The sequence below is a fragment of the Notolepis coatsorum genome (genome assembly GCF_963971535.1).
Source record: "Notolepis coatsorum genome assembly, chromosome: 16".
NCBI classification, from domain to species: Eukaryota; Metazoa; Chordata; class Actinopteri; order Aulopiformes; family Paralepididae; genus Notolepis; species Notolepis coatsorum.
Genome location: NC_140180.1, coordinates 56,432,999 through 56,505,087, shown reverse-complemented (window position 1 = coordinate 56,505,087; position 72,089 = coordinate 56,432,999).

The window sequence follows — 72,089 nt, the reverse complement described above, 5'->3', positions numbered from 1 at the left end:
TTTTTGAGAAGGACTGTTATGAGTGCAATATTGTCGTTCTTATGGAAGTTCCCCTCCTTGACTGAGTATAAGATCATATTTAGTAATAAGGGTCCAATTATGTCCCAACAAGAGAGGTACATTTCTGGTGGGATACCGTCTCTTCCAGGAGCCTTACCACTTTGCATTTCGGATATGGCCTTCTTGAGTTCCTCTAGTGTGATCGGTGTTTCTAACTGTTTAGCGTCATCCTCTGAAAATTTAGGGAGAATAATTTGATTAAGATATGTGTCCATTTTGTTTTGATCGAAGGTCGTTTCTGATTTATATAAGTTGGAGTAGAATTCTTTGAATATATCGTTTATTTTTTCAGGGTCTGTTTCAAGTACTTGTTGTGCTCTAATGGTAGTTATATCTGCAAATTTTGCATTCATTCTTAATCGCATGGCTAATAGGTGACTGGGTTTAGAACCTTGGGAGTACTGCTGTTGTCTTGTGCTACGTATTTGCATTTCCGATTGTTGTCTGTATATGGCATTGATCTCTTTTTTTAGTACCTTAACTTGATTTTCTAGTCGAGTTGAGTTGTTGTATTGTAAAGAATTAAATAACGTTGAGTAAAGCGTTTCCAGTTCAGCCAGTTTTGTGCATCGATTCTTGCGCATTTTGGAGGAAAAGCTATCAGTGAAATCCTTGATCATTCTCTTTACCGACATCCATATTATTCTGGGGTCTTGCACCGAGTTTGCATTCTCCCGTAGGAATACTGTAAGAGCTTCTTTGAGTTGTGTAATGAATTCCTTGTTATTAAGCAGCATCGAGTTAAATCGCCATCTTGGGGCTCGGGAAGATAGTATACCAAATGTTCCTTTTAGGAGTAAATAACAATGATCTGATAGTGCATTGGGTATCATTTCCACTTCATAGTTATCAAATAGTCTCGGGGATGCAAAGACATAATCTATTCTGGATAATGTGTTATGTCTCGCAGATCGACAAGAGTACTTTCGGGGTCGTGGGATTAAGTGATCGCCATAAGTAATTTACACCTGTAATCTTCGACCAATCCTTTAATGCATTAGATGAATTATTTTGTTCGCTGGAAAAGGCGAGGTAAGATTTGTCCATCCTTGGATTCCAAATGGCGTTAAAATCAGCACCTATTATAAATGAGTAATCGGGAAGGTCTAACATTGCTTTGGTTAGTGTAGTGAAGAAACCCTCTTCGTACAAATTTGGGGCGTATACCGCTACCAACGCTATTTTCCTGTTCTTGTGTACAATCTTAGCTATAGTTATCCGACCATCTACATCAGACCATACTCCCTTTAATTCAATATTCAACTTACGTCTAACGACTATGGCTACACCCCGAGTTCTCGTACCAAAAGAAGAGTGACTAATATTATGATATGTGTTGTCCGCTAACGTATCTATGTCTTTCTCTAGAATGTGCGTTTCGCTTAGCAGAGCAATGTCCACCTGTTCTTTTTTCATCAGTGTGAGCACGCTTTTGCGTTTGAGTTGGTTATTTATTCCCCCAGTGTTCCAGATCATTATATTCAAACTAGCCATAATCTATACATGTTGTTGTGTAGTTGATGGTAATGCTTCTGGAGTGCGAGGCAACAATAGATATACATCCAATTAGTGAGGTCCCGTTGAGAGCCGGGCTTAAAAACATACATATATACAAATAAAAATCCCCTTTCCCCCCCTCCCACCGAGAGTCGTACAGGATTGTGTCCCATAGACACATCCTACACGTATGACTCCCTCCCTTAGGCCACCGGATTACCCAAATTGAGCTTTGTAATCCTACTCTTCCTATGCTAATAGCCATAGGATCTGAAACTTTCATTCTAATTCAATAGAATGTCGCTTTTGGTCTTGCGCCTTCCCATTAATGTACTAACAATAGTGTGAAAAATGAAAAATATACCTTCATTAATATATTCATTTGAACCTTCTACTAACGTATGTAGGAAACATCAGAAAAAAGGAAAAGAGTGGAGATAAACACTAATACCTTAAAATGAAAAAAAAATTAAAAATAACAATGAAAGATAAAAAATAAAAAAAGGAGTGAGAACTAAAATAAAACTCATCAGAGAAAAACAGAGAAAATAAAATTGAGTAAAGAGAAAAAAGAGAAAAACAGAGACTTTTAGAGCTACATTGTGCAAATCTCTAAATCAGTGGAGTAATTATTTAAAATATTAGAATAACCTTGTCGTGCTTATACATTTAGATGTGGCTAATGTATTTTTTTTTTTTTTTTTTTTTATAAACCTTATTAAAGCCTAATTAAACGTCAGTCCTTGAATCCTATGCTTATTCACACCGGATGTTAATGTTAAATTTACAGGCCTTCGTTGAAGGGGTGCATTATATTCTAGAAGGTTGTGGAATACCCTGGTAAATATGTAAACACTGCTGTTATGTTCCAGAATGATCTTCCTACCCAGGGGTCATGACCTACTAGTATTTTCCGGAATATTCCTTTGTGTCCCTGAGCAGTCGAGAGAGGAGCCCAGAATGTTCCAGAATGCTCATAATGTCAATGTTGGATTATTGTCTCCGCAAAGACCAGAAGACTGTAAATATAATGCCTTACAAGCCATATTAAACATCTTGTGCCTTATTGTTGTCAGCGTGCATATCATCTGTTACTTTTGTTGAGCCGTGGTAAAGTCATTCTAATAAAATTACTAAAATACAAAGAGAAAGAGAGAGATGAATAGGCTTATCTGTTCTGAGCCAGTGTTTCGTCCTGCCCGGGGGGACCGGATCCATGTTGCTTCATGTAATCTTTCATGTAATCTTCGGCGGCTTTAGGCGTGCGTATTCCCTGCCTAATACCGTCTTTTCCCAAGATCGATAAAAGTGCCGGGTAGGTAAGAATTGGCCTGAGACCACTCTTAAACATTCTCTGCATCACATCCTTGTAGGAGAAACGCTGAGCTATGGCCTCCTTGCATAGATCTTCGTAGATGGATATTGAATTTTCACCATATTTCAGTTTCCCCCTTTGATTGCGCGCTCCTCTAATGATGGCGTCTCTTGTTGCCGTCTTGCGCAGGGTAACAATGATAACTCTCGGACCGTTAACTCTTTGGCCTCGTGTACCGACTCTGTAACATTGGTCCACTGTCGGCGCTGTGGGAAGGATGTTATTACCTAAAATATCTACTAACACTGTTGGAAAGCTGACGTCTGTGCAATTGACTGATTCATCCAGTCCCACAATGCGGATATTATTTCGCCTGTAGTAACGTTGGGTCTCGAGCTGCCTCTCCATTGCTTTCTCTTCGACTTCTTGTATTTTCTTCCGACACTCTTCTTCCACCTGTTTTATCTCCTTCGATAACTCTGTTAATCCATCGTTGGCGTTCTTCTCGTTCACTTGGACCATCTGTGTAATTTCTATCACCGTATTCTCCACTGCCGTGATTCGCCTGGCCTGTGCAGCGGCTGCTTTCATAACCTCTTCGAATTTAGCATCGACGTGTGCTTTGAATTCATCGATGTGTAATTTGAAAGCTACCATCTGTTCCTCCCTACTTGTATCTGATCTTTTATCAGGATAGTCAGAGAGTTGAAGTCGGGTTGTGAAATTGCACTGATTGTGTCAGTTGATGTTGTGGGTGCAATGATGGACCCGATGGTTTTGTTGGAGATTATTTTCTCAAGTTCCCCTGCTTTATCTTTTACGGTATTTTTACACGTCGTTACCGCTGTGTTATCAACTGCTGTCTCCCTCTCGGGGCCAGTCATCATTGGTCCCGGTATATTCTCCACTATAGTCCCCCCATCGGGGCTAGTCAACAACGGTTCCGCCGTTGCCTCGCCTGTTGTATTTCTTGATCGTGTCAAAATAGGCGCCGTTGGAGCATCTGTGCCGAATCTCTTTCCAGTATTTTTCTTATCTTAATATCCATGTTGAGTCTTTCTGTCCTTTGATATAGTTAGTAGAAGGTCTTATCAATACATACGATGTGGTTTAATCTCTTTTGGTATTGTTCAAATAAGGTTTTTAAACTAAATTAACGTTGACGGGAGCAGAGCTGTAACCAAACGCGTGTCGCTTCACATTGCGTTCAAACCGGAACCATATATATATATATATATAATCTTTCAAATGTCCGAGTTCAATTTGGATTTAGTATTACCAGGCGTGCATAAGAACAGATAATGAAATCTACTGTATGTACAGTAACTTTAAAAATTTTGATCAGGGTGGCACCATTTTGAAAAATCTAATTGTTACTACAGATGAAGCCTTTAGTTTTCATGGACGCTTTGCCGCGACGCGCGCACGGTGATATCACGTCGTTGGAATTAATTAGGAACCCAGGCTGCTGTTCTGTTTTATGCCGCCAGGAGGCGCAAAGTCATTATACGGACGCTACAACGTCCTACAGTACTGTACTGTATGTAACGATCTGTATATGTTTTGTTGTCTAAAATAAATAGGCATATATGTGAATAGGCGTTATAAACCTTTAAATTACAATGGCGGCTAATTGCTTAGGAATGCTGAACAATGTTCTGCGTTTATGCAGGAATGGAATTTAACGATATATACATAACCTAGTTATATTAGTATTGGCTGAGCGTCCCGCTCTAGCCTAATGAGATACCCCTTATCTCCTAGTACCTACTGTACACCAACACGAACAACTTAATGCACCCATATCTGATCGGGCCCCGCCCCTATGGAGGCGTAGCCTATAAGACCATGGTCATGGTCACCAAAAACTCTTCCTCGTCCAAATCTCGTTCCAGTAAAAGATCCCTCAAAAGGGAACTCAGGGCCGCGTAGAGCGGGATGCTCAGCCAATACTAATATAACTAGGTTATATACATAACCTATCGTTATATATCGTATGGCTATCGCGTCCCGCTCTAGCCTAATGAGATATGGGTTAGAGCGGACGCGAGACTCGACAGATGTACCCCCTGAGGACCCGTAAGCCCACATCAAGGGGTGCGGGGAGCCCTGTCACCACATCCTTCCTAATGAAGGGGGGGCGCAGTCAACTCCACCTGAATGCGAACAAGAGGGAACTAGAACCCCTTGAACACACCGCACAGGCGGGACCACGTGTGACTCAACACACTGTGGCCCATACCCACACACTCCTGCTACCCTACCAAAGGACGGGAAGCAGGAAAGGCCACAGACCCCAGAACCGCCTGGGAGACAGAACCCCCGGTCATGTCCATGAGGTAAAACCTTACAAAGGGGCCCAGGGAGGACCATGAAGCTGCAGCACAGATGTCCTCCACCGAGGCCCCACCCAGGAGAGCGGCAGAGGCAGCCACCCCACGAGTGGATTGCGCCCTGACGCCCCCAGGGGCATCCTGCCCAGCCAACGTGTAGCAGAGGGCAATGCCCTCGCACAACCAATGGGACAGGCGTTGTCCGATAGTGCCTTACCGGCATGAGAACCACCGTGACAGACAAAAAGCCGAACGGTGACCCCGAGGTCCTGAGTACGGCTGAGGCAATTCCCAAAGCACGGACCGGACATGACAGGTGAAGGCCTGCATTTAACTCACCACCGTGAGGAGGCGGATGAAACGCCTGAACCACAATATCCCTGGAGCGGAAGAACTCTGGATATTTACAGGCACGAAGGCAGGATTAGGCCACAGAGTGGCACCGCAATCGGAACGAATGACAGGCACTCTGGTCGTACCGAGAGAGCACAAAGCACACCCACGCGTCAGCGGAGGTGACGGCCAGCAAGAATGCGGTCTTGAACGACAGCTGTTCCAACGGCGCCTGCTCGAGCGGCTCAAACGTGGCCAAGGACAACCGACCGAGGACCAGTTGAAGATCCCAAGTCGGAGCCCAGGAGCGTTGCATCGGCTTAACGCGTCGAGCGCCAAGCAGGAAACGCTTCACAAGAGGGTGGCTGAACAAGACATCCCCTCAAACCCCTAATGATAGGAGGATATAGCTGCTGCATATACCCTCACCGTCGAAGCCGACAGTCTATCAAGGAGAGACTGGAGGTAACTAAGGACAGCATCCAGGGGGCAGGAGACTGAGTCCCGGCACCCCCGCCTTACACCACACTTGGAACATGTCATCTGCCCGCGTAAGCGCGACAGTGGAGGGAGCATGCGCATTCCGGATGGTAACACCATCAGGATCAAGAACCTGCGCCCCTCAACGTACCCGTCCCAACAACTGACCTAACAGATGTATGGGGAAGAATCCCAGGCGGCACGGCATCGGTCCCAGACCTGCCTGACTATGTCCGGACGTAATCCCCACCCGTCAGGATGAGGACCGCCCCGCGACAGTACACCTGTACCCACATTCTCCCTGCCGGGGATGTGGGGAGCCCTCAGGCCGCGCAGATGGAGGACACCCATAGCCATACCCCTCCCTGTCTGTCGATACACGACACTGACGTCATATCGTCCGTCCTGATCAACACCATTTGTGGATCAGAAGGACCGCTTTCAACACCAACACATTGAACGTAGCGCAGACTGGGCAGCATGGTTTGCCAGCTGCCCCCTACTGTGTTGGCCCGACGCGTCACCAGCGAGGGAGGCGTCGGTGAAAACGCGACGTGAGACAGCGCCGTAACCGTCCTAGGACGGAACCTCCCGAGCGTGTTGACAAGGCGCTCTGAGAGGGATGCCCATAGCCCTCCAACCGTTGACTGGGAAGAGGAGTACTCTACATCCAGTCTACAGCAACCCCAGGCTGGTAGAGACCTGCCTGGTACGAGACCTGACGATCCACCTTGACCGCGAAGGACCAGAACGTCGTCAGGGCAGAACACTCCATAACCCCTGATGACGCAGAGGCCCCAGTGCGGCCTCCACGCACTTGGTGAAGATGCGGGGAGCCAGAGAAAACCGAACGGCAGCCTCTGGTACTCATACGCTAACCCAGCAAAGGAAGCATAGGTAAGCCCTAGGATGGAAGATCGGAGATGCGCATACGCATCCTACAGGTTTATGGAGGAGAACCAGACACCCACCTGACAGTGTTCAACAGGTAGGAGACGATCCAAAAAATGCTGAACCTTCCCATGGGACAGGTCCAGCCTGGGTCTGACACCCCCCCCTCCCGATTTCTCAGGCAGAGAACACCGGGAGGAGAACCCCACGACGATGGCTTGCTTCGTCCACAGAGATTGGATCTCGTTGACCAGAGCTGTCACTGCTGGAGACCCTGACAATAGGGTCTGTACCAAACCTGAAAACGGGTGGGGTTGTGTAAACACAAGTCCCCGCCTCAGCGTTCTCTCCATCAACCTCGACATATGGTACTGCCGTAGTCATATGTGATGACACTCCCAACGCACACGCCGCCATGTGGCGCAGGTCCGCCAGGAACTGTAGATAGTTGGCCCGGTCCCCCCGCTGTGTGTAGCCAACCCTGGAACCGTGCGAGCAGAGCGTTCCGTGTCGGGACATCTGACCCTGACACCACCCACGAGGCAATCGCACCCAAAGGGGGGACCCCGACAGAAAGGGCCGGTTTGATACGGGGGGCTTACTAGGTGAAAAAAGCCCCCCCACTGAACACCCCTCCAGAACATGCTGAGGAGTTGTTCTGCAGCCGGAAATGCAAGGTGTAAGGACCCCATGGGTTCCTACACACCGTAGCCCTGCAGTGACATTACTACCACCCCAAATCACGCGTGCCTGCGAGACCACTGCCAATTTTTCAGGAGTGGGAGGCACCAACATGATACCTGGCCTGGCGAAGGCGAGGCCGGGGAAGCCCGCACTGTGTGCCTCAAAAGGTTTCGAGCCCCCCTGCTGACAACACTTAAGTTGACAGACGTAACACCAGGCTCAACCAACACAGCTTAAGGTGTGGGAGCCGCTTGACAGCACAACATTCTCACGGACAGACCCAGGCTCAGCCATCAACTGGGTGTCAGCCCCTGTCCCCATGAGAAGCGAAAAGTGGGGCCGCCCGCGCTTCAACGAAGGCACGTGGCCTGCAGCCAAAGGAAACAATCAGAGCCCACTTTTTCCGCTGGTGTTGGGGAAGGGAGTGATCGGAGAGCGGGCTGCTCGCGGCAGGACGGTGACGGCTTGTTTGTTCAAGCCGAACACATCCAACATGGCCGATCCCTCGGCCGCCAAGGCTGTCGGCCTTGTGGACACCTGTCGAATCAACGCCCAGGATACCTCCGGCGGGGGAAAACATGGCCGCCTGTCGAGGGCCTCGTCATCGCCGCTGACGAGGCCGTGCTCTCTCTTCTTCTGGCTGCGCGGTGTGAGGCGGTGTGGGGCCTAGGACAATACCGCCCGCGCTCCAGCAGAAGACCAAAATCCCCTGCGGAGAGGGGAACCCTGAGCAGCAATTCGAACACAGTTCTAATCGCTGCCAATTCCATACCGTGGCGGTACAGGCTTTAGCAGCCCACCAGCCACTCGCCAGGCCGACCCACCCATGGCGTCGGCCGGGCGGGGCACTGTTTCAATATGTCAAAAACAAAGGACTGATGTTAACACGGAGCACCAGTGGTGGTTGCAAACAGCAACCTCCACTGTGGTGTGCACCATGAAAGGGTTAAATGAATAAAAGAACTAACCCTCAAAATACTGTAGAATGAGCAAACCCATATACACAACGTTAAGGGGAGGCGGACCAGAGCGAACTAGTCCCGCCTTCATTCAAAATATTCACAACAGCACACCAGCCCTAGCTTAGCCCATTTACCAAAAAAGGTAAACAAAGTCCCCCCCCGCACTACTCCCCCAGTAGACACCGATTGACCGTCAGCATAAATGGTTGAGAGGAGAGAAAGCTGTAGCAAAGACAGACCTTCTCATAGCAGAGTGACAGAACGAAACAGTAGCCCCCTACACTACTACAGCCTAGCGTGAGGCGATGTGGGACCCAGATCAATAACCGCCTGCGCACAGACACGCAACATGTTTACCATGTCGGCTGGACCCATAGCCACTCTACCCGACGCCAATGTGGATAGGAACTAGCCAGCTGAGCCATAACCCGCCGTTAAGTCCCATCCTGCAGTAGTATAGCTCTACTGCTACACCACCGAGCTCACGCATCGACCCCAGATGGGGACACCGTTCCACAGACCCCGCCGGAACACAAAGGTAACGTACCTGGCTAGGCTACCTAGCCATGGCCTACCCTGTTGTCAACCCATTTACCAGTAAAAAAGGTAAATAGGACTCAGCAAAACCCCCACAACAGCTACCGACTGACCTTCATTGATGAACCGGGCAAGAGGAGGGAGAAGTGACAACATCTCACGGCGGAGACATTAGAACAGCGTAGCAGTTAGCATGTAGCAGTAGTGTTAGCATGTAGCATTAGCGTTAGCATGTAGCATAGCATTAGATGTTTAACAGCATGCCCAAGACCGTTTGGAAACCGTTCACTGCAGTGAAACGTTCACCAAACCATCCTGCCCCCGCCGCCAACACACAACATGGTTGTGTAACAAAACAAACCAGCATTACTAACACTAATACCCATGCCTGAAGACACAGGGCCTACCTGGGTACAAGCTGGCCCGACAGCCAATCTTGCACAGCTGAACCTTGGTCTGCTGCCATCAGACGAGGAAACATCAACATAGGCCCGTCGTGTCGCTGAAAACATGCTTCGAAGATGCCAGGGGCCAGCAACCTCCGGTAAGCTTTCAACATTACACAATTCCTCCAATCTTTTTCATACTACTAGTTACATACGGTGCACGCAGCCGATACGATGGAACGAAAATAGAGGAAGAGTGTTTGGTGACCATGACCATGGTCTTATAGGCTACGCCTCCATAGGGGCGGGGCCCGATCAGGTATGGGTGCATTAAGTTGTTTGTGTTGGTGTACAGTAGGTACCAGTGGATGCTGCTGACCAAATGTTTAGGTGAAGCACAAATTATTATATTATATTATATATTAAATAATATTTTTAAAACATCCCCCACTGTGTGTCAGTGGTCAGTGGACACAGATGAAAACATATTAACATTAGGTGACAGCGGACCTGACCAGATGAAAACATATTAGGTGACAGCGCACCTGACCAGATCATATTAGGTGACAGCGCACCTGACCAGATGAAATCATATTAGGTGACAGCGCACCTGACCAGATCAAAACATATTAGGTGACAGCGCACCTGATCAGATCAAAACATTTTAGGTGACAGCGCACCTGACCAGATCAAAACATATTAGGTGAAGGTGACAAGGAAGCCACAGACTCATACCCCCCCGACACTCAACTAACCGCCTCGGACAGTCCTTCATACCAGTGGCCATCAGGCTCCACAACAGTGGGCAGCGACTGCTGCCAGACATCGACCTAGAACTAATAGGAACCCAAGTAGGACAATAACACTACCTTATGCATACTGCACCTTATGTGGATACTGTGATACTGTGAATAATGAATAATGTATATTTCAGTTAGTTAGATAGTAAATTATATTGACCTATTTGTTTACACTGCTTGTGTTGTTTTCACTACCTGTACCCCCCCTTCCCCCATGCTGCTATGATGCCTGAATTTCCCCAAGGGGATCAATAAAGGAATATCTTATCTTATCTTAAAAGGAAAGATGAAATTACCTATCTGGGTTCCATCCTATAGAGGCAAATCTTTCCTGTGACAAAATGGGATCCAATGTAAGAAAACTAAGTCAACCAACGAACTAGATTCCTGTACCGGATCTCCTCTCTGGTAAACAAGAATACCTTGAAGACTCTAACAGGAGCACTCATTCAAGGGTACTACGACTATGCTTGCACCTCATGGTACCAAAGCACATCAAAGGCACTAAAAACAAGATTACAAACATCACAAAACAAACTGGTCAGACTACTGCTTGACCTTACTCCTAAAACCCACCTCACCCCTGTCCACTTTGACAACCTAGGATGGCTTAGAGTAGACGACAGAGTACAGCAACTTGCAATGGGCCTGGTCTACAAGATACACTACACCACTAAGATACCCATGTGCATGTCGAAATACTTCCCAAAGGTCAGTGAATACCACGACCACAACACCAGAGGGAGTTCCACAAATCATGTTCAACCCAGATAAAATAATTTAAAAAGTAAAAAAAAAAAAAAAAAGAAAAAAAAAACGTTTTTTTTAATAAAAGAAAATAGTCATAACTTAGAAATGAGATTGCATAGGTCTATGAATCGATATCGCAATTCTGTTTCGATTAATTGCCCAGCCCTACAGTGTGTACAGTAAGTTAGCTTGGTGATTATCATTGTGATATAGGCTAAGCTGGCTAGCTACTGTTAGCATACAAGCACTGTAGCCTACTTACTTTTTCATCCACAACGTTTTTTCTGATCCAGATGCATAAGTCCACTTATTCATGTTGCTCAGTTGCTGGTTTATACTTCGGTCCTAATGTTGGCGCAAAGTTTAATTTAGCCAGACTTGACTTGTTATAGCTGTACAGCTTACTAACTACTAAACAACAACTTTCTCATAGTCTCAACTTTCACATAGTCAAAACGGGTCCAGCTGCATGTCCGGAGGATAGGTTTAGCTCGGGCCAATCTCAAGATTCTCAAGTTTCTTTATTAGTTGTCATACAGAAGTACAGAATACTTTTATACAAAATGCTTCTTTATGTTACATTTTGTATAAAAGTATTCTGTACTTCTGTATGACAACTAATAAAGAAACTTGAGAAACTTGAGATTGGCCCGAGCTAAACCTATCCTCCGGACATGCAGCTGGACCCGTTTTGACTTTGCAATGCAGCAATCTCTGATTGGATGTGCAAGGCTGCCAAACATATTCAACCTCTGTGTATTGGATGTCAAGGGCTGTCAATCAATCAATCCTCCATTCAATGGCAAGAGTTTAACTGCACAGACCGTGCTTAGATGAAGTTAATAGCCTATTTTGATTCGCTGTTATTTATTATTTATTTAACAATGGGTCACACCTGTGAAGTTTTCTTCACGAATAATTACTGCAGGCCTGCTCAGAGCTGTCAATTTTGGCCATTTTTGAAGAAAAAAAAATTCACTGGCATTTTTTTTACAGAGGAAAACATTTATAATAAAAAAATAATAATAATAATAATTAAAAAAATATATATATAGTTTTTTTTTTTTATATATATATATATATATATATATATAGGTATATGTAAATTAATAATAATTATGAATTATGAGTGAATTTGTGTTTCACGTGTTGTCATAGAGAAACCTCCACTGGTAGGTACTAGGAGATAAGGGGTATCTCATTAGGCTAGAGCGGGACGCGATAGCCATACGATATATAACTATGGTTACCAGGAACAAAACAACAAGCCGACGTACGTCCATTAATGTCATCAGAAGAAAGCGGTAAAGCGGTTGTGTAAACACGCAATGTTGCTAAATAAAATAATTAACCAGTTAAAACCTGTCGAATGGAGCAGTCAATGTGTATATTTTGTATAGATTGCTAGTGGAGGTGCCAGGTGGGCTCTGTTTATAATGGATATATAATGGATATATTTTGTCTGGTACCGTGGTGTAATGGTTAGTGCTCATTCCTCTGAAGCGGACGACCCAGGTTTGAATCCTGCTTTTCTAATATATATTTTTTTTATTATTTATAAAATGAAATTGCCCGCAACGATGTGCATAATACAATAGTAATAATATATAATAAGAATCCAACCAATAGAGCGACATTGTGCAATAAACAAGTAAACAAAGTAGGGCATATCGGTATCTGTACATGAGTTATTTGACATGAGGTCCTGTCTTTATGTACTGTACACTGCTATACAATGCTATATTATACAATCTCAAGTTCTACTATACTATTAACTGGCTGCCCTGGAGATTCTATTGTTAAACATTGTTGGCCCCTATTTACCACTTTGACCTCCATTATTATAGAAATGAAATGGTGTTCTGCCAACGTGTTTTGGCTAAATACATTATTCCTCTCACGCAGACAGCCAGGGTTTAAATCCCAGTGTTTCTAATATAAATAAGAGTTCTAAATGGCTAATTTTGTGTATCAAATAATAATAATAGTTATGTTATATATTGTATTTTTATTGGTGTTTTTGTTATTAAACACCACCTCACGTTACTGTACAAAACTAAATCTCCTTCTAAAACAGACTGGTTATTTTTTTTTATCATTTTATTTTCAAGTCAAGTCAAGAGTTCAGAATTGTATTAAAACACACACACACACACTAATTACAAGATACAAGATACAAGGTTACAGGTTATCAACTAATTATAATTATATAGAATTATAACTCTATATTGATAGAGTGACATTGTGCAATAAACAAGTAAACAAAGTAGGGCATATCGGTATCTGTACATGAGTTATTTACATGACCAAGTATGGCTTTGTCAGTATTCCAATGTACAGTGTACAGTGTCCCCCACCCACCCAACCTCCTCCAATGTACAGTTTCTACGTCAAATGTATATACACTCTTTTTCTGGTGACTTTTTGTATCACAAACAGTACTGTATTAAAAATGAATTCACTCAAACTGTATGGGAGCCTTTTCCTCGGATCCTCTGATCGCGTGTTCCTCAAACGTTCATTAACTCGATCACGAACTGCATTCCAGTTGCAAACATTATAGCGTGCTTTAATTTTATCAATATGAGGTTAATAGGTAAAGCATGTTTCCCCCGTTTACCATTCCAGTTGACTTTATGAGGCCACTTTTGGTAGGTTTTAAAGTCAACAAGCAGCATGAACATACGCGCTGCATAATCATCAGGCCGTGGCTTGCCTTGCGCGTTATGAGCATGGTCGAACGCCTTTTGCTCGTTGTCTGTTGAAATACTTTCCAGTTCTATGTTGGGCAGGGCTGGACGCTGTCGCTGTGCTTTTTTCTGTGGTTTAGCCACTGGAACTGCAGGCAGAGGAGTTCGGAAGGGTGAAGGTTGAGGAGAAAGGGGTTGAGGAGAAAAGCATGCGTCATCTTCATCATCATTATCATTCCACTCTGCAGTCAGAGGCGTTTGGAAGGGTGAAGGAGGAGGAAAGCATGCGTCATCCTCATCCCTATCATCATTCTGGGGCGTTTGGAAGGGAGAGTGTGAAAGAGCCAACCATGGTGGTACATTCTCATCTGCCACTTGGGATGGGAAGGGACTGGGCGTTAGAGCCAACCATGGTATATTCTCATCTCTTGATGGTGTGAAAAGCTGCCGATTGAATGTCTGAGCAGTGACACTGGCCGCAGGCTGTGGAGAGAAGGGTGTAACCTGGCCAGCTCTGTCACTGTGGCCTTGTGTCGATTATCAGAGGCGTCCAGTCGATTCTCAGTCGCCTCCAGACGTTTCTCAGTCGCCTCCAGATGTGCCTCCAGAGTCCAGACGTTTCTCAGTCGCCTCCAGACGTGCCTCCAGACGTTTCTCAGTCGCCTCCAGACGTTTCTCAGTCGCCTCCAGTAGTTTAAGCAGCCTGCCAACATTCTTGTTTATTTTTTGTTCAATAACAATAGCCACCGTCGTCATGATAATTGTATTACAAATGTTAGTAATGGTTGGAGTTGGTGTTGGTGTTTCCGCTGTCTCCTCATCTCTCGTCTCTGTCGTTACTGCTGGCAGTGGCATCATGTCCATAACAATAACTGCGGCCTGCACAGCAATAAGGGAGGAAAAGTTAAGATAAGATTTGTGTCACAATGATGTGATGTGGAAAACATGTAAAAAGATTGTCTGAATAATGGAAAATGCAATAAAAAAAAGTTTACTTACTGCTTTCTTTTTGACCATACAGTGTTTTGATTTTGGGGGATTCATGGGACCTCCTATTCTTTTTCGACCTTGATGTTCCTTTACTTGGGTTAATCATGGGCGATCAACACTCGCGATAGATGTCTAGAATAGAAAAATGATGCATAAATAAATAATTCAAATAATTCGGGGACATCGAATCATTGTGTGAGAGGAGAGAGAGAGAGAGAGAGAGAGAGAGAGAGAGAGAGAGAGAGAGCGCTCAACTACAGAGAGACCCTTGAGAAATATACAAACATACCTTCAATTGTTTAGTGCCGTAAAAGGTTGCCATTCTGTCCTCAATATTCTGTCCCCAGAATGAAGTGGGTGACATTCCACACATGACTTTTATATCGAGGGGGGTCCTGAACAGCTCTCTAAGAAGCGTTTTTAAAATGACAATGACGGCTACACCTTTCCGCGCTGACGGCAAGTCCCGCCCCCCGTGTTATTGTTGCTATGGTGAATAGGCGTTCTAAACCTACTGTTTATCTGTATGTCCTAAGCAATTAGCCGTCAACGCCTCTTTGTGGTTTCATTTACATGTTAATGTAGGGAGGGGGTTGTATTAATTGAGACTGGCCTTTAACTTGACTTGACTGTACATTGGGGGAGGTTGGGTAGGTGGGGTGGGTGGGGGTGGGGGTTACGCACCCAGTCCAGTGTGGATGACTTGTTGTCAATATCAGGGAAGTAGGAGTTGAACTCTTTCTTGAGCTTGGACAAACACGTAATATTTTCACAATTGCAGCTCTGTCACATTCACCAGTAGCAGTGTTGATAATCTGAATGGAATACTGCTACAAATCTCTGCAAAATGTGTGGCTAAGCCACTATCACATATATTTAATTTATGTTTTGAAGAGAGGGTCTTTCCTCATAATACCAGACAGGCCCCTGATGTAAACAAGCATTCCTAAGCAATTAGCAGTTTTTTACACCAGGGTCCCCCATTTTCAATTCATCATAACATTTATGACATACCTAGGGCGGCTAGGTGGTGTAGTGGGCAAGGCACTCGCCACCAGTGTGGAGACGCTAGGATTCGTGTGTTCGAATCCAGCTCTCCACATTGTTTTCAGTTTAGCTGGTCGTCCGCAGTAATACACATTGGCCGTATTACGGGGAGGGAAAACTGAAGGGTGGGGATCGAACGTTGTGAACAAGCGACTCCTACAAGTCGGTTGGTGCGCCTGCGCAGTAGAATCAGGAAGTGTCGGGGGCAGCGTGAGCCTCCCACGCGTTACTCCTCGACACTGAGAGATCGAGCTGCGCAGGTGAAAAGATGCGACTGCTGTTACCTCAAGTACCGGAGGGGACTTGTGCTATGTATGACTTAGTCCACATTGCAGCCGGCTTGTGGGAGGCAAGAAACAGCGTTCGTGACAGGGGAGGGTTGAATTGGATGATACAAAATTGGGATGGGAGAAAATATAGAAAAATGGGAGAAAAAGTGGATAAAAAAAAAAAAACATTTATGACATACATGACATACAGATATACAGTATCCAGACATTTATGACATATAGAACAAGAATGAAACGAGAACTTATTCAACCCTTATTATCATTAGATTGTAGCGGCAGAGGTTTTTGTCAACTTAAATCATGTTTCTTAATTTATGCTGTCCTGGCCTTCCCACATATAGGCAGAAATTAAAGCTATGTAAACCTGTTTCTGCAATAAAACAATAGTTTCGTTTGAGTTTACTGTACCCATTCTGCAATCTGTTAATAAAGTTTTCAATTAAATTCAATTCAAAGAGCACCACAGGTTATTCAAGCAAGTGTTTGCATCCCAAAGGATATGCCTGTTTCAAGCAAATAAAATTGCATTGTTAAATACTGATTTCTGCTTTGACCCTGTTTATTTTAAATGTATTATTCCAGAGTAAATTATAATTTAATTCTATATTGAGTGAAATATGATATTCTATTTTGAGTGAAATTATAACTCTATATTGAGGCAATAGTGACATAATAGTGAAAGTTATGATAGACAATGTATGTATTGAAAGAGTAAATCAAACCACATTCCTGTCTGGAAGTATGGGAGGGGGCTAAAGCATGCATTCGTATTCAGCTGAGTAGTGAGGGGTGGGGTAGACCCTCCTCTATATAAAGTGTTGTATCACCTTGACTTTCGAATGGTCTGTTGTCAGTGTGAACATGACTAAAATCAACAAACAACATTCTCAAGATGTGCGTCAGTTACGATCTCAAGGCATGTCTACAAGACGCATTAGGCAACATCTTGCATCGTTAGGAATCCGCGTTACTCCGGGCACTATTGAATGGCATTACAAACGGAAAATACCACGAATCGATGCTCCACGTAAACTGTCTGAGTGAGTTTATAGTTCTATAGTATTAGCACATTGTGAAATAATATGTTGCCGTTTCTAAATAAGAACGATATTGTGAATGTGAATAAATGGTGGATCCCGCCCTCGGTGCAATATTCTGTTCATTCTGACGGTTCATTAACTCTCAGTTAATTAATTTCCACTTTCTTTCTCTTCCCTTTCCATAGCAATGTCCTGGTTGCGAAAAATAGGGAAGATAAACTAACTGCGCTTCAATATATGTCAATAACGTTACGTTTTGTGGTATATTATCCAGAGTAATAAGATAATAAAAAAATATTCATAACAAGCCATTTGCTTGCCGGGACCTAGAGGCTTCTGTGTAGGGTGTTTCTGAAAAATGTCAACGCACATTGAAAGCTGTGGCTGTCCTCTACAAAATGGCTGCAAAAAAAACTACAATTCCCGACTTCAGATTTCCAAGATGGTGGACTTTCGCGACCAACTCAATAGAAAATCGAAAAGTTTAATCTATCTAATAACACTTTAACCTATTGGTAAACTAACGTATTGGTGATCATATACATTATAAATGCTGTTGTGACATGGTTATGAAGTTTATACTTGAATACGTTTGATAAAAAAAAACTCTACTTTTGTCAAACAGTCTGGAGAGATTGATTTATGATGCTATGTCATTTTGGGACCGGTACCGGTCCCGTCGGGTGGAAGAGGTTAAATTGTGGTGCATACAGGCAAATATAGTAATAATGGCCTACTTTGGCTATTGTATGCATTTCAGAACCTATTAAGTATGATTGGTCATGGACATGCTAGGCCCACCTGATTTTCTCAATGTACAGTACTGTTTGTTGTTTTGTTAAGTTTTACATATTATTCATAATTTTGGGCTCCAGCAGTACCCTTGCATTAGTACAAATACTTATAGACCAGAAATACAACCAGTAAATTGTTCAAGTTTCAAGATTAAAGTGATCAAATTGGCACAATGGTCACAAAAGGTGGCTTGAGAATTCACCAACAGCACATTCTAGTTTGTTTACTATAATTATACCAAGTATCAAAAGTTCACAGCCAATCTGACAATAGATTCAAGATGCAATAGTTTTATTTCAAACCACAGTGTTAGTTTGGCTACATTTACCATTGTCCGGCAAAACAATATTTGAAAAAATAAATAAAATGGGAAAAGAGAACCCCCCCCCCCCCCCCCCCAAAAAAGAAAAGAAAAAAAAAACAGCCAGAAACTGTACACTGTTTGAAAAGGAGATGGAAGAAGCAAAGCTTATCCGTTTCCATCCCCCATCAATAACTAATTGCACGATTATATATACTTCAGCAAGTACAATATGACATGATTTCCAATACACAACATATGATACAATACAATTTGCAAATACTTCAACTACACACAACACAATCACACACGCACACACACACACACTAGACTATACTCTCATGTCACCCATCCCTTCAAATCATTCTCATACAATAAGTTAGACTTCCTCCCTGGAATACTTTGCGAACATCATCTTTTTGAACTTCCTCTTAAATATACTTATAGATTGACTGGATTTGGTCTCCTCCTCCAGATCATTCCACAATGTAACTCCACACAGAGAAATACACATAGCCTTCCTGGTTGTTCTTGAAGATTGCTGTTCCAGTTTGTATCCTGTCATATATTCAATCAGTTTCACGTTTCAGTAACTACAGAATAGAGTAGACAACTCACTTGTTGAGGTCCGGCCGTCTGGACAGTCTGGGCTTCCACAGCACATTCCATGATAAAAAAAAGTATCCATTTAGTTAGATAGATGATAGATGATTTCCTGTGTTCTGATACGACCGCAGGCGCCGGCACGGTCACCGGGCGTTGTAATACTAATAATAGTCTCCACCGGAGCAGCACCAGCAGCAGGTGTAATTGTAACGGCGTCGCCTGTAGACAGAGCGCCTCCTGCTGCTCTGTCAGCTTCACTGTCTTCGTGAAACCAAAATTGGTTAGGCTTACTTGTTTTCGTTTAGACATTATGCATTCCTGAGTGACCTTATTTACTGGCTGTCAAAACGATCACTGTGTCAACAAGTCACAGCCACAGGTTACAAAGTGGGTCAAGTTTGATTTGTGCCGTGTGTGCGTGCAGGCTGCAGCGTGTAATGGAAATATCAATTAACATGTTTTGCATTACATACCTAAAGAATACATTGACCTTAGACACTAACTATACTGTGTCTGCCTTCGTGACATCTTGACGTCCTGTGTTTTATCATGTGACCTCGACACAATATGTACCATATCTGAGACCTTAACCTGTTAACAATTCGTATGACACCCCAAATGAGAATAGCCCTTTTGATATACGACTAAATACTGCGTCCACAATCCCAGCTTTGTGCCTATAACGGCCGTGGGGCCCATTGTGCAAACGTGGTATGCCTGAGACCATGGCCTGTTCGTGTTCTCATGCTAAAGCACATAATGCCCTTTGTTCCAAACGGCCGGATGTATGCATCAAGATTTCACAATGTACATTGCAACACAAGAACCAGACACTTGACTCTTTTGTGACCTCTGATAAGCAGAAGTATCCTATGGAACTAACCTATGAAACTAACTGACAACGTATTTACGACACCTCCAACTGTCAAGTTCACGGTTCAACCCCCCCTTCTCCTCCAAGCCATACACGCCAAACTGCAGGCTGTGCCATTTTCACTTCCTGAAAACACACACACACGCCCACACACACGTCTGCAACACACACACATAGACACGCTCACACATGCACACACATGCATGTGCGCATGCACGCACACACACACAAGCACCCTGACACAGCAAGAAGAGGAGGAGGAGGAGGAGGCGGAACCCCAAGAACTAGAGTATATAATGTTGAGAGACCAGAGTATCATCACACTTTCTGACATTGCAACTTGTTTGTATTGTTACATTGTGTCCGGCCGTATTAAAAACGAACAAACGTATTTGCTTTGTAGTTTTCATCTTTATTTCAACAGCTCTCTTGTTATCACAGATATTTTTCCGTTACAACTTGGCGTACGAACAAGGATACACTGTCGCTGAAATCAGACGGAACCAGCCGAACGGAGGTGCAAGCAGGCCTGCCAAATCTCTACCTCGACACAAAACCGTCCGAGAAGAGGGATTCACTCATCCGCACGACCGGGCCGTCTGACGACAGCGCACTTGTATCGAACCAGGGGACATCTGTTTGAAACCTCGACCTCCGGTGAGCTGTTGGAATTCAGATCTTACTAAAACGTATTCCGCAAAATATTCACATTTTTTTTGGGTGGATAATAATCTAACCTAATAAATGCTCTATGTTCCTATTTTATAATCTTTTAAACACGCACTAACCTCACCACTGAGGAAAGGGTGTCGTCTTGCTGGAATCTCATTATCTCACAAAGATTCCCGCTGGGGGAGTGAAGTTTACCAGGGTGGGGTATCCCACAGTTTTCAAGGTGTTGTGTAAAAAACAACAACCAGTTGATATTACGCTGTCAAGGTTTTGTGTAAACAAAGATAACCAGTTGATATTGCAGCTTTCAAGGTTTTGTATAAAAACAACAACCAGTTGATGTTGCAGTTTTCAAGGTTTTATGTAAACAACCAGTTGATATTGCAGTTTTTCAAGGTTTTGTATAAACAACAACCAGTTGATAATTGCAGTTTTCAAGGTTTTTATGTAAACAACCAGTTGATATTGCTAAAAGTTTTTTCTGAAGTTTGTACTAAAAACGAAATTTCAGAGGTCGCGGTCAGAACAAATTGTTTCCTGACAGAAGCCGACAGTTTTTCGCTGACGTTTGTTACTAGAACCAAATTTCAGACTCAGATAGACGTATCTGTTTAAAGTATCCGTGTACACGAAGAATTGGCTTTTGCACAAGTATGGGGCAAAAGCAGGTAAAGATGCTTCAGACTCCTCCAGTGGGACCCTGCGCGACGATGACTAAAAAATATGGAGAGGAATCGATTATGCATGTTCCTTATTGGTCAGAGAAATGTGGTTTTCCAGCAAACGGCTCTTTCTCGTTAAATCAAATTGAAGCACTAGGCACCCAATTAAAGGAGAAACGCATAGAACTAATGAAAAATAAACGCATTGAGAGTAGCGCCGTTTGCCTCTGTGACACACACGAAAAATGGTTCTATGTGTGGAAAGAAGAGGCTGAACGCCGAGAAAAGAAACAAACTAGCAAAGAACAACCAGCTACTCACTCTTTAGGAAGAGAAACCCAAAAAGAAACATTACACACCACAAATACAAAATCTTTGTACCCTTCTTTATCCGCTTACAGATTGGACCCTGATCTCGACGGCTGCCCCCATCCGCGCGCACCGCCCCCACTCCAGGGAGGACCAGCCATCCTACCTACAGCCCCGCCGGCCTACCAGGCGGTGACCGGCCTACCCCAGACACCACCACGTGGAGAGGTCACACCCAGCAACCCCACATCTCCAAGCACCTCGGGCACCACCACACCCAGCAACCTGGGATCTCCTGTTTCCTCGGACACCTGGTCCAATCCATCACCCCCAAACCACCCATCCTACGTCGGGCCCCCAGCATCCCCTGCCTCTTTATACGCGGGGACCAGCAACCAAACATCTCCTGCCCACTCGCTTTCAACCATAAAATCAGACGCCGCAATCATTCAGATGTTAAGCGCCATAGAAGAATCCCTCACCGCTGGACACGGACACCTGGCGCTATCAGCAGACGACAGAGAGGAACCTGTCTATGAACGCCTGAAAGACACAAAAACCCCTGGGAAAACAACCTGGTCCCCAGCACAAATGAAAGCAAATATACAGGAGAACAGACTATCCACCCTAAGGCAGAGACCCACAAACCCTCCTCCCCACCTGTCCTTACCAATGATTCAAGTCGCAGGCCACGAAGGACTGATTATGGTTCACCGCCCGTGGACACAGGAGGACATGACTAAGGCTTTAGAACATCTGCCCGAACCGAGAAACTCAGGCGTACGTTTCCAGCAGGCCTTTACAGTCTTCTGCAGGGAATTCTCTCCTACAGCAGCTGAACTCAGACGGCTGCTGATGACAAAGTTCGGTCCTGCCCACTACACCAGCGTTAAAGCGATACTTCAGGACAGCGAGACCAGGCAGACCTCACCTGACTGGAATGCAGGCGAAAACACCGCGTACAGAGGCCTAATAGAGAATTTGGGAAACAGAATCAGAGAAGCATTTCCCCCAAGGATCGACATGGGAAAAATTTCAAGCTGTAAACAAGACAGCACAGAGACAGTAGCAACATTTTTCGCCAGACTACACCAGGTGTTCGCAGACCACTCTGGCATTGACGAGCCGGAGGCCCCAGGAGCCATCATCACCAGCTGGGAGAGCCATTTGACAAAATTTCTAATAGATGGCATGTTACCCAGTCTAACGAAAAAAGTGCAGGAATCCTGCATCTGCATTGAAGAGGCGAGACTAACAGAAGTACTGAGACACGCAAAACATGCTGAGAAAAGACTCAACGAAGAAAAGGAGAAAAAGATCGCCGCTACAGCCCTCCAATCACACAAGGCCCAATTGACTTTGTTTCAGAGGGTCGGCGAGCTGTCTAAGGACAACTACAATGACGAAAAACACCAGAGGGTCGACGAGCTGTCTAAAGACAACCACAATGACGAAAAACACCAGCCTTATGACAGACGCCAGCCTTATGACAAACGCCAGCCTTATGACAGAAACAGGTGTTTTCTGTGTGGAGGGACAGGGCATTGGAAAAAAGACTGTCCACGAGGACGCAGATCCAACGGACAGAGGTGGAACCGTAGGAGAGACCCTCGCGAGGCATTCGCCGATGACGAGGCAAGCTGACTGACCGGAGTGGGGAATCCAAGCGGCGAGGGGACAGACGCGAGACTGGGGTCCAGCGGAGACAGGAAAGTACAAACACACACAACACATGTCTGCATCCTTTCTCCGGCCGGGGAGAAGCACACACACACACACACAGACACAAACACATCATTAACATCTACACTGACCATACACACAGACACAGACAAGTCATTAACACCTACGCTGATTCCACACACAGACACAAACACATCACAACTGAACGAACACACATTACCACCTACACACACACACACAGACACAAACACATCACAACTGAATGAAAATGCATTAACATCCACACTGATCGATGATGCTATTCAAACGTTGCAAAATCGTTTTGAACCTGTACAACCCACATATTCTTTGTATAAAAATGAAGCACATCTCGACTTGCCTGAATTAACCTTGCAAATAAAAGATCGGCCAATCAAGTTTGTTGTGGACAGTGGAGCTACGAGTAGTATACTTACTACAAAAGATTTTGCTAAACCCAAACTTAGTGGACGTTGGACAGTAAATATAGGCGCCTCGGGCGTTGCTCAGGTGGAGTATTTTACTGTACCAATCTCCTGTACACGTCTCCCTGACGCTACAAGTGATGTCAAAATGACACTCAAACATTCATTTTTGAGCTCTGAAACATGTCCTGTGAACTTGATCGGCCGTGATCTAATGATAGCAATGAATATCAGTCTGATCTCCACCTCAGATGGTATTAAAGTGGTACTTGACGGACAGAACTCATATCACACCTTACTGAAGTTACACACGACTGACCCAGTGACAGTTTATCAGTGGTGGCTAGGACCTGAGCATTCTGCTCATTTGATGACAGTGTTACAAGGGAATGCACGATTTGACAACAACACGTGTCTTATGGAAGCAAGCAGACTTCATGTCACTGCTCACATAAGCCACGAACCCGACTTGACTTACGCAACAGACTTTCATGATTCTGCACAGGAAAATATTGAATGTAGTGGCATTTTCTGGTCCCCCTCCAGAGCTGTGGGAGAAGTTAACTTGACACCCACTCAGTGCCGTTTGTATTCCGTAGCAGGAAACGTAAAACCACACATCCCCCTCGCTAGACACAGAACAGAAGCATGGCGAGACCTGGCTTCATATATGACCATGTGTACAAACATCTGTGATTGGCAGTTTACACCCAACCCACAGGTGTTGTATTCACCTGCGTCTGACACACACAAACTCACGTTTCCACCCGTATACATTCCAACTGTGAAATGTTCTCAGATACCTTTTGATGACACTCCCCCACCCCGGAGCACATTGATTTCTCTAAACACAGAAATACCCCCCTACCTTAAAGGGGTGCCCGAACAATTGTGGGCAACAGGGGCATATGATGTGGGTTTAATTAGAAATGTCCAACCCGTGGTCATCACACCAAAGTCTGATTTTCGCCCTCACAGACCACAGTATCCACTCAAAAAGGAGGCCTTGGATGGCATACGCCCCGTTTTTGAATCATTACTTAAATCTGGTGTTATTGTACAGTGTAATGACTCCCCAGTGCGCACACCGATTTTCCCCGTTAAAAAGATCAGAGACGCAGGGAAACCGGTTGAGTGGCGCTTTGTACAAGACCTACAGGCGGTGAACGAGGCAGTCCATTCTCGCGCACCAGACGTTCCTAATCCCTACACCATATTGTCACAAATCCCGGCCGGGTCGAAGTGGTTTTCAGTAGTGGATCTGTCTAACGCCTTTTTCTCAATCCCCGTACACCCAGACAGTCAATACTGGTTTGCCTTTAATTTTGACGGCAGGCCTTACACTTTCACCCGTCTCTGCCAGGGTTTTCATTCGTCCCCATCCATCTACGGTGCTGCTATTAGGGACAGTCTGGGACCCCTTACTTTGGGCCCAGGCTCTGCCTTGTTATTTTACGTAGATGACATCATGGTTTGTTCTGACACAAAGGAACAATGCACTGCAGACACCCTGAAACTACTGCACCACCTGGCGGCAGAGGGTCATAAGGCAAGCCTCTCAAAACTCCAGTTTGTGTCACAAGAAGTCACATTCCTTGGTCACATAATCACACCGGAGGGCAAATCCCTGTCTCCAAAACGTGTGGCAGCAATTGTCGACCTTCCACGCCCGATAACGAAGAAAAATATGATGAGTTTCCTCGGAATCTGCTCGTATTGCAGGACATACATTCCAAATTACGCGGCCATTGAAATGCCTCTAAGCTCCCTCATACATGGCAAAGGCCTCAATGCTCAGGGCCGAATTGAATGGACCCCTGAGGCGGAACAATCTTTTGTAACACTGAAAAAAATGTTACAAAGTGCACCCACGTTGGGCCTGCCTAACCCAGACCAGCCTTTTACACAGGCTGTTGATGAGAAAAATGGCTGCATGACCTCTGTGCTCCTACAGCAACATGGCGACAGATTGCGGCCTGTAGGTTTCTTCTCAACCAAACTAGACGCTGTGGCGCGAGGGCTGCCACCGTGCCTTCGAGCGGTGGCGGCAGCAGAACGCGCAATAACCGCTTCACAGGATATTGTCGGTTACACAGAGCTGCTCCTCCTCGTCCCACATGCTGTGGCACACATCCTGAGTGAGCACAAAACCTCACACTTAACAGCTCAGAGATGGCTGAGATATCACACGACGCTATTAGATCTGCCAAATGTTACTGTTAAAAGATGTGGGCCCCTAAACCCAGCAACCCTGCTTCCAGGGCCCATGGACGGAGAACCACACCATTGTGTGCAGGAAATCAATATTCTGTGTACACCCAGGCCTGATTTGTCATCTGTACCAATGTCTAATCCTGATCTTGTATTGTATGTTGATGGCTCTGCCTCCAGAGACCCTGCCACGGGCCGTGCCAGGGCAGGGTTTGCGGTTGTCTCTGACCATGGTAATGTGATTTCTGGACCTCTGCCTCATCATTATTCTGCACAGGCCGCCGAGCTAATAGCTCTCACCCATGCATGTGTTGCGGCGAAAGGCAAAACAACAAATATCTTCACAGATAGCAGATACTGTTTTGGGGTAACACACGATTTTGGGGCGCTATGGAAACACAGAGGGTTTCTCACCTCATCTGGCAAACACATTCAACACCATGACAAAATAAAAGATTTGTTAGAAGCCATTTTGCTACCTACCAAAATTGCTGTCTGCAAATGCGTTGCTCATAGCAACCAGACGGACAGCATTTCTAAGGGAAACGCTCGAGCAGATGCTGCCGCTAAAAGCGCCTCCACACTTCCATTTGAAGATGGGGCTCCTTTAGCAGGCACCGCTCCACTTCCTCAAAGGGAAGGAGCCCCTGTGACAGTGACTTTAGTACAGACAGCGCCTGAGTCAAACACACACACCCCTGACAGGAAGGACCTACTTCACATTCAGCGCAACGCCACACAAGCAGAGAAGGACATTTGGACTAAAGCAGGCGCACACTGCACACAGAACATTTGGCTTGGCCCCAATTCTAGACCATGTCTTCCAAAAACACTTTTCCTCCCATATTGCAAGCTAAGCCATGGCCGTGACCATGCATCAAAGGGAGCTATGTTAAGGGAGATCACTTCTCGATGGTTCACCAAAGGTTTCTCTGTCGCAGCACGCGATTATTGTAGAAACTGTGTCATATGTGCGAACCACAACATAGCACGCGGTATTAAAACCACCCCGGCGGCTCACCAGAAACCCACACGGCCATTTGAACATCTCATGATGGACTTTATTGAGCTCTCCCCATCTGAAAACAAGAAATATTGTCTTGTTATCGTTGATATGTGGTCAAAATGGGTGGAGGCTTTCCCCGCCAAACACGCCACTGCTGCCACAGTGGCCAAAGCACTCCTGACAGAGATTTTTCCACGCTGGGGGCTAGTGTCTCGCGTGTCAAGCGACAACGGAAGTCACTTTGTGAATCAGGCCTTGACCGAGGTTAGCAATTACCTGGGGTTTGACGTCAGGTACCACTGTGGCTATCATGCGGCCAGTGGCGGCGCCGTTGAGCGCGAAAACCAGAGCCTGAAAAACAAACTGGCTAAAATATGTGCAGAGACAGGGCTGCCATGGACTAAAGTCTTGCCCCTGGCCCTCATGTATATGAGGATGAGGAAAAGAAATCGCACAGGCCTGTCTCCCTATGAAACCCTTTTCGCCGTTCCCCCTTCCGTGGGAGTAGGTCCTCCGAGTCCCCCCCTTCCCTCCACAGGCTTATGTGAGGATCAACTGTTAACATACTGTATCAATCTTTCCAGATCTCTCTTCAACATAAGATCTCAGGTAGAGGCGGCGCTACCCAACCCAGCCTCTTCTCCACTCCATCAGATCCAACCAGGGGATTTCGTGACCATCAAAAACTTCCGCCGGAAGCAGTGGAACTCCGAACGGTGGCTGGGACCCTTCCAGGTCCTGCTGACGACACACACCGCCGTGAAGGTGGCTGAGCGACCCTCCTGGGTCCACGTACATCACTGCAGGAAGGTGCCACCACCAAAACCCAGCCAACCAGCGACCACCCCCACGGCTGCAGAGGCCGATCCACAAGCTGCAGAGGTCAACCCACAGCCTGCAGCGACCCCGTCAGTGACCCCCGGGCCTACTCCTCTGCACACTCCCCCCGCATTTCCAAGGCACCCGTATCAGACGCGCAGCAGGCCAGCACTTCGTCCCCCACCCAGCGTGTGAACCACGCGCTGCTCTACCGTCTGATCCTCTTCCAAAGAAGAGCCCAAAATCCCCTCCTCTCACTCCCGCTTGTATACCTCCTCCCTTTTTCCTCTAATGAATAAACACTGTTACGACACCTGAACAATCTACCACGAACACTGTGACCCTCTTCCCCTGCCTCCCTCCGAAAACATATACTGTGAAATAGCTCTCTCTCTCTCTCTCTCTCTCTCTCTCTCTCTCTCTCTCTCTCTCTCTCTCTCTCTCACATCCCACTCTAGTCAAAAACATCCCCTGCACGAACGACAGAAAGACATGCCCGGCGACAGAGGTGAAGACAGCAAAGGCAGAATACGATTCCTAGACCGACACACACGACTGTCAATGTTATTTTGTTCCTTGTCTTTAACACTGGTAATATCTCCGTTGATTTGGTTTGGTGTTCCGGAAATGTTTTTTGACAGGTGGGCCTATAAAATGACACCACACAACGAATGTACGTCTCTGATCGTCATATTGATGTGTGCAGGAATCTCCATCTCAATCACCATCTGTGTCATTCTAGCGGTACGTATGGTGTCCGTTATCATGAATTTCCCCTGTGCCCCGCGCACTAATACACCCCTGGCTCCGCCACCCACACCTCCGTCCCCCACGCCCCCTTTAAACACACCCTTAGACACCGACTCCCGTTCACTCGCGGCACTGAATTTGTCACCCAGCTCGCTCGCGGCACTGAGTGCGCCACGTGCTGCAGACTCTACCCCTCCACCTCCCCCTCCCATCCCTTTTTATCCCATCCCTCTCCCACGCCACTTACGTCGCGGCACACAGTCCATAGGCCTCTCTCACCTCACACTGGCGCTTGTTGCCCTCGTCATCGCCCCCATTCCTCTCGCCTCCAGCCATGCTACACCCCCCAAGCGTTACGTTCTGATCCAGGGCACCACCTCAGCATTTAGGTGTGGGCCTTTTACGAACTACGGTTCTAGCATGGTCCCCAGGTATTTCTGCAGGGATCCTTGCAAGACGGCAGATATCATAGTATCTACTGCCCTACCGTCGGCTAGCTCTTATTCCCTAATACCAGCATCGATCGGGAATTCCTTCCAGATCGTAATCCGCAACGTACAGATGAACGACGGTGGGAAATACTGGTGTGCTATAGATAAACCTGGCGCGGCCGACATATATCAGGAACTCACACTCATCGTTCGCCCCCTACTACGCACCACCTTTGGACCCCCGACAGTCGTCCAAGCTGTGACAGACGGTCCTAAGGATAAGAGTAACTCTATTAAAGTGCGGGGTCGCGTGTTAGACTTCCAGGACACACTAGAGACAATTGCTTTCGAGACTGATAACTCTAATGAAAATCAGTGGATGAAATGGGCAACATATACCGCGGCTCAGCACGCCAACGGTGCTGAATGCTATATTTGTGCTACTAGCAAACCTACTCTCATCACATCCCCTTATCCCCTTAACTCTACCTCATCCCTCAACGGTGTGCGATGTCTCCTGGAAGCTGACAAGCCTTCCCTAACTCTGCCCCACGGCATATGCTCCACACTACTGCTGTTACCCACCCCAACTGAACCCGCTGCCCCACCCCCTGCTAAATTTGCCCGCGGTGTCTATGAGTGTTTCTCTGCACATAGACTTGGCCAAGGCCGCTTCAGAGGTCGTTTCCCGTATTGCGTCTACACTTGGCATATGCACGCTAATGGTACCTCTACGCTAATTCCCGGCCTCGATGAGTCTCCTGCCTATACCCCCACTCTGGCCTCATTTAACTCCTCCAGCAGACCTAGAGCTGACGTCTGGTGGGCTTGTGGCTCGCGTGTTAAATTAATCCAGGTCCTCCCCGCTAACTGGACTGGCACCTGTACTCCCGTTATGTTGGTGCTTCCTGTCGCTATTGGCACCGTTTCTCCTGATAAACCTGACATCAGCCGTATGCGTCGCTCTCTCACCCCCAGAGGCTCCATGGATGCCCGTGTGTATATTGACGCTATTGGAGTTCCGCGTGGGGTCCCTGATGAATTCAAGGCGCGCAACGAGGTTTGGGCGGGTATCGAGGCACTTTTCCCTATCATTACCGTATCAAAGAATGTAGCGTGGTTGAATTACATATTTTTTAATCAACAAATCTTCCTAAATCATACCCTTGATGCCCTGGAAGGGCTGGCCGAACAACTGCACGCCACCTCCACTATGGCCTTTCAAAATAGGATGGCCCTCGACATGCTACTGGCCGAAAAGGGTGGCGTCTGCGTAATGTTCTCAGACAGTTGCTGCACGTACATCCCTAATTCGACGGCCCCGGACGGCTCAGTAGCTAGAGCCTTAGAAGGCCTGCGCTCCCTCAGGACAGAGATGTCCGTTAACTCTGGCGTTGACACTTCCCTGACCTCCTGGCTTGCAAACACGTTCGGTAAATATAAGGCTCTCGCCCTGGCTCTCATGGCAGCTCTCGTCTCCCTAGTCGGCCTTGTCGCTCTGTGCGCCTGTTGTGTTGTCCCTTGCGCGCGCGGCATATTGACACGCTCTATCGCACGTACTGTCACTACCACCCTTCTCCATCGTCAGATATACGTTCACTCCAAGTATGCATCTGCTGATACGATCCTCGAGTTGCTCAGCGACTCTGACTCTGATTCTGAACAGGGTGTTGAAGCCATTCAACTGCGTAAAATTGGAGATGGAGAGTGACCCATTGTTGTTACATTTGCTATCAGCCTCTCCACGCAGTGGGCTGACATGTTTGATTGTGTTGGTGAGGGGCTAAAACTGATGGGAGGGTTTTTGAGACCATTCAACTACATGAGACTGGAGATGACACGTAAGGATTGTTATCCGACTCTGTACAGTGCGCTGGCGTATGTTGACTCTGCCATACTGTAAGAGCCTGATCATAATGTTTTTCACCTCGCCACGTCCCACACAAACTTACAACCATTCTGTTGATATCACAATACGGGTCTTCTTTCGGTTTTGGCGCCTTTCTTTTATTTATGTTGGAGTAAGTACACTAGAACCGATGCGATGACCCTGTGTTAACACTGTCGCTTACTTTTATTCTACCTCATGTGTGCCACATTTTTCTGGTATAACACGATCTACCTCATGTGCCTTCTATTTTTTATTACCCTTTTTTTTACGATTGTTTTGGGTATGTCCTTTAGAGGCTATGTTTGCTTTGCTTTGTTTTTAGATGTTGTGTTTTGTAAATCCTTGTAGACTATGTTTGGATTTGCTTTGTGTTACGTTTGCTTGCTCTTTAGGGACTATGTTAATCTTTTGGTGGCTATGTTTGATTTTTTTTTTGCTGTGTTTGGTTCCCTTTGTTTCGCGGTCTTGGCATGTAAATTCATATTTCTTCTCACTTTGTTGATAAGTAAATTATCAAAAGGGTGGAGTTGTAATGGAAATATCAATTAACATGTTTTGCATTACATACCTAAAGAATACATTGACCTTAGACACTAACTATACTGTGTCTGCCTTCGTGACATCTTGACGTCCTGTGTTTTATCATGTGACCTCGACACAATATGTACCATATCTGAGACCTTAACCTGTTAACAATTCGTATGACACCCCAAATGAGAATAGCCCTTTTGATATACGACTAAATACTGCGTCCACAATCCCAGCTTTGTGCCTATAACGGCCGTGGGGCCCATTGTGCAAACGTGGTATGCCTGAGACCATGGCCTGTTCGTGTTCTCATGCTAAAGCACATAATGCCCTTTGTTCCAAACGGCCGGATGTATGCATCAAGATTTCACAATGTACATTGCAACACAAGAACCAGACACTTGACTCTTTTGTGACCTCTGATAAGCAGAAGTATCCTATGGAACTAACCTATGAAACTAACTGACAACGTATTTACGACACCTCCAACTGTCAAGTTCACGGTTCAACCCCCCCTTCTCCTCCAAGCCATACACGCCAAACTGCAGGCTGTGCCATTTTCACTTCCTGAAAACACACACACACGCCCACACACACGTCTGCAACACACACACATAGACACGCTCACACATGCACACACATGCATGTGCGCATGCACGCACACACACACAAGCACCCTGACACAGCAAGAAGAGGAGGAGGAGGAGGAGGCGGAACCCCAAGAACTAGAGTATATAATGTTGAGAGACCAGAGTATCATCACACTTTCTGACATTGCAACTTGTTTGTATTGTTACATTGTGTCCGGCCGTATTAAAAACGAACAAACGTATTTGCTTTGTAGTTTTCATCTTTATTTCAACAGCTCTCTTGTTATCACAGATATTTTTCCGTTACAACTGCCGCCGCGCTCCGAATGGTAATTGCAAGAATAGCATGCATGTTGCCATATTACGTGTGAATTAGTGCGCAAATCATTAATCATACATCCAAAATAGCATACGTTTATTATTATACACGATGATGATACAGAAAATTACAGAAAAATTAGAAATGCATGGCAAAAGTAGCATTTATTTTCAGTAATTTAGAGACCCCCCAAAGATTCACAAATCATGTTTTCAGGGGAGCTGATGTCTGATCTAAGGGAGCTGATGTCTGATCTAGGGGAGCTATAGCGGACCCAGCTCCCCCCGTGGATCGCACCCTGGTTATATCCAGTGGCGTCGCGTGGGTAAAATAACAGGGGAAGTCATAAAAAAATTATTAAAAAAAAATTATTAAATATTTTTATTAATTTTTTTTTTTTTTTTTTTTTTTTTTTAAGTCAAGCAGTCACCATGTACACTACAGTATGGCTCGGCGGCCAGTCAAACTTTCTTAACAGATTGCAGAATGGGTACAATACAGTACGGCTCAATACACACAATTGTATAAGGGGATGCAGACCAGAGAAAGACGTTTGTCTTGTTTACATCAGGGTCCCCCATTTTCAATTCATAGTGACATTTATGACATACAAGACATCATGACATCAAATATACAGTACTGTTACCCATAGATCCTGACAGTATATACATATGATGGGGAGGGGACTGTACATTAGGAGGGGGTGGGTGGGTGGGAGAGAAATATACATATGGCCGGGAGAGAATATGACTGTCTATTAGACAAACGTGACAAGACAAACGTATTTCTCTGGTCTGCATCCCCTTAACAATTGTGTGTATTGAGCCGTACTGTATTGTACCCATTCTGCAATCTGTTAAATAAAGTTCTCATTCATTCATTCATTCATTCATTCATTCATTCATGTGTCTGTTGCGCGGCGCGCCCAGCCATCAGAGCGCTCCTACTGTAAAATGCGGAAGCAGCCATTTCAGCCTCAGCTCGTTTATAAAAATGATTTAAAATGTTTATTAGCAACGCCGAGCTTTCAAACCCTGCCGCATCTGTGTGTGAAACCCTAATGGAACGCTGGGTACCTTTGACATTTATATCCGATATATTTTGGACCCACCGCTAGCTTTTAAGCAGTGCTTGATGGTGCACATTAACCTGGCTACTACGGAGGAATAAGTGACTGCGTATTCCAGCCCCTGGCTTGCATTGCAGTCATGAAAGGGTATACAAGCTTGCCTGATAACGTTAGTTAGTCAGTCAGGCTGCTCAGTGCTTACCTGGTCAATAATGTGGTCCTCCTCTTGCCAGATAGATTTGTTAAATCATAATATCCACAGTGGTGTGCTCTGCTGGTCCTCAGTAAATGTCCCGCCGGCGAAAATAAGTTGCTATTAAAGTGCTAAATGTTAGATACACTAATAGAGGATTCGAACGTGCCCGCTCTGTTAATAACATTTTCAATCAATTCCGCGAGGGGATGATGTTCAGACATGTTTGTAGTAGACTACTAGACTGAGTGACAGTTTTATACTACTAATGGGATGTCACGTTAGGTAGTCAGGTGGAAACGTGAACTTCTGAGTGCCCCGCCTCCAGGGGGGAAAATATGCTGAGTGTTTTCCTCCCAGCTCCGTTTTAAACTTTTAGGGTGTGGCAGTCAGCTCGAATCTGATTGGCTAGGATCGGATTTGGACTCTATAATGCTGGAAGCCTGGAGAAAGAGACCTACCCACTGCCTCTCTCCTATACTAGCTGCAGTGAGCACAGTCTGACAGTGTGTTAGAGGGAGTGAGAAGGAGAAGAGGGAGACATTTAAAAAAAAAAATATATATATATAACACAGATGCACAGATGAAAAAGAATGTAAACTATATTTTTTTTTTTTTTTTTTTTTTCATATTTCATATTTGATATGAATTTATAGGGAGGCATGGCTTCCATTGGCTTCCATAAGGATTCGCCACTGGTTATATCTTTGGAGTCCACTCTCTCACAGAACATTTTCTGTATCTTGTCAGTCTGGAGTCACGTGAGACGCCGTTTGGAATGGCTGCGTAGGACATAGCTCCGGAGTGCTGATCACGATAAACCCCTCTAAGATTTGAATAACAGCTTTATGTATAGCCACTTATACAACGGCATGCAAATATCTCGATTCTGATTGGCTGAAACAGTCATTTTACACGTATTTATTATTCACAATTCCACGCTGCTGGTCCCAGGACCCGCCCACAACCGAATCACATATCACTCCGCCGGATCACTCCGGGAGAAAACAAGATGGCGGACAATAATCTTTAACAAATGGATATGTTGATAGCGTCATAACGACTAAATATGAAGCGATTCTGTCACGGCGAATGTCTTAGTCCTTTAAACAATGTTGGATGATGTAATTGATGGGTCATGAGTCATTATAGAACAAAAGAAAAATCGCGCGAATTGATTGATTGATTAATTAATTTGCAATTTTGTTTCCTTCCTCTTCCTTGCCAGAGCTCATCTCTCACATTGTCTGGCTTCCAGACACACTCACTCGGTCGCATACACACACACACACACACACACACACACACACACACACACACACACACACACACACACACACACACACACACACACACACACACACACACACACACACACACACACACACACACACACACACACACACACACACAAACACACAATGTCTTTGATTAATTGCAATGTTTTTTTTTTCTTCTTTTTTACCTACTTTCAATAGAAGCATCTAAGAATGAAGTTCTATAGAAAGTAGGTCTGCATCTCCTTAACAATTGTGTGTATTGAGCCGTACTGTATTGTACCCATTCTGCATCTGGTAATACAATTTTCAATCAATCAATCAATCATTCCAATAACCACTAACTTCATAATTAAAAACTAAAGTAAAGTTGGATGTGTTAGTTTGTTGGATGTCTTAGTTGAAAGGCAGTTGGATGTGTTAGTTGGTTCTATGTCTTAGTTGAAAGGCAGTTGGATGTGTTAGTTGGTTGGATGCCTTAGTTGAAAGGCAGTTGGATGTGTTAGTTTGCCAATAACACACAGTTGGATGTGTTAGTTGGTTGGATGCACTTCAAGCTGCTTCCACATGGAGGCAACTTCTCTCAATCATTCCAATAATACACAGTTGGATGTGTTAGTTGGTTGGATGCACTTCAAGCTGCTTCCACATGGAGGCAACTTGTCTTTTTTGTAGTTGTGGGAACTACTTTTTCTGGCGGATGGTTTTTTCAATAAATCTTCGATTAATGTGTGTTTATTGTATAGCAATAAGGTTGGATGAATGTGGCAGTTGTATAAAAGCATTACACCACTTGCAGTTGTGATTTGTGAACAATAAACCATGCCTAGGGGGGTCTAACGACCCTCAGCTGCGCCTCGGGCCTAACGACCACCCCTAGGCATGGTTTATTGTTCACAAACCACTCCTGCGCGTGATGTAATGCTTAATTACAAACCTAAAAACTGCCAAGAACAAGGGTAAAGAAGACGACAATATGCCAGGAAGGAGGAAAGGCTCTATCGACGAGAGCCATGTGGATACGGCCGATACCACGACAGCCACAGAGCTAGCTAGCATCAAAAGCATGCTACAAGGGATTGCTATGGATATTCGTGGTATGAAAACGAGCCTGGACTCCCTTCAAACCACGGTACAACAACTTGGTGGAAGAATCACAGAAGTGGAAACCCGTATATCCACATTGGAGGATGGATGTGAGACTAGGGAAGAAACGGTCAATCGTGTCAAGGAGACAGTGACTTGGCTACAAGAGAGAGTCGTCTATCTGGAGGACGCGGGGCGTTGTAACAATGTTCGTATTGTTGGTGTGGAGGAACATGCAGAGAAAGGAGATATAAATGCATTCGTGGGAACATTGCTTCGGGCAGGACTGGGCATGAACATTAACGGTGGTTTTGAAATAGAGCGGGTGCACAGGTGTGGACCTAAACCCAATCCAGACGCTAGGAGCAGGCACATACTGGTCAATTTTCTACGCCTCAGTGCGAGGGAAGCGGTATTAAGAATGGCACGAGAGAAGGGAACGGTTCGGTGGGAAGGCAAGACCGTGTATTTCAGTCAAAATGTATCCAGGGACACACTGCTAAAGCGCAAGAAATATGATGAACTCAAACGTCAACTAGGAACGAAGAAGGATGTTTCGTATGCTATGTTGTATCCTGACACCTTGAGGATATCTGCAAACAACAAAACTGTGTTATTTACCACCCCTGCAGAGGCACAAGCTTTCATCGACACTTTGAAATTAACTGGACATGACGGATCTGCAGTCACATCTACCAGAGCATACCAGTAACTAAGGGGGTAAGTCCTCAGCGTGGACTAGTTCGATACTGCTTGATACTGTTTAATATAATGGTGTACTGTAGACTGTAGTCACTGAGGCACAGTGCTTTTCCCCTTCCTTTTATTTTTTATTTTTATTTTTGATAAACAAGTGCAGTAGGCTACCTTATCTGCTCAGGGTTGATATCATAATTTGACTACTGCACTGATTCAGTTTTGCTTAAGGCCAACTTTGTTAAACTTTTCACACTGGCTAACTTTTATGATGGCTATAGTTGTGTGGAAATAACCTGTTGCTATTCTGTGTTACTGTTTGATACTGTTTAATGGTATGACTGTCCTTTCTTGATGAACAAGGGCAGTAGGCTACCTTATCTGCTCAGGGTTGAAATAATAACTTGACTATGCCTTTGGCACTGATACAGTAGTTCTGCTTAAAGCCAACATTGTTAGTTCAAACTTTTCACACTGGCTAACCTTTATGATGGCTATAGTTGTGGGGAAATAGCCCATTGCTAATATGTTTTTTTATGTTACTGTTTGATACTATTTAATGGTGTAGGCTATGGTCACTGATGCTCTCAGTGCTTATTTCCCTTTCTTCCCTTTTAAGCTTTTACGCCGGACAGGGTTGTCCCCTTTCTCCTCTTATATTCGCACTGGCCTTAGAGCCTTTAGCTGCGGCCATCAGGGGAAATGTGAACATAAAAGGCATCGTTGCAGGTCAAGAAGAACACAAGATGCTATTACATGCGGATGATATTCTATTGCTATTGAGCAATCCAGAGGCTGCAGTACCAGAGATTCTATCTGTGATTGACTCCTTTTCACGTATATCAGGTTACAAGATTAATTGGAATAAATCGGAGGCAACGCCATTGTCTAGATTGTGCCCCCCTGATATCCGCAAGAATTGGAGATTTAAATGGCTCCCATCTGGTTTGGTCTACTTGGGTATCACAATTACTCCAGGGTTGAAGGATATAATGCAGGTGAATTTATTACCACGTATCCAAAAAAATTTTAATAATCTATTGAACTGGTCAAAACTTAATCTGTCATTGATGGGAAAGATAAATACTGTAAAAATGATGGTAGTACCCCAGATTAATTATGTAACATACATGTTGCCTTTGGAATTCCCTCCCTCTCTCCTAACCAGGTTTAATAGGGCCTTGAGCTGCTTCTTGTGGGCAGGTAAGAAACCCTCTTTCAACAAAACAAAATGATATGCATCAGTCGAGGGAGGTGGTTGGGATGCCCATGAATAGACTGGTACCATTATGCCTCTTCACTAAGCCAACTGTCCAAGGTTAACATATCTGAGATCCGGGCACCTGCTTGGATAGCGATAGAGAAAGAGCTAGTAGAACCATTATCAGTGCAAGCCTTTCTATCCCAGACGAGAGGGGAAGTTCCTCATAGAGACCCAATACTGACATTTGCTAGAGAGAGTTGGAAAAGGGCTCACCAGATATGTAGCATGGACCCCTACTAACAAAAGGATCTTCAATTTGGTATAATAAATCATTTAAAATGGGGAAAAAGTCTGTAATATGGGAAGACTGGGCGGGGGCAGGGGTAATGTTAGTAGAATATTTGTTTCTGGACATTTCTGGAAATTTTTACAAATAAGGAGCTGTATTATGACAGCAAATAGGAAGAAAAATATTGACCCTATCACTGATATTCAGGAATTATAGAGATTTAACGGGAAGCGTCCAGGGGGAACGTCTAGGTTCTATGACATGCTTAGAAAGCACCAACTCCCAAATTATGAGGGGGCCAGGATAACATGGGAAAAGGATAGTGGAACGCCCATACCTAGAGAGATCTGGAAAACAACAGTACAGTCATGGTACTCTATAGCCTGAGACATGCATACACATTTAATTAGATTCAAGATGATGAATATGAGTTACTATAGCCTCCATGGAGGTCTTAGGGGAGATGATATATGTTACAAAGGGTCAGATTAAACCGAATATATATATTTATTGCTTGAGACCCCTTGTATAATATTTGTATATCGTTTGATATCCCTTGTATATTCTTTGTATATATACACGGAATATCCCTTTACCTGGGTACAAACCAGACCATAATATTCGTTCTCCTATTGGACAGCGACCCCTAGGCGCCAACGACCATACCCCCAATGGCAAGTTCAAAGGCAACGCCAAGGCATGTCTCAACATGTCCAGGTTTGCGCAGTAATACGAGACAGAACTTAGGTTGGCACTAGATAATTCACCTTACGTATAAATACGGCGTAGGTGGATACAGCAGCGCTTAGCACTAAAACGTTGATGCCTTCACCACGAGACAACGTGCCGTGAAGTGGGCAACTTTGCCTCTGAATAGAGCCTTGAGAACCGCGTGCGAATATATTGCTAAAGTGTCAGAGTTTAACGCAGTATCGTTGTGTTTGACTTATTCTAATGTGAAGTAATAGTCTATCATTTATAGTGTATCGTGCGGCTACTGTTCTTCAGTGACCAGCATTACCACCAGTTCGTCGTGTATATAGCTAGTGCACTTATCCAGGCTGGGCGGCCTAAACTCGTGCCACCACCCGAGGAGTCCTAGATGAGAACCGTTGGATATGTACACCGGAGAACCTACCCCGGCGACTGCAGAACCTTTTTCTGGTTGGATTATATTGCTTTGGTACCGTGACTGCTGGAGCAGAGAACCGTCTACCCCACTATCGTGTGGGATCTACCCCCAGTGAGGAGCGACCCTCGAGCCCGCCTCTAGGAGGAGGCTGGCTAGCTTTCATCCATGCTGTCGGGCATACTGGATTATAGCTGTTGCTTTGTCTACCGATCAAGGGAGTACTGCACTGGTTCCTGTATCTGGAACCTCGTTATTCCTCGTTGACCCAGACTTTGCACCCGAACATTCCTCTACCCTGCCGGCTTACACCCGGAGGGAACCCCCCAGTGTCTCCAGCTGGTACTAGTGTGCCTTATGTAATTGCTATGCTACAGGTGGCGTCAATTTAGACCCATCTTACTATTCTCATTGACTTACGCTCTTGACCTACTTTACGTGTGTTCTTCGCCTTACAAGCGCAAGTATAATTCTCAATCTGTAACTTAACGTTGCTTGCTCTGATAATAATAAATCCCTCTAAATAGAACTTTATGTGTCATTGCCGTATTCTTGTGTGGGTGTTCACCATATATATTCATGTACTGTATGGCCAGTAATTAAAGTACATAACTAAGTAGTGGTTTAATAATACCATACTCTCAATACAGTCAGGGAATTGTACCCCTCAGTTACAATTGGTCCTTCGAGCCGGAGGGTATCAGTGTAATATCTAATATAATATTGATATTAACCATGGCCAGCGGTGAACACTCCCCAAGCGGCTCTCCCAAGCTAGAACGCCCGCAGCGCAGACGTCAGCCACCTCCCTATCTAGAGGAATACGCTGTCAGTCTAATACCTAGCTTTAAACAGACGTTAAATGCGGATAAAGCGGATAGTCAAAGCATGTCAAATCCTACCGACCAGGCGACCCTGCCAGTAGAGACCCTAGTGAGTTCTAACGAAACTGACCAAGCTCACGGGGGGACCAGGGGGGACATGACATGACTATACCCCCAGACAACGTCAACGGGATGGTCCCCGGATACGATCCGGTCAGTGTTTCACAACACAGACTGGAATGTGTTCCGCGACACAGATAACATTAATGCCTACACGGAGACAGTGCTGGACTATGTTTGTACTAGGGTGAAAGAAACAATCCCCACTACCAAAATGAAAGTTTACCCAAATCAAAAACCCTGGGTAGACAAATCCGTCCGTGAAGCTCTGAGAGAGCGCACCAAAGCATACAACGACGGCCTAGAGGCAGGCAACATGAATGACCACAAGGTGGCGCGATACAACGTAAGGAGGACTGTGTCAGAGGCCAAACGACGCTACAGGGATAAAATTGAACTCCAGTTTGAACAAGCTGACTCTAGAGCTATGTGGCAGGGGCTCAAAACGATGACAGACTACAAAGGCGCCTCCCTCAAACTGAACAGTGACATCTCCTTAGCAAATGACCTCAATACCTTCTATGCGAGGTTTGATGCTGGTAATAACAACACCAGCTCACAAGCCTCGGCAATGGGGGGGGGGGGGGTCGGCTGCTGATGGAGGCGCAGTGTTCAGGGTAACAGAGCATGAGGTGAGGCGGACCTTTAAAAAAGTGAATATCAGGAAGGCAGCAGGTCCAGACGGCATCCCCGGCCGCGTCCTAAAAGTCTGTGCCGACCAACTGGCCCCAGTATTCACTGACATATTTAACCTGTCCTTAGAACAGGCTGTCATCCCCACCTGCCTGAAGAAGTCCACTATTATCCCTGTACCCAAAAAATCCAAGCCTGCTTGCCTCAACAACTACCGCCCTGTAGCTCTCACCTCCATAGCCATGAAGTGCTTCGAGAAGCTAGTAAAGGGCTACATCTGCTCCTCCCTCCCCATCAACATGGACCCCCTGCAATTTGCATACCGCCCCAACAGGTCCACGGAGGACGCCATATCCCATGTGCTGCACACAGCAGCATCACACCTGGACAAGAGGCAGGGGAACTATGTGAGAATGCTATTCATCGACTACAGCTCGGCATTCAATACCATAGTCCCCTCCATACTCATAGCCAAGCTCAGGGACCTGGGCTTGGGCTATGACCTCTGCCAGTGGGTCTTGGACTTCCTGACTGGCAGACCCCAGGTGGTGAGAGCAGGCAACTGCACCTCCTCATCCATCACCCTCAACATAGGGGCCCCCCAGGGCTGTGTTCTGAGTCCCCTCCTCTACTCCCTGTACACACACGACTGTGTGGCTCAGCGGAGTAGCAATACAATCGTCAAATTTGCTGACGACACAGTGGTGGTGGGCCTGATCTCTGCCAACGACGAGAGGGCCTACCTGGAAGAGGTCAAGGTCCTGGCGGGATGGTGCCAGGAAAACAGCCTCTCCCTGAACGTCAGCAAAACAAAGGAGATGATTGTGGACTTCAGGAGGTCGGGGGTCAAGGACTACAGCCCCCTCAGCATCGACGGGGCACCGGTTGAGAGAGTCAACAGCTTTAAGTACCTCGGAGCCTACATATCCGAGGACTTGACATGGACCACACACATTAACAGTGTTGTGAAGAAGGCACGACAACGCCTCTACTTCCTCAGGCGCCTAAGGAAGTTCCAAGTCAGCCAGAAGATCCTTAAGAACTTCTACTCATGTACAATAGAGAGCATCTTGACCGGCAACATCACCTCCTGGTTTGGGAATAGCACTGCACAAGACCAAAGCAGACTACAAAGAGTGACACGTTCAGCCGAACGCACAATTGGAGGGGGGCTCCCCACCCTCCAGAACATTTACTACAAGCGTTGCAAGGGCAAGGCTAAGAGAATCATTAAAGACTCCAGTCACCCGAACAACTGCCTCTTTGAACTGCTGCCGTCAGGCAAGCGATACAGGAGTCTCAAGGCGAGCACAGAAAGACTCAGAAGAAGCTTCTATCCGCAGGCCATCAGGCTGCTAAACGAACAATGAATGAACACTACACAACAACAACCACCAAACGCACATAGCACACACATCCACACGCACACACTCACTTTAAACAAACACACTGTAGCACCCACTCCACACACTTATAGCACACACCCACTTTAAACAAACACACTGTAGCACCCACTCCCCACACTTTATATTTATGGATGAAGGATTGCACTACAACTCGTACACCTTACTGTAAATTGTACCTAAAATTGTACCTCATCCCATTTCTGCTTTGCACTAGATAGTACTGTACATTAGTACACTGCATAGTATTGTGTATTGTATATTATATGGTAACTCAGAACATTGTACATATGTCTATACCGAACACTGTGACCTCATTTTCTTCTTCTAAATTCATGCTATATTATGTTATTATGTTATTTGATACTATCTTGTCTAGCACAGTCTCTGGAGCGTAACAGTAAGAAGCATTTTGTATGAAAGTATTCTGTACTTCTGTATGACAACTATTAAAGAACTTGAACTTGAACTTGAGAGCTCCAGGATAAAGAAAGCGCTCCAGGGACAAAACCCGACACACGACCACAAGAGAAGCGCGCCCAGGAGATGGACCTCGAGGCGCGAAGAGAACAGATCTCCAACGAGCACTGTCAGAAGCCGATCACCTCCGTCAGTGTCATCCCCCAGCGAAGCGGACCAGATGCTGGCGCAGGCATTCATCGCCACCCTGGCAGCCTCCACTGAACGCGATCGACTCCAAGCACAGACGCTAAGTGAGCGCGAACACTCTACCATGGAAAGAGAACGCCTTCAGGCTCAACAGACGAGCGAGCGCAAACAATCTGCAGACCAACGAGAGCGCCTTCACGCGCAACTCCAAGCGCAGGCCCTTAGTGAACGCGAACACTCTGCAACCCAGCGAGAGCGCTTCCAGGCGCAACGAAGGAGTGAAGACGACCGCATACGACTGGAGACCAGACGCCTCCAGACGGAAGAGAACATTGAAAGAGACCGCGCCGATGCACAGCGCGCCGCCGCCAATGCACAGCGCGACGCAGCCCATGCCCAGCGCGAAGCAGAGCGCGACGCAGCCCACGCCCAGCGCGAAGCAGAGCGCGACCGGCTGCAGGCGCAGATAATAGAACAATTGATTGCCAGGGCGACACCCCCTCTCTCCGCACGGAGCTCCAGGACATCATCACGCCAAGGGTCTAGGGCACCTTCCCCTACCCGACCAAGTGACCCGGAACCCGGCCAACAGAAGGATCCTATCTACGTCTCCGAACCCCCTCCCCGACCGGTCCATACGAGACCCAGCAACCGGGAAGAACCGGCCTACGCCGCAGAGAGACTGAATAGAAGACTTCAAGACCTAGAAGACCTAGAAGAGGAAGAGGAAGAGGAGGAAGGTCAAGCCCACCAGCAGCAACGTACTCCACAGGACCAGGAGGCCCAGTACAGCCCAGACTTCACCCCCGAGTCACTGCGCTACAAACCCCCGACTCAACTCACGGGTGAGTTTAACGCACAGTCAGCACCGAGGAACAGCACCTGGGTACCCGGCCTCTGGTACCCACCAAGTACCAGCCCACGACAACACGTACGGGGAGACTCGCCCAGGAGGCCTCTTCCCCAACGCTCACCGATGTGCCAGCAATCCATGGCATCGTACCTTGGCACACCGACGTTCCCAGACTTTACGCACGAGGACAGAGCACAGTACACGGAATTACGGATGTGCTTAGAGACTATGATGTCCGACGTCCCTGATGAGTCGTACAAATATGCCATCCTCCTCAAGCATCTCAAGGTGCCCAGAGCGCATAATATAGCGCTGGCATATTCCAACTCAAGCACCCCATACTCCGCGGCTCTAGTGGCCCTCGACCAGCGTTATGGACGCATATGGGACTACGTGATACAAGAAATAAGGAATATTGACCGTCTCCCCCCAGCCAAAGACAATAGAGCATTGGAAGAATAAACGTGTAGCCAAACAAACCAGAACTATAGTTCAACTCAACATTTATTTGAGCCAGAGGCCAAGAGTGAATAGAAGGTTGCCTTTCACATACAAAAGATTATCAGACAACATTAACATGGCTGCTGTGTACAGGAATCAACAAGGTTTTGCATCTCAAACCCCAATATGTACACAAAACAGTCACTCGTTAACATAATTTGAACATACATTGACAACACTGTAAGCCCTTTTTGTATATAAGTAAGCCTGGTTTCTAAGCTAAGTTCTACATTCTATTCTAACCAAACATGGTGGTTCCATTCGGCTTACTTACATTAAAACAGCTCAGCAGTAGTCTCTCGGTGGGGAGCGGTTGGAGCACGCAGACCTGGGTGGGGTCTCGGCTCCAGAATAACACTATGTGGGCCCTTATATCCTATCATTTCTAGCCAATAATAGCACATGGTTGGTCCAATCCAGCGTCTTCTTGTGGGGGGTTGGGTCTTGTCTCCAGGTGGGGTGGTGTGAATAGCCCCCTCCTTTGGGCTATGGCTTCTCATGTTTGGACAGAGAGGGGGGCCTGCCTATGGCCCCCGTCGTTGTCGTCCTCCCGTGAACAGAAGGGGGGTCTTGGTGGCCCCCGTCGATGTGGTGGATCTTGACTTCCGTGAACAGAGGGGCCTATTACCATACAGTAGTCTTTGTTGTCTCCTGATTACATTAGCTTGAGGGGCTTTTTATGACCGCAACTGTTCTCCTACATACCATTTGGGTAAGCAGCCTTCTTATGAGAGAGGGTTGGTGTGGAATGTCTGTCTCTCCTACATTATGGCTCTCTAATTATTCACACATATTATTTATGAAATTCAACGTCAATATTTACCACAGGTGCAAATACAAATTTTCCTCAGTGAGTGATGACCATTTAGTGTTGCCTTCAGACACACACACACACACACACACACACACACACACACACACACACACACACACACACACACACACACACACACACACACACACACACACACACACACACACACACACACACACACACACACACACACACACAAATACCTTTCCATCATAATAGTGGCTATCCTCCTTTTCTGTTGTGGGCTCCTATCAATGTCTCTCTGCATATTATCCAAATAGCATAGTTACACACATGACATCATCAACAGGTGATTTTCATTCAAGCTGCACAATAAATTATGTAGTTGACAGATCAATTGCTACTTCAAACCATATATCAAATGCATCAAATCCTTCACTATGATTGTCAACATCACTGTCCCAGCTTTCTGGCTCAGAGTCCTTTTCATTTATATTATCTGGATCATCCTTAACATCCACAACAAGTTCCAATGCTTGTTGGCATAGCTCTTGTCATGTCTTTATGCCATTTTATTATAAAACTAGGGACAAGCTCCTCTCTCTATCCTCTGTTACACACAAGTAGCGCCTGACTGTCTGGCGGCCGATCTGTCGGATTGCACTGGAGTATAGATAAATTAGCCATTGGTCCTCCCAGCCCACATGACCATTTCTAGCATTTCCATTGGCTCAGGGGTGTAAAGTACTTGAGTAATTGTACTTCATTACAATACTTAAGTACTGTTTTGGGGGATTTGTACTTTACTCGAGTATTATTAGGTTTGTATACTTTGTACTTTTACTCCATTACATTTCAGAGAAAAAAAACATACTTTTTACTCCTTACATTTAAAATGCAGACCTACAAAGTACAAAGTACAAATCTCGCAGGTCCAACCATTTTAATTAGTATATTTGAATTGTTTATCTGGCCAAACTACCGTTAACATTATTAATCCTGCGACTGCAGGTAAACAGCCAATCAAATCCCCATCAATGGAAAATGAATCCGCCCATACCCATGCTGATTGGTCCTTGTGCAGGACTAGAAAGCGGGGATCTTTGATTAAACACCTGCTATCAGAAGAATAGACCGTCAGAGTGACAAGACATAGAAGATGGCCACAATGAGTGGTGAAGAGGACGAAACGGTCGGCGACGGCGTAGATGGACAAGACGAGCATCCATGGCCCTATCTACATAAAAAATACATAGTTCAAGGACTCCAACCTTATAGTGTTGTTGAGTTGCCATCATTCAAAAACCTGATAAATGGTTTGCGACCAAGCACTAACGTCATTACGAGGCCCACTGTCCGCTCAAAGATCAGCAAAGCTGCTCAAACCATGAACGAGAAAGTCACTGCTGCTATGAGTGAAGTTGAATGGATCGCAACAACAACAGATTGCTGGACAGCCCGACGAAGAAGTTTCATTGTGCTAACCGCTCACTGGATCGACACTAAAAGCTTTGAAAGGCGTTCTGCTGCAGAAGACTGAAGGGCTACCATACTTTCAATGTTTTGGCCAGTGCCTTAAACGATATTCACTTGGAGTACAAAATCTGCATTATGCTGTGGTTAATATTGTGATATTATTCAGGGTATACTCCAGTATTCTGTCTTTAATATTGTGATATTATTCAGGGTATACTCCAGTATGCTGTGGTTAATATTCTGATATTATTCAGGGTACTCCAGTATTCTGTCTTTAATATTGTGATATTATTCAGAGTATACTCCAGTATTCTGCCTTTAATATTGTGATATTATTCAGGATAATCCAGTATGCTGTGGTTAATATTGCGATATTATTCAGGGTACTCCAGTATTCTGCCTTTAATATTGCAATATTATTCAGGGTACTCCAATATTCTGCCTTTAATATTGTGATATTATTCAGGGTACTCCATTATTCCATCTTTAATATTGTGATATTATTCAGGGTACTCCAGTATTCTGCCTTTAATATTGTGATATTATTCAGGATACACCATTCTGTTTTTAATATTTTCATATTATTCAGGATACTACATATTATTCATGCTGTGATGTGAACGTTAGTTTACCTTCAATGGAGAAGTTCATTAAATAATTTTAATGCAAAAAAAGTGTCCTCTGTTCTTTCATTTCAGCATGGTCTATCACAGAACACGTTCCATTGTGGGCAGAGTGTATGCTTGGTTTCATTCCAGCCTTGCCTAAACACCAGCTGATGATTTCACTAATTGGCTCACCTCTTCAACTAACTCACCTGGCAATGTATAGTTAAAATGAAAACTTGGCCGATGATGGAATGAGTTTGAGATCCCTGGTCTATCCCTTTCCAAAAAAATTTTTATTTTACTTTTTAGTACTTAAGTACATTTAAAAGTAGGACTTTTTTACTTTTACTCAAGTGTGTTTTTAGCCAGATACTTTGACTTTTAATTGAGTCAGATTTTGAGACAGTACCCATACTTTCTCTTAAGTATAATTTATGGGTACTTTTTACACCCCTATAGGCTAAAAGCTCAGTGACAGATCTATAAATAGAAAGGATTTACTAGCCTGGTAGAATAGAATAGAAATACTTTTATTATCCCAAGGGAAATTTGATACTGCAAATCTCTCAACATTAACACATTAACTGCCACGCTTCTATCCATCAATGTATGATCACTGCCACCAGTCTAAGCCTATGGAGATGTTCACCTTCTTTGCAGGGCTATAACTTTTTAAATTGTATTGCTAAATTGACATTACTATGGCCCATTCAACATCGATTATCTATCGTTCAGGATGCAGGAACGTTATACTTTTTCATTCATAGATTCATACGAAAATACCGTCTAGAATATAAGTATGTTTTTATCGTTTTCTGCAGTAATTCCTAGAACGCTAGTTATAGGCCTAAACGCATAATATAGATTATCGATTGCAGTTTATTCGCGATACACGCTATATTAAAAAATCCAACTGAATACGATCCTAAACGTTATGACTCATCCTGCGCGGTTGAAAGGGGGGGGGGTCGTTTATAATTCCGTGATCGTCAGTAAATGCTTTATGTAGTATGGGTGATATATTGATCACAGCGGTTTGCATTGAAAAGAATAAACAATCAAGCTGAATGTAACGTTGCTGTCCTCTTACCGTTCGCCGATGAGACTGGACGAAAAAGATCCCACTTATTTGACGTCGATCGACTAGAATTCGGAATTCGCATGACCAGCAAACCCGTCGTACAACGTTATTGGCGGTCAATGTGTTAAACATTTAGACAGAACAGGTCACGAATAAGAATAACAAAACCAATCAAATTGCCTAAGAATAGAATAAAATAGAATACAAATAGAATAAAATATAAGAATAGAATAGCATAAAATTGAATAAAATATACAGTAAATAAATACATATTTTTTTTATTTTTTTTTTAAACAACAGATGTATGTTTATTTTGCAGCAATTCTTTGTCGTTGCCGCCATCTTTAGTGTTACATCCCCTCACACTCCAGTTCTCAGGCTGCAGCTGGTTTAAAAGCGAAAGTAAACCGGCTTCTCTGCTGGCTGTGGCTCCTGGGGAGTTGAACAGTTCTGGCTCTGCTAGTTTATTTTCGATCTTTTGGCGCTTTTTTGGTGGACAAACCACCGCACATGTGCACCGTGACTCGTGACTGGAGTCTAGTTCTGCTAGCACACATAGCCTACTGTGTACAGACGGTTTCAAACTGTATTTTAAATTAGAAAGCAAACAAAATAAATGGACAAGAGAAAAATAAATCTCAATTTGGTCAGTATTGTCATTTGGACAAGCAAAGCCATTACTTTAAGTTGCAGGCAAGAAAGACAAGTCTGTCCACTGTCTCTGGTTTTAAAACTGCCCTGTTGCAGGCAAAAAAAAAAAAAAAAAAACGATTTTCGATTTTTTTTTAATTTCGATATTCGATATCGATTATTAAAATATATCGCAATATTTATCGTTATCGTTATATCGCCCAGCCGTAGCTCAGACCGTGCTTACCTGGCGCCCAGCGGTAGAATATGAAGACTGCAGATGGACGGCATATGCTTTCATCAGTTTCATGCATTAGTTTCAACAATGACGTGTTCTGTATGACCCGTAATTCACTATAGTTAATTGTAAAATAGCGACATTAGTGTAATGAATTCAGAATACTTCTCGCAGTGTGCGCTCAGATGTTTTCAGAGATATACTGTAGGGCAGTCTATTTGCAGAGAGAGAACATAATAATATTAAGTAGAGTCCGCTACCCCGAGACACATTCTTCTTGATTTGTACCGCAATTTGAGACCCAAATTGGAGCGTGGAGCAAAACACAGTGTTGGATGTCGTAATTTCCCCAACCCCCACTACATACAATATCCATATATCAATAACAGGAGGCCAAGAGAGGATTTTACGCCAGGTTACCCAACATCATCGGAGCAATAGACTGCCCATGTAGCTTTCAAAGCTCCATCAATAAACAAATCCAGTAATGTGAACGGGATTCCACTCGGTCAATGTACAGATAATCTGCAATGCGCATTTTGGCTGATAATGTCGTTGCCGGTGGCTGGGAGGAACACAACTCATTCAGGCCTAATTGTATTTAATTCAATTGTAATGTTATTACTGGGGTATCTGTAATTAAAACATCACTTAAATGACTATTACCAAAACCACGGACCACGGAGCGCACAATAGGCATTGTAGAGCGCAGAGTTGGCCATTACAGTGCTTAATGTCGGGTCAGCTTGTCATTTATTTCTGTCAATGTGCTGGTTGTGTAGCAGGGTCAGTCAACATCCTTGGCTCCTAGGCGCAGCGAAGATAGTCTACACACGCTCCCTCCTCCTCAGCGTAGTTGTCTGTGAACTTGACAACTTCATTGGATTTATTTATTCTCAAAAAATATCTATAATCATACGATTAAATATTGTTTAAAATAAAACGCTAAATACTATTATTCTGTGTGTCATGTTTCCAAATAAGATTGTTCACAACGGGAAATGCTGTATATGTTGAATTAGTTGGTTAGACCTCTGTGAACAATCTCGCTCTCAGTGAAGTTTCTCATATAGTTCGCTCGACTTAGTCCATTATTTCACATCCCATGGGGGTGTTTCATTACCATATATGGATAATCATGCACGAGCATAGACGGTAAGAACAATGGTATTTATCAACACGGAGTGTGTGTAGGACCCGTGTACGCACGTGTGATAAATCCAGATTTTTCTGTGCGTAGAGACATTCTAAATACCGTGCGTAGGAACAAAAATAGAACACTTTCTACGCATTATTGATAAATGAGGGCCCAGGAAGATGGTAACTGTCACTCTGTGCTCAGTGATGCAGTAAGGCACAGTGATGCATTGTATAGTCTGATGGCTGTTGGAATGATCTCTGGTCTGCATCCCTCTAACAATTGTGTGTATTGAGCTGTACTGTACTGTACCCATTCTGCAATCTGTTAATTAAAATGTTCAATCAATCAGTATATATCTGTTATTTATTTTTGGTATAGTGCTTAACAAGCATAATTTAATGTTGCCCAGTTGTGGCCTGTTGAGGGGCAATACATGATATCAAAAGTTCCAAAACATCTATTGTATTTGTATGATCCACTATAGAAAACATAGTAATTATAATAATATCTACATACATGGCATTTGATTGGAGGCTAGTCTCACTTTGTCCCACAGCAACATTCAAATAGTTTAGATTTGTGTATGTTGTTTATGTAAAAAAAATTACTTGAAAGTAACACAATAGTTACTTTCTGAAGTAACTAGTTACTTTTATAATTTGTAACTGAGTAAGTTACTTTTTGGAAGAAGTAACTAGTGCAATAATACAATACTAAAATAGACAGGAAAAAAAGTATAATGATGATGATGTAGCGTGTGTACGTAGGCGCTTGTCTGACCGCAGCAGCTTGAACAGGCTGTTGTTGGGGTGGTGGGGGTCTTTCATTATTCTGCAGGCTCTGGATTTGTACCTCCTGTTATATAAGTCCTGCAGGGGTGGTAGACGTCCCGATCCGATCACGTGATCGGGATCGGGGCCGATCACGTGATTTTCCGAAGATTGGGATCGGCATAAAAAGAAAATCGGGATATTTTTATTTATAAAAAAAAAAAAAAAAGAATATTCAACAAACAAATCCATGTTCACGTCTTAAACTCATACTGAGGCCTTAGTTTTGGTTTTAAATTGCATATCATCATTCATTTATTTATTGTCACACAGAGCAGAATAATTTTGCCAAAACAAACCAATAGTATACAGCTGCAGAACGGCAGACCAGCCACACTCTCAGACCCAAACGCATTTCCTTTGATTTAATTATACATCAAATGATTTATGTCAAGGATTGCAATGCCTCGCTTGAATGAAGTTAACTTTTCACCTGGATAACGTCAACATTCAGGGTGAATGTAATGTGCGAAATTGGGATAAAAAAATTTATTAAAAAAATATATATATTAATTTTCTTTTTCTTTTTCTTTTTTTTTGATCGGATCGGGAAAAATCGGTATCGGTAGATACTCAAAATCACATGATCGGGATCGGATCAGGAGCAAAAAAATGTGATTGGGACATCCCTAGTGGTAGTGCATTAAGTGCAATACCCGTTGTTCCTTCCCAACCAACAAGATGCCCCTCAAAAGAAAGCAGTCAGAACCCGTGAAGGCTACCAGGAAGTCTGCTAGGATTGAACAGATTCGCGTTAATGCTCGAGTGGCACAAACTAAGGCCAATAAACCTGCAGCAAAAAAGGCAGCTAAAGCAAAGAAGGTCAAAGCACCTGAAAAGGTGAATAATGAAAAGGACGAGGTGCCACAGGTTGAGGCCACTGAAGATGCCGAATTAATAACGATTGGAGTTTTGCTCATTCTGTGTACTTGGTGATTGTACAGTTTTAAATAAGTATTTTTTACCATAAATGCAAATGTCATTTATAGTTAATTCTGGCTTTCACTTGATGCAATGAAGCTGTTCCAATGGGAGGAGGGGGTGGGGGAGGGGTTGTCACGTTCATATCAATTTTGAAATGAGTACCGTCCATATCGTTTTAAATTACATTTTTACCTTGTCTAATCTTTTGTTTTCTTTACTGCTGAAAAAGATGTTCCTACATTTTGGATTGATTTTAAGACCCAAACATTATCATAAGGCAGCTACTGTAAATTGTGTTACTCAAAAGGTTTAGGAGGAATAGGAGTTTTACCACTATCTCCTTTACTTATATGTACAAGAAATAAATTAATTGCTCACGAAATATTCTGAAACACTGTATTTTGACTAAATTAAATCTAGTCAATAAAATACCACACAATATACTGTAAATAACGTGTATTTGGTCAACACTTAAATCCAACCCAACAAAATATATGATGTGAACTTCACCATTTAATGGAAATGTTTGTTTTTATCCATCGTCCACAGGCTGACTGGCATGGGCAGAAGTAAGGCCTAGAATTTTTTAATATCTAGATCAGTATTTTTCTCTTTTCCAATACCAAAAGTAAAACCCCTCCCACCCACTATACACAGACTTGGCTGACAGGAGGAACATGTTCAGTGCTAGGCTCACTATACCTAAATGCAGCACTTTCGTCTTGTTTACATCAGGGTCCCCCATTTTCAATTCATGACATTTATGACATACACAACATACAGATATAAGAATCTAATCTAATCATCTAAACAAATCTAATCATGACATTTAAGACATGCATGACATACAGATATATATATATATATATATATATATATATATATATATATATATATATATATATATATATATATATATATATATATATCTGACTCTGAGCACCTGAAGACTGTGCTATTAAACCAGGAAGTGCAACACTATGTCAGCAGAGTAGAGCCTCCACTACTGCAGTGCCCCGCGCTGCAACACGAGTGAACCAAAAATGCTCATGGAGCCGCGGTCTGTCATTGACTGCTCGCGTGTGTTGTTCGTTGGATTCGTTTTGGATTATTTGGCCGCCAAACAAACCATCGAGACAGCCTTGGCTCCCCCCTCCAGCACGCATACGAGTTAGCTGCCATACAGGCGCTGGGCCATACACGTAGGAGGGGGGGTGGGGGGAGGGGGCTGGGGGTGGGGGGGCCGCATGCCACTCTTATCTCCAAGAGAGCCTTCGACTCCAGCAGCTCAAAGTTCGACCTTGGAGTCGTCCAGGAATTTGTTTTGGCTGACTGACTGGCAACATTTCCCCAGTCACGTCGATTTAAATTTGATTTTGAGTAGAGTGAATTATAACTCTATTGGTTTGAGTGGAGTGAGTTTTAACAACTCCGTCCAAATGACTGAATGCATTAATTAGTCCAAGTGTCCAAGTGTCTTAATCAGTTCATTTTGGTACGTCCTGTGCACGGTAAACAGATCCAAAATCTTCTTATTGCAATCCCAAAAGCTTCGATAATCCAAATGTCCACGACTTCAAGTTGGTAGCCTGATTGAAATGTCGCAGAGGCAGAGAGGGTTAGCCATATTCTGCTTCCTTGACGAAAATATGCAATCCACTGATTAGATCCATTTCGAGTTGATTTGAGTATAGTCCGACAACCGGCACAAGGCACAGAGCACAGCAGCGTCAGGCTCCATGGAGGCAGTAGAGGCGGCGGTAGGAATGGCCTTGAGGAGCCTGGGGAGAGGAGAGAAATGCGACTGTCTCTGGGAAGGCTGGGAACAGTAGATGATTGAAGCCGGGATTTTCCTGTTCCTCGAAGGTGGATTCAGTCTCGTTAACTCAAACCAGACTTGAGACCCAGGATTAGTGCGCGCGGCCGCTTCATTTGAAAAGCCAGCACGTATCGATAGCAGAGATCCTGATTCTCTAGCGGCATTGATTGATTAATTGATTTAAAACTTTATTAACATATTGCAGTACGGCTCAATCGCCTCGCCGACAAGTTAAATGCGTTATCTATAGGCTAATTTTAAGTCCCTCATTACCTCAATCAATCAGATTATATTTCTTTAAACTTGCCTGCTGGATTGAATAATCAAATGAGATCTTGCTAGCGAAAATAATTAGTTAAACTGTTATACAGAATAACGATACGGCTCTCTTGCCCATTGATTGATGTATGGTCGATCTTTTACTTATCTCCACTGTGGTGTAACGGGTTCTTCTTTTGACTTTCACGCAGACGACCGGGGTTCGAAACCTAGTCTCTTCCTTCTTTTTGCAATATAGGAATAATTCAATTTGGTGCACGTTGAGAGCTATATAAAGAATGACATCCTCAATGCATGTAGATTTATAATATTTTAACTTAAAACTAGGCTACCTTTGCGTATAATCATTAATATTATATTCCAAAAAATTATATTGGAAACACGGGGTTTCGAACACCGGTCACCGGGTTGCCAGGATTGAGCACTACCGCTGCGCCACTGTGCCAGATGGGATAAATTCATTGTTTATACATTAATGAACGAGAGACCCGTGTTTAGAATATTCTTTATGTTGTTGTTGTTGCACCGAGCGAGCGCCACGGTATATAACGTGCATTATTTAGGACAAAGTGAATTTAGTATCAGCATTTTGGGTCTATTTTACATTTCAAAAGACCCCTCTGGAAGAATGGAGCACAAAAACGTAATTCAGAATGGTATAATGCAGATCCTAGACTGTGGGAATAATTTCAGGAAACGCGCTGTCACTTCTTTGCGGGGGCGTGGCGATGGTTCTTCCGGCTAACTTGAACTTAAACCCTGCTTTCGACCAGGCTCAAACTTTTGGATCTGTTGTCATGGTGATTTGGACAATCCAGATTCGGGGAACCGGAAAGTCCGGTTTAAGTCAGACTTCACCGAAAGTTATCCGGCTAACTCAGTTATCCAGGTACGGGGAACGGGGCTGTATGTGACAAATAAACCTCTTGATTCTGGATTCTTGATTCTTGAACGGGAAAATATATTTTTTAACAGTAATGGGAGTTTCCACAAGAGGTTATAAGACCACTATACGATGTACAATGGCGAATGTGTAATACTATTTAATGTGAAACTATTTAAAGCGAGTCTTTATCGTAAACTGTTCCAAAGATATTTCATGTTTTGCAAAACATGTCTAGTGTCACGCGCATGAACTGATCTTTAATGTCCAGATAAACCATAGGTCAATATTAGATAATCTCTACTACTATTTTATTATTAGCTCAGGCACTCACTTGACCCTGTGGAAGGCCAGCCTCCTCCTTAGAAAAGAAATGACAGCCCTGTCTGACCCCCAGACGACAGGCCAGTGGCGGCCCCCTGACTTCTCACCTCTTTGCTGTCACCCAAAGGTTAGGATATAAGGCCTTGATCAAATACATTCCCTATGGCCTAGGTTCCTGCTATTTCACTCTCCAAGAGCATTCTGACTGGAAACATCACTGCCTGGTTTGGAAACAGCACGGCCCAGGACAGGAAGGCCCTACAGAGAGTGGTGCGCTCAGCAGAGCGTACCACCCCTGCAGGACTTATACAATAGGAGGTGCAAATCCAGAGCCTGCAGAATGATGAATGACCCTCATCACCCCAACAACAGCATGTTCAAGCAAGCACCTCTGCATATATGCAGCAAGAACAGAGAGACTAAGGCTCAGCTTCTTCCCTCAGGCCATCAGAACACTGACCACTGATCTCTCCATACACAAGCACACATGAACACACACATACACGCACACAACACAATATTCTGCACTCGCTTGCACACAAACGCACCATAGGTCACTTTAAACACACAGAAAATGACACTTTAAAGGAAGGGAAAAAGGGACACTTTAAGAAAATAACTTGTTGTGATTATTGCATAGTATAGTTAGTAACAGCAAGTATAGCATAGGGACATATAAGTGAAAACTGTATATTGTATAGTAGTGTACATAGGACCCAGTGCCTTTAAGTGATTTATTAACATGTCTGTCATGATCCCAGACAAGGTGCTGGCTGGGACAGTTGGAACAATATGAACAGTGGCCTTCTGCTGCCCTCTGGCGGGCATCTTCAGATAGTGCACTCTATTATTTCTTTGTGGCTAAATATGATTAATGTGATGTCATTATGCATGTTGTCTTTGGCTCTCCCTTCCTTTGTGTGATGTCGTCCTCCTGTCTGGTTGTTGAGTGTGATTATGCCTTTTGTGTCTAGGTTGGGTTATTCCTAGTGTGTTCTGAATTTTGCATTCTTGTATTATTGCCTGGGCTAGCCAGCTGTTAGTCATTTCAATCAAGGGTAGTATGTATACCTGCTTGTGTCTGAGTTTCTTGTGGCATCATTGTCTCCGTTACCCCGGTATCCTGTCGTGTCTCTGTTTACCATTTGTGAAGCTTCCTGTCTGCCGTTACCCTGTATACCCCTGTGAGTTTGTCCTGTCTATCCTAGTCCTGTTTTCCAGCTCAGCTGAGGTTTGTTTTCCGGGTCTTCAGTTCACTTTTGTTTATTCTTTGTAACATGCTTTTGTTTTTCCACTGCTCAATAAAGTCCTTCACTATACGCTACCCTGCCGTCTCTGCTTCCTCTTTCTCGTTATCGCTGTCCTGCTATATTGGGTTCTACCTCCACCATCACCACCATGCCTAATCGTAACACATGTCTATTTTATCATGTATATTCTACTTATTTTATTACTATTTAATATTATTACTATTGTATTTTTGCACAATCGTAGCGGGCATGGCCAACCGCATGTCACTGTATGCCCTGGTATGTATGTGATGAATAAACTCTTGAATCTTGAATTTGTCTCACCCTCTCTTCCTCAATTTACCTTTCTTTTGCACCTCCCTCTTTTTTTTGTTGATTCACGCTACTTTCTCCTTCCCTCCCTCCTTCTTTCACTGCCCTCTCTTGAAGTGACCCAGTTCCTCCAGGCCCTCTGTCTTACTCCCCACCCCACCTGCTCAGATGCTGCCCAGCCCCAGTACAACTAGGTCTATAGGGATACACTTTGCCCAGAGAAACCCCACATTAGTCATGGGCTGTCTACCTGGAGCCATCTTGTCTCTGTGTGTGTGTGTGTGTGTGTGTGTGTGTGTGTGTGTGTGTGTGTGTGTGTGTGTGTGTGTGTGTGTGTGTGTGTGTGTGTGTGTGTGTGTGTGTGTGTGTGTGTGTGTGTGTGTGTGTGTGTGTGTGTGTGTGTGTGTGTACTTACACAGTCAATTATGCATGCATATACACTTTTTAATGGTGATTTCCTCTACTGGCTGTATGTTATAACATGTTTTTCCCAAAGGTAAGACCATGTGTAAACAAAGTAAAGAATGTAAACAAACACACCAAATGTAAACAAATGAGTAATTCCACCACCATAAGAATAATACATAGAAATTCAGACATTCTCTTGGTACACTGATCTCCTGGTACAAGGACAAACGCCAAACAACAGGTCAGCAGAGCTTTAACTGTATTTGGTGTATTGTGTGGTGATGTTTGTAAACACTCGAGTAACTATGATATATTGTGATTTAAGAGGCAAGACATTTCTAGAAATCAAACTATCCACTAATCTATGAGTATACACCCCCATTGATGTGTAAATGTTGAATTGTTCATATAACAATGGACAAACAAAATAAACAAGGATTGTTCAAATTCTACATGTCTACAAATAAATACTTTATCAGAAAATGCTTTTACCTTTGTATTTTATCTAAATAAGTTAAAAGTAAGTAAAACGTTCTCAATGGGACCCCTTGTGTCATTTGGCAGCAGCTTAATTCATCAGACAGAGAAGAAACAGAACAGGGAGAAGAAAGAAAAATAAAAAAAAAATAAAAAATCTAACCCTAACTAACCTTACTGCCATGCATTTGTCCTAATAAACTAACCTACACTGTAACACGCAACACTTTGATGAACATTGTTCCTCAGCTGATAGAGTTGTACCCTTCCTGATGACTGGTCGTACAGAACTTGTAAGTCGCTTTGGATAAAAGCGTCAGCTAAATGACTAAATGTAAATGTAAGAAGAAAAATGAGGAGGAGGAGGTGCAGCAGCAGCAGGGGAGGCTTATAGAACTAAAGAAGATGGTAGCTCAGGCAGGGGTAAACCCTAAATGTTTATACTAGTTTATTGAAGAAGAACCAGATGGAAAAGCTTTACAAAAGTAAAAAAAACAACAACAACATAAACAAACCAAAAAGATTAACATTAGGCCTTTGATTAAATGATAAATTAGAATTCATGATATTTAGAGATTAATGGAGAGTTCACTTTTTTCTAGATTCAACTTGAGAATTGCAGGGATGGAGGACAGTGATCTCGACACATAAAAGAAGGTCATTGGCATATAGGGACAGATTATAAGTCTCACCCAAATGGGTAATTCCCTCAAAATGATCCTCTCTGTGGAGCCAGATGGCTCAAGGCTCAATGGCGGCAGCGAACAGCAGTGGGGATAGGGGGCAACCTTACCTCGTTCTACGATGGAGGTGGAAGGGAGCTCACCTGACAGTGTTAATGAATACTGAGGCAATAGGCGATGAATACAGTAATCTTACCCAGAAAATAAAATCCACTCTAAAACCAAATTTATCTAAAACAAAAAAAGGTACCTCCACTTTACCCTATTGAAGGCTTTCTCTGCATCCAACGATACTATCACTTCAGGGTAATCAGAGCCAGTGTTTGATCTATGGAGATGAGACCTGGCAAGGCTGGCTGAAAGTGTGTCACAAGTAATTTAGCTAAAATGTTTTAGTCCACATTCAAAAGTGAGATAGGTCTATAGCTACCACAGAGCATGGGGTCTTTGTCTTTTTTTTGTGGGTAATGGTTACCTTCCGATAGGGTAGAGGCCTCATTAACCTCTTAACTCAATGGACGCCATATAGGGTGACCAGATGCAAAAAGTCCAAAAGCAGAACAGTACGATTTTGGTGGGACAAAGTGGGACAGATAGATAATGTAATTTTTTTTATTATAATAACTCGTCTTCACCGAATAGATAAAGGTTAAATCTAAATAAATACAAATTAAATACAGAATTATATCTCTCCACATTCATCTTGGCACTGGCAGCCGGCTTGTTACCACCTAACATATGTTTTAAATATTCAAACTTTATCACTTGACAGGAATGTCTTGTGTTCGATATTTTTTTTTTTGCTTCAAAAAGAGGGACATCCTCTCAATATGTGGGACGCGGTCTCAAATGGTGGGACAGTACAACCAAAAGGGGGACACCTGGTCACCCTAACGTCATACCTGAATAAAGTCGGGTTATCCTGTTCCACACGTGGTGAAAATCCGCCTAAAATATATACCTAGGTAAATGGAATATTGCTCCACTTCTACAAGGGCTATTTACATATTCTTGAGATCATGTGTACAAAGAATCTAAGGAAATTAATAAAGGGTAGATGATTAAACAGAAGGTTCTGTAGATACAGTACTGAATTCTCCCATCCGGACCAATGCAATTTGAAATATTATTATAGAATATAGAATAGGAGGCTTATAAATTACCTTATTAGCCAATTTGCACATTTATATATATATATACATATATTATCTTTCAAATGCCCGAGTTCAATTTGGATTTAGTATTACCAGGCGTGCATAAGAACAGATAATGATATCTACTGTAATTTACTGTACCTTTTTATTTTCACCACAGTGCAACCATTTTGAAACTAATTTCAGATCTAATCGTTGCTACATGCTAACAATAGGGAGGAGAATATTTGTCAAAAACGTTACCTTTTGTGGCTTATTATCGCAAATAATAACAGTTATTGATATGATTCATTCAGAACGCTGAATTTTGAACCCCCACAGAATCTGCCAGGAAGTGTAGTTCGCAAAAATACCAACGCTGATTGGCAGCTATAGATGCCCTCCACAAAATGGCCGCAAAAAGACTACAATTCCCATGGTTCAAAATTTCCAAAATGGTCGCCGTCTTGCAATAGACTTCAGTAAATCGAAAACTTAAAACTATCTAATGGCACTTTTAACCTATTGCTAAACTAACGTCTTGATGATAATATACATTCTACATGATTTTGTGACATGTTAGTGATGTTAATACTTGAATATGTTTGATTTTAAAATCTCAAAATTGTTGCATCACTCTGAAAAATATTGATTTATGACCAGCTGCCATTTTGGGGTCGTTACCGACCCTGTCGGGTGGAACAGGTGCCGACACTTGAGCGCCAAACCCGAGAAAAGTCGAGTTTTCGATCTAAATGTCCAGTCTGATTTGTCCATGTCGGGCAAGGGGAGCGGTTGTCCTATACGGCTTGAGGAGCGTCAAATGCTCTAGATGGATGATGTGTGGCGGATTATGTTGGCGACACGATCAACACCAATACTGGGACTCGCAATCAGATAATTGGAATATTCTTTTTGGGGCACATCCTAGTCAAGGTGCTATATTATATCAATCTTGCATTGATCAACGCATGCCTTCATTACGATCTGAGCGTATGTGTGTAACGCTAGTCCATAACGTATTCCGTTGGTGACGATCAAAGCATCAAAAAACGACCCCCCCCCCCCACCCTTTCATGCCTTCATGATGGAACATAATACCTATCATATGCATTTGATTTTTTTATTGTAGCGTGTGTAGGGACGGAACGCCAATGCATTTAGTATAATACACATTGCGGGCTATTACCAGCCTCCCATGAATTACCCTAAACTGGACCAATGCAATTTGAAATATTATTATATAATATAGAATAGCAGGCTTATAAATGACCTTATTATAGCCAATTCGCACATTTATGGATTGTGCCAAATCTTATCTTTCAAATGCCCGAGTTCAATTTGGTGGATGGAGTTCAATTCAATTTGGATTTAGTATCACCGGGTGTGCATAAGAACAGATAATTGCTATTGCTAAGTTCGCCATCAAAATCACGCAAACTGTCTAATGCCTGTCCCGTCTCCCTGTCTCCCGTGAGTGGCTGTCTTGGAGTGATGACCGGAGTGTTGGACGTCCCCGTGATGATGACCGGGAGGATGCAACCCTCTCTGCGCCGCCCCTTTGCCTCAAATAGATCCGCCATCAGCTCTATTTTTAATCTTTCAAAATGTTCAGTTGCTATCGCATGCAGTTATCTGTGTTTCATTACCCATATGAGTGCATGCTTACCAACTGTTCGCCTGTTTTATTGCAACACTACTATCACCGACATTTAAGAATGTAAGGGTTCGGTGTGAGGGTAGGTGAGGAGACCCCAAATGCTGAACACGATCAGAGAGAGTAGAGGCAGAGACGACGGAATGAAAATGAACAGGCTTTTACTTAAGCAGTAGCAAGCAACAATGTACAAACAAAAGCAAACTGCAAAACCCGGTAAACAAAACTCAGCAGTGCTGGAAAAACGTGGAAGGAACATACTCACTGGGAAATACAAAGGTGAACAGAGTACGTGACCGAACACAAGGGTAGGCAACAAAAACAAAGGCAATGGCGCGACAAGGAAGTCAGTAACAGGCAGGTATACTGCCTGTGATTGATAAGGATTGCCAGCTGGTTAAGACCATACCTGAACAAGACAGGCTGAATATGCTAAACACACTAGCAACATATAGTAAATGTATGAATATGATAAATCTAACGGAGGTACCGCAGTATATCCACAGTCACGATGGTACAAGTAGTTCAGTGGCTGTGGATGGTAAGCGGTACTGCAAGTAAACTCACTCCCCAGAGGCATCCAGACCCGGAAGCAAGAAGTGAATTCACTTCTTGCTTAGTGGTCTGTGATGCCGCCCGCGATGCGGGCGTCCGGGGTTCAACTCCCCCTCAGGGCGATCCCTTAACAGGGGTCGAATCGACTAAAACACAACGCAACAAGATCACACCGGCTACATGTGGTGCCGTGACCCGGATGCCCTGGGTGGAGTGAGTTTAGGGGGGTGAGTGTAACGGAGGTACCGCAGTATATCCACAGTCACGATGGTACAAGTAGTTCAGTGGCTGTGGATAGTAAGCGGTACTGCAAGTAAACTCACTCCCCAGAGGCATCCAGACCCGGAAGCAAGAAGTGAATTCACTTCTTGCTTAGTGGTCTGTGATGCCGCCCGGGGTTCAACTCCCACTCAGGGCGATCCCTTAACAGGGGTCGAATCGACTAAAACACAACGCAACAAGATCACACCGGCTACATAAACACACTAGAAACCAGTGGAGGCTGCTGACCAAATTTTTAGGTGAAGCACAAATTATTATATTATATTATATATTAAATTATATTTTTAAAACATCCCCCACTGTGTGTCAGTGGTCAGTGGACACAGATGAAAACATATTAACATTAGGTGACAGCGCACCTGACCAGATGAAATCATATTAGGTGACAGCGCACCTGACCAGATGAAATCATATTAGGTGACAGCCCACCTGACCAGATCAAAACATATTAGGTGACAGCGCACCTGATCAGATCAAAACATTTTAGGTGACAGCGCACCTGACCAGATCAAAACATTTTAGGTGACAGCGCACCTGATCAGATCAAAACATTTTAGGTGACAGCGCACCTGACCAGATCAAAACATATTAGGTGAAGGTGACAAGGAAGCCACAGACTCATACCCCCCCGACACTCAACTAACCGCCTCGGACAGTCCTTCATACCAGTGGCCATCAGGCTCCACAACAGTGGGCAGCAACTGCTGCCAGACATCGACCTGGGACTTATAGGAACCCAAGGAGGACAACTTACACTACCTTAGGCATACTGCACCTTATGTGGATACTGTGATACTGTGAATAATGAATAATGTATATTTCAGTTAGTTAGATAGTAAATTATAACACTACCTTATGCATACTGCACCTTATGTGACACTGTGAAAATATATTTCAGTTAGTTAGATAGTAAATTATATTGACCTATTTGTTTACACAGCTTGTGTTGTTTTCACTACCTGTAACCCCCCCCCCTTCCCCCATGCTGCTATGATGCCTGAATTTCCCCAAGGGGATCAATAAAGGAATATCTTATCTTATCTTAAAAGGAAAGATGAAATTCCCTACATGGGTTCCATCCTATAGAGGCAAATCATTCCTGTGACAAAATGGGATCCAATGTAATAAAACTAAGTCAACCAACGAACTAGATTCTTGTACCGGATCTCCTCTCTGGTAAACAAGAATACCTTGAAGACTCTAACAGGAGCACTCATTCAAGGGTACTACGACTATGCTTGCACCTCATGGTACCAAAGCACCTCAAAGGCACTAAAAACAAGATTACAAACATCACAAAACAAACTGGTCAGACTACTGCTTGACCTTACTCCTAAAACCCACCTCACCCCTGCCCACTTTGACAACCTAGGATGGCTTAGAGTAGACGACAGAGTACAGCAACTTGCCTGGTCTACAAGATACACTACACCACTAAGATACCCATGTGCATGTCGAAATACTTCCCAAAGGTCAGTGAATACCACGACCACAACACCAGAGGGAGTTCCACAAATCATGTTCAACCCAGATAAAATAAAATAAAAATTAAAAAATTAAAAACTTTTTTTTAATAAAAAAAAATAGTCATAACTTAGAAATGAGATTGCATAGGTCTATGAATCGATATCGCGATTCTGTTTTGATTAATTGCCCAGCCCTACAGTGTGTACAGTAAGTTAGCTTGGTGATTATCATTGTGATGTAGGCTAAGCTGGGTAGCTACTGTTAGCATACAAGCTTTTACAAACACTAGCCTACTTACTTTTTCATCCACAATGTTTTTTCTGATCCAGATGCATAAATCCACTTCTTCATGTTGCTCAGTTGCTGGTTTATACTTCGGTCCTAATGTTGGCGCAAAGTTTAATTTAGCCTGACTTTACTTGTTATAGCTGTACAGCTTACTTCTACTAAACAACAACTATACTACTTCCTTGCTCTTTCAAACAGTCAAAATGGGTCCATCTGCAGGGTCGGAGATTAGGTTTAGCTCTGGCCAATCTCAAGTTTCTCAAGTTTCTTTATTAGTTGTCATACAGAAGTACAGAATACTTTTATACAAAATGCTTATTTCTGTTACATTTTGTATAAAAGTATTCTGTACTTCTGTATGACAACTAATAAAGAAACTTGAGAAACTTGAGATTGGCCAGAGCTAAACCTACCCTGCAGATGGACCCGTTTTGACTTTGCAATGCAGCAATCTCTGATTGGATTTGCAAGGCTGCCAATCATATTCAACCTCCATGTATTGGATGGCAAGGGCTGTCAATCATTCAATCCTCCATTCAAAGGCAAGAGTTTAACTGCACAGACCGTGCTTAGACGAAATTAATAGCCTATTTCGATTGGCTGTTATTTATTATTTATATAACATTGGGTCACACCTGTGAAGTTTTCTTCACGAATAATTACTGCAGTCATTACTGCAGTGCAGGCCTGCTCAGAGCTGGCAATTTTGGCAATTTTTTAAAAAGAAAAAATTCACTGGAATTTTTTTTACAGAGGAAAACTTTTCTAATAAAAAAATATAAAATAATAATAATTAAAAAAAATTTTTTTTTATATATATATAAATAAAATAAATTTATATATATATGTAAATGAATAATAATTATGAATTATGAGTGAATTTGTGTTTCACGTGTTGTCATAGAGAAACCTCCACTGCTAGAAACATATACAGCAGTACATGTAAAGAGATTATCTCCACAATAGAAACATATAGTAATTGTAAAAAGATCATCTCCACACTAGATGTAACTGAGGGGTACAATTCCCTGACTGTATTAATAAGTATGGTATCATTAAACCACTACTGCTTTATGTACATTACTACTGGCCATACAGTACACAGGTATATGAGATGAACACATCCACAATAACACGGTTTCACACAAATACTCGTTTAGAAGAATATTTATTAGCAGCACGAAGATTATCTTACATTACTTTACTTATCAAGATTGAGAATTGCGCTTGTAAGGCGAAGAATGTGCATGAATAGGTCAAGAGTGTAAGTCCATGAGTATATTACGCAGGAGATAATTAATACCACCTGTATCATAGGAATTATATATATGGTACACTAGTAGGGAAGCTGGAGATACTAATAGGGTCCCTCCGGTTGTAAGCCAGCAGGGGGAGGAATGTTCGAATGCAAAAGTCTGGATCACCGAGGAATCAATAAGCTCCAGCTACGGGAGGCGGTACATTACTCCCTTGATCGGCAGACGAAAGCAGCAGCTATAATCCAAGTATGCGTGCAGCATAGGTGAAAGCCAGCCAGCCTCTCCTAGAGACGGGCTCGAGTGATGTTCCTCACGGGTAAATCCCACACAGCAGTGGGTGTAGACGATTCTCCGCTCCAACAGCCACAGGACCAAAGCAATAATCCAGCCGAAAAGGGCTCTGTAGTCGCCGGTGTAGGTTATCCAGTGTACATATCCACACCGTTCTCGTCTAGGGCTCCTCGGATGACGGCACCAGGTTAAGCCGCCCAGCCTGGATAAGCACACTAGCTCGGTACGAGGAAGCGTTGGTAATGCTGGTCACTGTAGAACGGTAGCCGCACGATACACTATACATAAATAGACTATTACTTAAATAATAGAATAGGTCGAACTCGACAATCCAGCGTTAAACTCTGACACTTCAGCTATCTATTCGCACGCGGTCTCAAGGCTCTATTTCGGGGCAAAACGGGCCCACTTCACAGCACGTTGTATCGTGGTGTGAGGCTTCAACTTATTGGGTAACATACTGCTGTATTCACCTGTGCCGTATTTATACGTTAGGTGAACAATCTAGTACCAGCCTTATTTCTGTCTCGTATTCTTGCGCAGAGCCGGTCATGTCCAGGCATGTCTTGGCGGTGACTTTGAACTAGACATTGGGGGGTATGGCCGTGGCGCCTAGGGGATCGCTTCCAATAGGAGAACGAATATTATGGTCTGTCCTGTACCAGGTAAAGGGATATTCCGTGTATATGTACAAAGAATATACAAGGGATATCAAACGATATACAAATATTATACATGGGATCTCAGGCAATAAATATATATATTCGGTTTAATCTGACCCTTTGTAACAGCCGCCTCCTAATTAGTCCGCACCTAATTAGATAAGCAGAGACAGATTAACCGCACTGTCCACTACTCAATGTCCGTTGTGAGGAGTAGGGCAATTCACAAAGTCAGTGGGTCATGATCGTCATTAAGCGAGTCGGGGAGCTTTGGCAACTCTATCAGCCTCGCCACGGGTCGGGTGTATGTCCGCCCCTGGACGAGCACTTCTGCCGCTCTGACCTTTCCGTCGGCACCAGTGATCACTTTGCTTACGCGGCCGGCCGGCCACGCAGCTAGGGGTAGTGACTGGTCTATGATCACGACGACTGTGTCCACTTTTAAGTTGTCCCCGTCCTTGACCCGCTTCTGACGGGCTGTAAGGGATGGTAGGGGGGTTAGGAGGAAGCGGGCCTGAGACTGCTTTGATCTGTGCTTGGCTGCGCCTCCACCTCCTCCGTCGTTTGTTTGCTCTGTACCCCTTCTGAGGAGGGGCCGGTTCCGGCCGCCCCATCAGGGAGTCGCTTGGGGTGCTGGGTTCGATGTCAGCTACGTCTGGAGCGCAGCTGAGGGGGGTGGAGTTCCGAACTCCCTCTTGTGCCCACGGTTCTCTCACAGGCCTCTCGCTTAATGTCAATAGCCTCTCAACGGGCTGTACGAGAGAGTGGCCGGTGTCGCTCACCTTTGTGTGTAGGCAGCGTGTAGACGTGGGTTGACTGTCAAGTCCGTAGAGGGGGCCCTGGAGCGTCCACCCCAGTCGGGTCTGAACCGCGACTGGGCATCCTTTGGGTCCGATGTGGGCCGCCTCAATTGGGAGAATGAGGTCCGCGTGGTCGGAACCGATGAGCAGGGTCGGTGTGGCGCCGTCGATAAGCGGTATAGGTAGTTGACGTAGGTGCACATACTTCGCCATCAGCTGTGGGATGGGGTAGGTGTACTGGGACAGGCCTATGTCGTGGCTGGTGAAGACGTTGGTAATACTATACTGCTTCTCGGGCTGGTCCACCGCTGCTATCTTGAATGAGACCTTTTCACCCTTTATGGTCTTCTGGTCCCTTCTGATGGTGCGTATTGTCATGGTACCTTTGGCCCCCCGCAGGCCCAACTGGGCTGCGGCGGAAGCGAGGAGGAGAGTCTTTTCAGACCCATCGTCCAGGACGGCGTAAGTGTCCAGGACCTTGTCCTCGTAGCTCAGGAGCACTCTGACCACTTTGATGAGCACTCGGGGGGTCCCGCTATGCTGGTCAATGTGGAGCACTCCTGTTGGTCGGTTGCTTTGGATCTTCTGGAGTGGTGCCGACTCGCGGTCGTCCGAGTAGCACCGTGACTCCCAGTGTCTGCTGTAGCAGTCGGTACAGTAGGGAGCGGTCTGGTGGATCTTTGGTACTGGTGCCACCGCCTCGGCCTGGTACATTACCGCGACGGGCCCACTTTGTTGTCCTGGCGGACGCCTGTTGATGTCATGCAGGACCTCCAAGTGGGCGCCGCCGCACCTGCTGCACTTCTTCTTCAAGCGGCACTCAGCTGCCATATGGCTGCGCATGCAGCGGAAGCAGCGGCGGTGGTCCTTGATCCACTGACTCACCTCGTCCGTGGTCAGCTTCCCAAAAGTGTCGCATTGATACAGCCGATGTTCCCCTTCACAGTACTGGCATTCAATCTTCCACTCCTCTTTCGTCGAGGGGGCGTTGTGGTTCTTGTGCTGCGGTACTGATTCGGCTTGGTGCATAACGGTCACCGACCGGCGGTTATCATTTGTTCCCCGAGGTCCTGGTCTTGGGCTTGGTCCACTCCATACGAACGTGTCCAGTCGTAGGCTGCTGACTTCTCTCGCGAGGAAGTCAGATAAGTCTAGGAGGGATGCCTCTGGGCCGTTGGGGTCGCGGTGGTCTCTCTGCCGCCGAAAACGCTCTTGTCGGGCAGGAGGGAGCTTCTCTAATATTCTTTCTACATTAGAGTTAGCGTACAGTTCGTATATCCCCTTTTCCTTTTGGGACCCCAGCATCCCTACCAGGGACTGTACCTTGATAGAGAGGTCATCCAATGCTCTGTTGTCTCTGGCTGGGGGGAGACGGTCGATGTCTCTTATCTCTTGTATCACGTAGTCCCATATGCGTCCATAACGTTGGTCGAGGGCTACTAGAGCCGCGGTGTATGGGGTACTTGAGTTGGAATATGCCAGCGCTATATTATGCGCTCTGGGCACCTTCAGGTGCTTGAGTAGGATAGCATACTTGTACGTCTCATCTGGGACATCGGACATCATTGTCTCTAAGCACATTCGTAGCTCTGTGTACTGTGCTCTGTTCTCGTGTGTGAAGTCCGGGAACGTCGGTGTGCCAAGGTACGATGCCATGGATGGCTGGCACATCGGTGAGCGTTGGGGGAGAGGCCTCCTGGGCGAGTCTCCCCGTACGTGTCGTCATGGGCTGGTACTTGGTGGGTACCGAAGCCCGGGTACCCAGGTGCTGTTCCTCGGGGCTGGCGGTGCGTCAAACTCACCCGTGAGTTGAGTCGGGGGTTTGTAGCGTAGTGCCTCGGGGCTGACGTCTGGGCTGTACTGGGCCTCCTGGTCCAGAGTACGTTGCTGCTGGTCGGGGCTGTACTGGGCCTCCTGGTCCAGAGTACGTTGCTGCTGGTCGGCTTGACATTCCTCCTCTTCCTCTTCCTCTTCCTCTGCTAGGTCCTGGAGTCTTCTGTTCAGTCTCTCGGCGTGGTCCGGTTCTTCCCGGTTGCTGGGTCTCGTATGGACCGGCCGGGGAGGGGGTTCGGAGACGTGGACAGGATCCTCCTGTTGGCGGGGTCCCGGGTCGCTTGGTCGGGTAGGGGAATGTCTCCTAGACCCTTGTCGTGGTGATCTCCGGGAGCTCCGTGCGGAGAGAGGGGGTGTCGCCATGGCAATCAATTTATCCATCATCTGCGCCTGCAGCCGGTCGCGCTCTGCCTCGCGCTGGGCATGGGCGGCGTCGCGCACTGCTTCGTGCTGGGCATTGGCGGCGTCGCGTTGTGCATTGGCGCGGCTTCTTTCAATGTTCTCTTCCGTCTGAAGGCGTCTGGTCTCCAGTCTTATGCGGTCGTCTTCACTCCTTTGTTGCGCCTGGAAGCGCTCTCGCTCGGTTGCAGAATGTTCGCGTTCACTGAGGGCTTGCGCTTGGAGTTGCGCGTGAAGGCGCTCTCGTTGGTCTGCAGCTTGTTCGCGCTCGCTCGTCTGTTGCGCTTGAAGTCGATCGCGTTCGGTGGAGGCTGCCAGGGTGGCGATGAATGCCTGCACCAGCATCTTGTCCGCTTCGCTGGGGGAAGACACCGACGGAGGTGATCGGCTTCTGGCAGTGCTCGTTGGAGATCTGTTCTCTGGGCGCGCCTCGAGGTCCGTCTCCTGGGCGCGCTTCTCTTCTGGTAGTGGGTCGGGTTCTGTCCCTGGAGCGCTTTCTTTATCCTGGAGCTCTCCGGGGACCGTCCCGTTGACGTCGTCGGGGGGTAAAGTCATGTCATGTCCCTCCTGGTCCCCCCCGTGAGCTTGGTCAGTTACGTTAGAACCCACTAGGGCAGGGATCGGCAATAGGCGGCCCGCGGGCCAAAATGGGCCCGCCAGCAATAATTTCTGGCCCGTCAGGTTATTTTGAGAATATGATGTTTATTTTACGCGCAGGAAATATTCACTCGTTGTGACGCCAGAGTGTCTTTTGAAGCTGTATCTATCTATTCATCATATCTATGGCTGTCACTATAGCCAATTGAAATGCTAGAAATGGTCACATGGACTGGGAGAACCAATGGAATTTCACTTTCACTTCCGCGTTTGGGATGCCGGGCTGCCGGCGAGCGAACGTTTGCAAAAACAAAACAAACGTCTTTGAATAACTTCTTTGCAATGCAACGGGGAAATATGATGAGCCAGAAGAGGAGCTTACGACCTATAAAGCTTATTTTAATAAACAGGTGTCATTCTTAAAATACGGGTTTATCGCAACAGGTGACTCTTGCAATAAGCAACCGGTGACTCTCGCTTGTTGACATGGCAACACGAGCAAGCAACTGTTCAAGTTGGGTGGGCATTCAACGCGAGTGGACATTTAACATGTTATTAACATGGATTTTGGAGGACCGAAGCAGAAACAATATCAAGTCCAGGGCAGGGCTGCCTGCATTATGCCGGTGAGTGTTGTGTTTTAATAATAATAATAATACATTCGATGTATAATACACCCGCTGTGGTGCTTAAAATCAAATGCACCCTACTGATCTCGATTTATAATGCGAGCACCTGCATTAAAGTCAAATTACTGATCTGTTCATGTGTAATGCACTGTCTGAGAGGCACTTTATAATAGAAAAAAGACAGTGCAAACATGTATAAAAAATAAAAAAATGTTCACTTATCATTGGCCCGCCACAAAATGGCTTGGGGAAAATTTGGCCCGTGGGCAAATCTAATTGGCGACCCCTGCACTAGGGTCTCTACTGGCGGGGTCGCCTGGTCGGTAGGGTTTGACATACTTTTACTATCCGCTTTTTCCGCGTTTAACGTCTGTATAAAGCTAGGTGGTAGACTGGCAGCGTAGTCCTCTAGGTAACGAGGTGGCTGCCGTCTGCGCTCCGGGCGATCTAGCTTAGGAGAACCGTTTGTGGAGTGTTCATCATTGGCCATGTTAATATTAATATTATATTAATATTACGCTAATTACCCTCCGGCTCGAAGGACCAATTGTAACTGAGGGGTACAATTCCCTGACTGTATTAATAAGTATGGTATCATTAAACCACTACTGCTTTATGTACATTACTACTGGCCATACAGTACACAGGTATATGAGATGAACACATCCACAATAACACGGTTTCACACAAATACTCGTTTAGAAGAATATTTATTAGCAGCACGAAGATTATCTTACATTACTTTACTTATCAAGATTGAGAATTGCGCTTGTAAGGCGAAGAATGTGCATGAATAGGTCAAGAGCGTAAGTCCATGAGCATATTACGCAGGAGATAATTAATACCACCTGTATCATAGGAATTATATATATGGTACACTAGTAGGGCAGCTGGAGATACTAATAGGGTCCCTCCGGTTGTAAGCCAGCAGGGGGAGGAATGTTCGAATGCAAAAGTCTGGATCACCGAGGAATCAATAAGCTCCAGCTACGGGAGGCGGTACATTACTCCCTTGATCGGCAGACGAAAGCAGCAGCTATAATCCAAGTATGCGTGCAGCATAGGTGAAAGCCAGCCAGCCTCTCCTAGAGACAGGCTCGAGTGATGTTCCTCACGGGTAAATCCCACACAGCAGTGGGTGTAGACGATTCTCCGCTCCAACAGCCACAGGACCAAAGCAATAATCCAGCCGAAAAGGGCTCTGTAGTCGCCGGTGTAGGTTATCCAGTGTACATATCCACACGGTTCTCGTCTAGGGCTCCTCGGATGACGGCACCAGGTTAAGCCGCCCAGCCTGGATAAGCACACTAGCTCGGTACGAGGAAGCGTTGGTAATGCTGGTCACTGTAGAACGGTAGCCGCACAATACACTATACATAAATAGACTATTACTTAAATAATAGAATAGGTCGAACTCGACGATCCAGCGTTAAACTCTGACACTTCAGCTATCTATTCGCACGCGGTCTCAAGGCTCTATTTCGGGGCAAAACGGGCCCACTTCACAGCACGTTGTATCGTGGTGTGAGGCTTCAACTTATTGGGTAACATACTGGGTAATTCACCTGCGCCGTATTTATACGTTAGGTGAACAATCTAGTACCAGCCTTATTTCTGTCTCGTATTCTTGCGCAGAGCCGGTCATGTCCAGGCATGTCTTGGCGGTGACTTTGAACTAGACATTGGGGGGTATGGCCGTGGCGCCTAGGGGATCGCTTCCAATAGGAGAACGAATATTATGGTCTGTCCTGTACCAGGTAAAGGGATATTCCGTGTATATGTACAAAGAATATACAAGGGATATCAAACGATATACAAATATTATACATGGGATCTCAGGCAATAAATATATATATTCGGTTTAATCTGACCCTTTGTAACACTAGAAACATATACAGCAGTACATGTAAAGAGATTATCTCCACAATAGAAACATATAGTAATTGTAAAGAGATCAACTCCACACTAGAAACATATACAGCAGTACATGCAGGGCTTGACATTGACACTCGCCCACCCGCCAGACGCGGGTAGAATTCCCCTGGGGCGTGTACTTCCATCATTCTACCCGCCACATTGGCTAGTGGTCTGTCTGTGTGTATGTGTGTGTGTGTGTGTGTATGTGTGTGTGTTGATGTGTGTGTGTTTAGCTTATTTTTCTACCTGCATTCTAAAAAAAAATCTCTGCCTTTGATTGGCTATATCACGTTCATTATGCAAAGACCAGCCCTGATCTGC